The sequence below is a fragment of the Boleophthalmus pectinirostris genome, unplaced genomic scaffold (genome assembly GCF_026225935.1).
Source record: "Boleophthalmus pectinirostris isolate CB_2022bp ecotype Guang Dong unplaced genomic scaffold, ASM2622593v1 HiC_scaffold_19, whole genome shotgun sequence".
Lineage (NCBI taxonomy): Eukaryota > Metazoa > Chordata > Actinopteri > Gobiiformes > Gobiidae > Boleophthalmus > Boleophthalmus pectinirostris.
In genome coordinates this window covers 15,592,875-15,653,822 of record NW_026571140.1, presented here as the reverse complement: position 1 = coordinate 15,653,822, position 60,948 = coordinate 15,592,875, and the positions used below count along the sequence as shown (strand labels likewise).

Here is a 60,948-nt window from a genome sequence, read left to right as displayed (position 1 = left end):
CTGAGTGGCACTAAAGTGGTGGAGGCCCACACTTTTTAAATAATTAAAGAGTTTGAAAGCACGATGAAGGCTAGCCAATTATTTGTTACCTTTGTCCATAACGAGGTTGTTTTAAGTCCAAAAAGAATATATTTAAATCACAAGATTCGGCTAAATACTTAACAATAACTTTATATAGGATTTATATAGTTTCAGAAACAGATTTTATATAAAATGATAGGTCTAGAGGTCATTAGTTACCCCATTAGCCCTGAGCACGCTTTCGAACTTTTAATATTAATCTTTTCTTAATTCTATGGGGGAGATGAATGGGAAACTTCTGGAACCAGGGAATGGTCACTGTTGAGCTTCATAATGTGCATAATGACTGCTGCAGTGATGATGATAGTATTTATCAAAATCATCCAACAAAAAATTTATTTAAATTATTGGGCCATAGTAATTTTTAAAGATGTGTTACAGTCTCTTTTTTATTCATCCAGTCAAAATACTGCATGCTGAATGAAATGACAAGAAAACTTTGGCATCTTTTTAAATAATGAAACTTAGACAGACCTACTTTTTATGTTTCTATTTTTGCACAAGGAGGAGCCACCACCTTTTCCAGGAATGACCTTTCATTGTTTAGTAATTTTCCCTCTTAGGCTGTTAGAATATTGGAGTATACAAAAACAAATTGAGCTTATCTTACATATGTCTGAATAACTTTGGGAAATCCTCAAGATAATGTGAAAAGCTGATGTAAATTAAATAAACAATACACTTTGCACCTTTTGACCTAAAGCTGGAAATACAAGCAATAAATAGTTTAGACCACACAGTAGGTAATGATGCTGTTTTATCTTGAACAAAAACTACAGTGAAGCCGGGTAAATTGGACCCTCAGGTAAAACAAATTTATTCAGTCCTAGCATTACACGGTCTATTTCCTCTGGTTTCACTGTGCTTGTGATGATTGTATAGCAGGGCAATCAAATTTACTGAGCTTCACCCAAATGAAATTAAAAGTACAAAAAATTACAGCAATTTCAATTGTTACATTACATTTTTCACAATCTGATTATGGAACCAGTACTAAAGTAAAGCTAAAATGAACTGAAAAAGTTATCAGAGCAAGTCTATAATATTTATCATGATCACTGTTTAAAAATAAGAGCAGTGTCATGTAATGGTAATGTAAAATAAAGAAAATTGCCCCTGTGTGACATGAACAACTCTGAATGCTGTTTCACATGGTCTGTATGTAGGCTACATGGAATGCATTATTTTTATTCTTAATTTTTCCTATTTGTCTTTCAAAACTGTGTAAAACCTTTTCAGTTTATTGTCAGTGTCAAACTAGGAGCTTTAGTGCAAAAACAAATGATAACCCTTCAGTAAAAAACTTGACACAAAGTTCATGTAGGTAAAGAAATGACTGTCAAACGCTGAAGTCATTTTAAGTCACCAAAAGTCTATAAATGGTTTGTTAATTGTAGTAAAATAGTTAAATAGTCTGAACATCCCCAGAAACATCACAATTGATAATGTGTGTGAGTGTAAATGAGTGTAAATGTCCTCAGTTGCTTCAAGTGTTAGCAGCCTCCATCAGAGAAGAGAAGATGGAATCTGGCCTCTGCTGTAGCACGTCTGGTGTGTCCAGTTCTGCCACCTGCCCAACACAACAAAGAGTGTTGCTGATTGTAAAAGGCTGTGTGGCCATATATGTGCTATTCATATGGTGCTACCTGTCCATGGTCTATGACTAGAATACGGTCAGAGGTCAGAACGGTGTTGATGCGGTGTGCAATGGTCAACACAGTGCAGTCCTGGAAGGCTTCTTTGATTGTATTCTGGATGAGAGCGTCTGTCTCTGCGTCGATGGATGCTGTCGCCTCATCCAGCACAATAATCTACAATAGTTAAGATGTAATTATGTGTAAAACACTACATTTCATCATTTATTTACAAATAGGTCATGCTAGTCATACACAAATACATTTTGGGTCATCTTTAAGACAAACCTTTGAATTGCGCAATAGAGCTCGAGCCATACACAGCAGTTGTCTTTCTCCTACTGAGAAGTTCTCTCCATTTTCCAATACTGGAGCGAGTAACTTCTCCTCAAGCTGTGAGATCTGTGGAGAAACAAGGTCACTGTAGTGGCACAAATGTCATTTCAAACTAGTCAGACATCGACAGCAGCCATTTCCCTGCAGTGTGCAGAAATGAGCTAAGTCTTTCACTGGTGTTATATAAATGTGATACATTCACATACACAGTGTCTCCACACTAACACAAGCCCATGCACTCCTCCTCTAGACTTACAGCTGAGAAGACCCACCCTCTCTCAGCACTACAACCACCAAGGTGGGAACATTAATACTGAGTACATTGTGCCAAATGAGCTTTAGAAAGGAGTGTTTTTGAATAAAGAGTAATAAGCTCAACTAAACTAAGACCTCGATTGGGACAAATCTCTCTGTCAAAGCCTGATCTCAGCAAATTTCAGAAGCTAAGCAGGGCAGAGCCGCGTTAATACTATTGGGAATTCCAGGTGCCACATTGGGGTGCCATTGGCAAAAAGTGTCGTTGCGTCCTTTCGCAAGACACTTCACCCATATTCCCCAGTACAAAAGTGAATGTCTGCCCAAGGGCAGGTGTGGCTACAATAGTAGCTTACCACAAAGTGTAGATTGAATGCATAATGCATTGTAAAGTGCTCTAGGTTTCTTATAATGTGCTATATAAATCCAATGATTAATTCATAATTCATTAATTAACTAGAAAAGCACTCAGAGAGCGCAGACCTCCGCCAAGGACTACCCCCATTTTTTATATAAATTGCGATAGAATAAGTGTTCTGGATCAGATCCGGATCAGCCTTTGGAATATGAAAGAGGATCCCATTGTCCATCCCTGAGTCAAATTTCATGGGGTTTGGTCAATAATTAACCGAGATATTGAGAAACAAAATTTTTGGCCCCATTTACCACAATGTTAACTAAAATTTCAAAGTGATCCAGAATCCAGGATTTGTTCTGGATCACCCCCAAAATGAAATCAGTTCTTCCTTTTCACATTTCCAACAAATCCTAAAAATTTCATCAAAATCGGTCCATAACTTTTTGAGTTATGTTGCTAACAGACAAACAAACAAACAAACAAAGAGACAAACGCCGGCAAAAACATAACCTCCTTGGCGGAGGTAATAAAAAAGAAAAGATTCAAATGAGTCAACATACAGATTCTTTCATGCAGGTTTTCTCCAGTGCTGTCCAAATTTCATCATCACTGTAATTGTCAAAAGGGTCCACGTTATATCTGTGGGCAAATGCAGTTTTTAAATACAAATATTTCAGATTATTTTACATAATCTTTCATGGCTTTAGGTTAGATTAAATGAGACAGTTTTCTGTTGCCTAAAACAGACTTTGGTGTCTCAGCTCATAACCACTAGATGGCGCCTGAGTTATGAAGATGCACTTCAGAGTATTGTTTAAGGTGTGGCACTCAGGGTGGGCAGGGAGGAGGGTGAGGTGCCAATGATCAGGAAGCATCTTCTTTGCTGTGAGTGTGCTCCTCACAGGATGGGTACACTCCAGCACAGGCCTGATGAAGCTCAGATCTGTGTAAGGACTTCACATGGAAGAACAACTCCCACACAGAGAGCTTGTTATGTAGAGCATAGATTTTGCACATGCATCCCAGGTTAAATCAGAGGACATTTCTAGTTCAAGTTTGAACATTCATTCACACTCATTCAGTGTCCCCCATAGATCAGTGTGAGAAAATCATCAGGATATTCATGGGAAAAACTGAAAATGGAAGACATGTACAGTCATGAAAATTCATGCATGAGTAAAGGAGATAATATCTGCACTGGGGTACACCCACTGGAATAAGAAATAATGCTGAGGTCCTCGTGCCCCACACTAGGGTAACTCTTCAATCTGAGTCACAGAGGACCAGTGTTGGGGAGTAACGGATTACATGTACCGGCGTTACGTAATCAGAGTACAAATTATGAGTAACTGTATTCGGCTACAGTTACTGTTTCAATGAGTGGTAATTGGATTACAGTTACTTTGCTGAAATAAGTGGATTACAAGGCGGTATTTTCCTGTTTTCACATTCTGTGCTACCTCCCATTTATTTATTTTTTTATTTCGGTAATCCCACTCATTGCCGGAAACCCACACAGAACGCGAGCGATGTAAACGTCATGTTAACGTTGGCAGCGTCGGTCACACAATGGATGAGTTCGAAGAGCCAGTAGAACAGAGCCAGCAGTGCACAGGTAAAAACACATTTGTGTCTTGGAAATTCTCCCGTCGTGAGATACAAACACACACCTTCATCATCGTCATCAACCTGAGAACGCGCGGGTCATGTCTCCTTCCGTAGTTACTGCGCGGACACCAACGTCCTCACGTGCGCCGCGTGTGGACCGTGTTTTCTCGCGTACGCTGCGTACATCGCGCTCCCTCCTGTGACCCTCTAAAACCAGGACTAAACCAGTCCAGGACTAAACTAGGACTAAACCAGGACTGAACCAGATCTAAACTAGGACTAAACCAGAACTAACCAGGTTGAAAATCAGGACTAGACTAAACCAGGACTAAACCAGAACTAAACCAGGTCTAAAATCAGGACTAAACCAGGACTAAAATCAGGACTAAACCAGGACTAAAACCAGGACTAAACCAAGTCTAAACAATATGACACCTAACAGTAGGTTAGACTTGAATAATTTTAAGGTGATTTGATATAAACCTAATTTCTCTATCAATAATATTTTTTTAATATGGTTAAGGAAAGGGTTATCTTGTTATTGTCTTTTAACAGACAAAACATCTTATGTTAAAATATCCTTGTCTTTGATTCTCTACAGCAAACAGTTGCTTATTCATGGAGACTTGGGCTCAACAGACAATTTGAAGAGAACAAACAAGAATTTTCAGGATGTGGTTGCTACATTCACGTTTTAAAAAGCATGACAATATCAAGTAATCCAAAGTAATCAGATTACGTTACTAACTTTAAGTAATTTAATGGATTACGTTACAAACTACATTTTGGGGTCTGTAATCTGTAATCTGTAAGGGAATACATTTTAAAAGTAACCTTCCCAACACTGCAGAGGACACAGAATCTGCATCTCTGCCAGACCAGTGCCAAGATTGTCTCAAAAGTCAACAGACAGCATGTACATCCATCTTAAGATTGTTATATGTCTCTGCTGGTGGATATGTATCAATCTGCCACTCATTAAACCTGTCTTTGACTTGCCCAGCACATAATTACATTAAGACAGTCACTATTAGAGCTGTGTCTGAAGTGTAGAAGCTACAAGGATGAGTGGAAAAACATATTCAACCTAAAATCTGATCAATTAGTTATCATAATTAAACCTTACCTGGACGACTGAGGAATTACACTGAAATGTAATAAATGTGTGTCTGATACCTGACAGTGCCAATAAAGAGAACTGGGTCTTGAGGGATGACAGAGAGTTTGCTGCGCAGATCATGCAGACCAATGGTGGCTATGTCCACTCCATCTATCAGGATAGATCCTTCTGTGGGCTCCACCAGACGGAACAAAGCTACAACCAAAGATGACTTTCCTGTCCACATCAGGATTTAGTTTAAACACAGAAGCAACAGCACTGAACAAAGACTGTACATTTTGACCAACCTGACCCTGTTCTTCCGACAATGCCAAGCTTCTCTCCACCTTTGATGGACACGTCCAACCCATTTAAGACAATAGGCGTGTTTTCTCTGTATCTCATCTTATAGTTCTGGAAAGTGATTGCCCCATTCACTGGCCACTTTTGGGGAATTGGAGCATTTTGCACTTGTCTGGGAGACTCAGATGTACTATCCTGTTTAAGTGTGGACACTTATTAGGAGTTCATAAGATAATAATATTGTCCATATTAAAACAACAACAATCTTTTGAATACTTTAATGTATTCTTGAAGACGCTCCACTGAGGTGAACTTCGCCTCCACCTCCGTTGACATTCTCACAACAAACTGAATCATTACTGTCAGCTGGACAAATATAAAACATATTGGCAGCAGGAAGTATTTATATATATATATATATATATATATATATATATTACAGTTACATTGTGTACCTGTACTGTGTATGACATGGCCAGTCCTTTCAGAGATGGTGGTATAAGGTCGTTACTACTGAAAATAACAAACAATGATACTAATAAGCAAATGGTGGCGGACAAAGAATCCAGACAGAATGACAGCCATCTTGATGCAGAATTAAACAGATAAATGTGGTTTGAGTTCACATCTGTAAGCACCTTAAACCTATAACAGGAAAAACAAGTACAAAAATTAGTAACAAGAATAAGCCAGGACAATAAGCCTGTATTGTAATTAAGATTATTGTACATTGCTAACTGGCTGTCTTTAATGTTATAAGCATGGATTGTGCTCAGGCCTTGCAGTGCTGAAGTGGTCAGTGAAATACAGGGTGAGCGACTTATATTCTCGATTTCCTTCATCTGTCGAATACCTCCTCGGAATATACTGGAAAAGAAATAAACATTGGAAAATGTGTGATGTTTTGTCATGACATACGTTCCTTCTATCCTATATATTTAGGCCTGAGCACCAGAAGCTGGGGGCTATTAGGGGACTGCAAACCAATGCTACTAGTGGCCGGGAAGTGAACTGACACGACATGACATGTGCATAGTAGAAAATTTCGGAGGTGCACGTCGGTCGACGCAGAGGCCCTGCGTAGGGGGTACGCGTCGACGCAGATTTGACGCTGGACCGCAAATTGGCCTTAACCAGGTACCCTCGCCATGATGTAGGAATGCGCCGGAGCTTTCTGAAAATGTATACAATGCTAGCAAAAAAAAAAAGAAAAAAAAGAAAAGTGGAACATTGTTCTCGTATCAGAATATTATTTTTCTTTCTTATTATTGGGCCCGAGCACCAGAAACTGGCAAATGGCCTATTAGTATCACACAGAGATGCTACTAGTAGCTGTGAAGTGAACTGACGCAAAGTGACTTGCTCATGGTAACCAGGTACACTTAGCCTGGCGCCACCTAGTGCCTCCATCCGGTCAATTTAATTTCTCTCCAGTGACTAGGTCAGGAATCAAAATACATTAGACGGTTTGCAAAAAACCCGGAATTGCAAGTTCGGGCACCAGCCAATCAGCGAAGAGTCATATATTCAGTGTTGTCAACGATTCAATGATTTTATCAAGGGAAAGGCGTTATTTGCCCTTCTTCCAATGGGATTTGGGAAAAGCTTAATATACCAGTTAGCCCCGTTAGCGGCACATTACATATGTCACCCCGCCTACCGTCGAGCGAACGAAATCTAAGGCTGCGAGGTAAGTACAGTTTAAACGAAGTGAATCGAAGTAAAACTGGCTGATGAATAAGGCTAAGATACATTCGCCATGATGTAGGAATGCACCAGAGCTTTCTGGAAATGTATACAGTTGTTAGCTAAAAAAAAAAAAACATTGTTCTCTTATCGGAATATCACTCTATAGCTTGTAGGCATGAGCACTAGAAGCTGGTGAAGGCCCTACTAGTACTGCAAAAGTGATGCTACTAAGTGAACTGACAGGAAGTGATGTGCTCTTAGTGACCAGGGTCCCTCGCCATGACAGGAACACGCGAGACATTTCCGAAAATATATAGGTTGTTAGCTAAAAAAAAAAAAAGCAGAACATTGTTCTTCTATCAATATATTATTCTTTCTTTCTTTTATTTGTTTCTGTTTTGTAACCAACTCACCCACCTTTCACCCAATGAACAATGACAAAAACTCATGAGCATGCCAGCTCCCCCAAATGAGGCAAAAATGCATTAGAGTATAGGACCAAGGCCAAAAATAAAAAATAAAAATTGCACATAGTATCCTAAAATTTGACACAGAAGTGGATCCTGACAGGACAAGGAAAGATTCTATGCCAATGATGCCTGTTCCACCAGGGGTCAGCAATATTTGAAAACTAACTAAGGGGTTAGGGCTAGAGTTAGGGCTCTTATCATTGCATTATTGTCTCTTGTTGTCAGCTTTTGTTTTGTGATTTAAAATATAATTTATCCAACCAACAATGAATATAAAGGAGCAGCTCTGATGCCTCTGGTGTAAACTGAAGCTTTTAAAATTATGCGTATATGCAGCTCTGCCTATGTTACGTGTCACTGACCGTAAATTCCAGGTAAAGTAGTAGAATGCTGCCAGGACACCCCTGCAGAGAGTCTTCAATGTGTGATCAGGTGTGGTCACTTGGCATGTGAGGTGACGACACCTGTCAACTGAAGCTTGTTAGATGCAAGTATATTTGAGGCTAGTGTAAATGTATTTGACATTTCTGCATATTTGAACATGGATGATAAAGAATTGTTACTTTAAGTAATAATTAAAAAATATATATTTAGTTTAGTTGTTGCATGTTTTTACTTAGGGCCCTAACCCAGAGGTGGTAGTGCCACTACTCCTCCTCATCGAGAGTAGCAAGCTGTGGGAGGTGTTGAAAGCATGTCCCATCAGAAGGAGCACTCAGAAAAGAACTATGACTCACAATCTGGAACATACTTTCACTTCTGACAGGCCTGGAAATGTCTCTACTTAGACTGCTGCTCCCCTACAATCAACTAAACATGGGCAACCATTTCAAATATTATATATATAAAACAGTTCTCAAAGTCCTTCAAAATTAAAGACTTTACTTAATTGAATTCCTTCATAAAGCTTTAAATGGTCATACTGAACCTTGCCAGGTAAATAGGCAGGCAATTTTAAGTGAACAACATCATCGTGGTCTCTAGGGAGGAGACTGTCTGTAGACAGGTAGTGTAACAGGCTGGAGCAACTGTAATTCATCACATACTGGCGACTGGTCAATAGAGGGCGCAAGTGTGCCACACTCCCTAGCTTGACCTAGATAAGAAAACATTATAAAGTCATTATTTTGTATTAGGCTATATATTTAATATTTTCTTTAAAATTGTATGTGTATCTGCATAGACATATTTTTTATCATGTTAAATGTCCTCTCATCACTTGTTGGTTCATGCATTTGGCCTTTGAGTTCATTAAGTCAGAGCAGTTTAATGGAGTTCTATAGCTTCTAATTCTATAGTTCTATATAAGTTTTGAGAAAATTTGACATCATTACATTGCTTCTGCCCATTACTTTACATTAGAGCCTTGAAGCACGGGCCGCAGGGTCGGTGCGACCTAAAATCAAGTGATAGGTCTTCATAAATGTTATCACACACAACCTATTGTGATTTAGTGTGCTAGCTCTGTCCTGCCCAGCCCCAACTCTCCACTGGCGGCATCTTACTACTACTATAGGCTAATGAATGGATAACAACAGAGCTGCATGCTATTCAGTTATGACACGTTCAACTTCAAATCAAAGTGTGTCTGAGGAACAGTTTTTAGGGAGTAACATGTCTTCTCTTCAGGGGGATTCTTCTGCCAAGCAAGAAAGAAGCATTAGATAGAAATGAGTGCATCTGGCTGCGGTGATCCTACGACTCTTATTTTGATTCACACTGGCTAGTTACTTTTGCCTAAACCTTCACACAGGAGAGCGCAAGAAGAGACCCAAAGCAATGGACACACTGACACAGACCCACCCTCGGTACTTGGGAAACTCTCTCGCTGCTCTATCAGCCTCTGCCAGCTTGTTTTTGGGCGTAAACGTTTCACCTGGGCATAGTGTGCAGAGGGCTTAAGTCTACTTGGTGCCCTAGTGCTAATATGGACTGGCCGTAACTTTCAGATTTAAGTGGGATTAAGACTAGTTTTACCACCAGCTCATGCTTTCGGCTCCCACACCTTTTTCGCGGACCTCACTGGACTAGGACATGGATCAGTTTGAACTCATCATATTGGACAATAATACACTTTTGGAGACAGAACCAACAGGACAGTGGATAGAGGGTACACTCTGCTTAAGTCCTCTAGAGAAGTTAAGAGGCTTGTTTTCGTTAGTTTGGGGCAAATCTGAGGACGGAGCTTCACAGGTAAATTGTGTTGTAGTGTTAATAGTTAAATAGTGCGTAAATGAGCTCATGGGTGTGACAGAGCTGCTCTGGTGTTCTGCCGTGTGCTGTAGGAGTGGCGCTGATGCCATGCGTTTGTGTTGTGCCTCTTATAGCAGTTTTGCTGACGTTGTTGGGGCTGGTTGTAAGCAGTGGATCAGGCTGTGTTTTTGGGGCTGGTTGTGTGCGGTGTGTTACATAGTGTTGTTGGGGCTGGATGTGAGCACTGTATCAGGTTATGCTGCTGTGTAAACTTTGTGCTTGGCTGTGCGTTGTGCTCTGATAAATATAGTTCAGCCAGTAGTGACCAAAATGACTGTCTGTTTCTGGCATTCATTAAAATACAATACAGCCTATATATAATAAATCAATTTATAATTTTGGTCTTGGCGCCCCCCCCCCCCCAAAAAAAATTATACCACCAGTCGCCACTGTCATCACACCAAGTAATTTCCCATAGTGAAACAAGTAATTGTATTCATTTAAAAAACAAAACTTACAAGTGGATGACTGCAAACAAGACTCCAAAAACCAGCACACCCAAGAGCATCAATGGAAAGATGGAGGCAATAACAATGAAAGTAAAGGTGACTAAAAGACAATATTGAACCAAAAGGTCAATGTGCTGTGGAAGCATCGAGTCCACTTCTTCTTGGTCTTTGGTAAAGCGGTTCAGAATACGGCCAGTTGGTGTTGTGTCAAAGAAACTCATGGGACAAGACAGGACCTATGACAGGAAAATAAGATTACAACCAACCTACTTAAACTACTACTACTACAACTATAGTTGTAAAGTACTTACATTTCTGAACATTTTGTCATGATACTTGCAGGCAGCATTAATTGTTATGCCTGTGTAGACAAAGCACTTTAAAAGGACTAGTCCTAGTATGACAACAACAATTAAACCATAAATCATTTGATAAAAGTGAAGCTGAGGGTTTTCAGTGATGTTGCCAGAGTTTGAAGTGGTCTCACTGGACTGTCAAAAGAAGAGAAACAGGATTATGCTCAATATTTCTGCCCACATTGAGGTCTACACTGGTCCTGGAAGTTAAAATTCCCCTTTAATTTTTAAAAATAGACTTTCATTGTTAAGAGTTTTAATGGGGTACTCTGTGGTACAAAGAGTGTATTTCTCAAATATCCTAAAAAGAAAAGAATATGTTTTCTAAAATAAATAAACAGATTTAGATTTTATTTACATATATAGTAAAAATGACATTTTAAACAGATATAAACAAAATGACTGCAGGAGAGAACAAGTATGAGAATTTTTGGTCTTATAAGACCACCTTCCATATACACATGATTTTAGCACAGCAGTCATGAATAGGCAAGTCAACTTGCCTATTCATGACTGCTGAGGAAACAGAGAAATAAAGGGAAATGCATTAATTCTCCCTTAGTAAACAGACTCTCCACATGGTCTTGAATTAAGGTTTTCTTGATGAGTTAATTTAATGTAGACTATATTTTGGTGCACCACCTGCTCGTCTCCATGGAGACATGTATTGCCTGGTATGTTTTACAGCTTTCACCCCTGTGTCTCCAGCACTTATTCCCCAACACCAAGGCTGCCTCTTTCCTGAAAAGTGAGTAAGAATTTTGAAAAATGAAAAAACTCACCCCATTACCCTGTCCAAGCCAGTAACTGAGCCACCAGTTGCCAAAGGCTGTGGATCCGACTTGCAAGACAAAGATCACCAGCATCAGAAATACAACACATAATCCTGTGGAGATAAAGAAATAGAGGGAGGAAGAAGCATGTGAAGTATGTATTGAGACATTGCATTAGTGAATATGTGAAGTACAAGTGCTTTCTGCATCACCTCCTACTGCCTTAATGTAACCGTAGTAGATTCCCCATTTCATGGTGACCTCAGTTTCATGTTTAACAAGCTGGTCTTTGTCTACAGGAGCTTCAGGAAAATAAAGCATGTTTACAGTTACAGAAGAAATAATCATTCTCACATCTTCTATTGCTCACTATTCACATTAGAGGACAAAGGTTTGAAATCATAGCCAGCTAACCTTAAAATGATTATAGTTGTTGTTACAAAAGAAAAAAACACTTACATTTCAGGGAAACTGACCCAATGTTTTCATCTGACGTATCAAATGCTAGAAGAGAAGTATGATAATAAGTTATTTTACTTCAAAAAACATTTCTACAAAATGTCCGTAAAAAAATATTCTCTCAAAGAAAATTAAATCATGATAAATGAATACATCTTTTTATCAAAAACATCATTTTTTTGCAGACAGTGTTTATGTATTTTGAATAGTGTTGTAGTACTCGAGACTGGTCTTGGTCTCGAGACCAGCCTTGAGACCATTTTATTTTAGTCTTGGTCTTGTCTCAGACTTGACCATGTTTGGACATGGTCTTGACTCTGTCTTGTCTTGGTCTTGAAGACTCGAGGTCTAACCCCAGTTAAGAACTTGAAAAAACAGGTTTAAAAAGCCCACCCACTTCCTTCAGTTTTCTGTAAAATGCCAGTGGAAGTTATATTAATTAGTGAGGGTCCAAACAAGGAGAACAGAGTGTGTTTATTTATTATTTTATTTATTTATTGATTTTTTTCAATTCAAACAAAACATTATTGTTCTGTCCTTGTATTAGTGTATATTAGTGTATTATTATGTGTTGCCCTTGGTGATAATTTTGTGTAATTTTATAGAAGGTGCTGACCTCTAATGGTCAGGTTGATTAGTTCAAGCAGTCAGAAAAGCACATGGCAGCAACTGTGAGCAGTCTGTCACAATCCACTACTCCATCCGTAGTAATCCTATAAAATGTGACCTTGGCTTTTCACTAAAAATACAATAAACCAAAATGAAGACTGATCCTACATCTTCTGTGTGGTTGCTGAGATTCTGTTGACACTATCCAAAATTCTACTTTTCATACAAGAGGAAGGACAGCATAGTGAAAAGCCAGCTTTCATTTGATGAGGAACAACACCATGTTTATGTTGTGGAGGGTGAAAATCTGTCCCAATGTGAGACAAGATCACAAGAATCCGCTTCAAGTAGATCGTCACGCAAATCAACCAGTGCAGCAGCAGCATGTGCAAGAGCTCACGCAGAAGCAGCAAAAGCACGTTTCAAGTTTGCAAGTAAAGAAATGGAGCTTAAGATGCTGAAGGCACGCCTTGAAGCGTCAATGGAGATTTTGGCCACTGAAACGAATGCTGCTGCAGCTGTAGTGAAGGCCGAAGTTTTAGACGCAGTAACCGGATCCAATGAAGAGAAATAGGGCCATACACCTTTGTTGTCATTATCTGTTGATTCTGTGGAATGAACAAAGGAATACGTGAAAGAGCAAAACAGCATGTTACAGGACACACAGCCAGGACTACAAACGGGTTTAATCACTTCAGATCCTACAAGTGATTCATCTCCTGTGTGTAACCCGTGTCTGTGACATGTTGTGACGAGCTAGGATCAGCACACAGAAGTTCAATATGAGAGCGCCATTAGTCATAATCTGCCTCATTGCTGGGTTTAGGAATTTTCCCAGAAAATGTACGGAGTCGAAGTGGGAACAGAGATTGAACATTGATGTCATATGTTCTCACAGTGCGCTCCACAACCACTTCAGAGAGTGACATTCTTGGTCCCAGAGAGACAGAGGCATTGGAATGATATGGTGCACCTCTTGGTGAGTGTTAAATTCAGTCAATGTTGGGTGCAAATTAACTTTTGTCTCCTCTTGTTCATGCTCTCCATACTCTTCTCCTCTTCACCATCATCATAATTATCATCTTCATCTCCTCCTCCAGATGCTGCCAAATGTTCACTTATTTGGTTCATTGTTCCTTTCAAGATTTCTTCAAAAGGCTTTCCAGTTTGCTGGGCAATACGTTTTAGCCCTTAAATGTAGTCAGTGGGAGGAATACTCCCCACTCTGAATGTGGCATCAGACTCTTCTGTGAGACATTTTAACAAATAAACATTAAGAAACATTAAAAAATAAAACAAATCAGCAGTTACCATTCAGTATGGTGACAGCTTTGGGGAAGAAGCTGTCCCTTAGTCTATTGGTCCTAGCTGGTATTGACCTGAAGCACCCACCCAAAGGCAACAGTTTGAACAGGTGGAATCGAGGGTGTGTATTGTCTTTAATTATTTTCCTCGCTCTGCTGAGACAGTGAGAGTTGTATAACGTGGTTATGGAAGGCAGAGAGCAGCCAATAATGTCCTGTGCAGTGTTGGTGACACTCTGCAGATGCTTCCTGTCAGCTTTTGTGCAACTTGAGTGCCACACAGCAGTCTCCCAACGGTGGAATGATAAGAGGTCACCAGCAGGCTTGTGTTTAGTTGCTCCTTCCTGAGCATCCTCAGAAAGTGTAGTGACTGCTGGGCCTTTTTGACCAGTGCTGAGGTGTTGCCTGACCAGAAGAGATCCGCAGAGATGTGAACCCCAAGGAATTTGAAGGTCTCCACTCGCTCCACACTTTGGCCATTGATGTACATGGGGGCAAGGGTGGCTCTGTTCCTCCGAAAGTCCAGGATGAGTTCCTTAATCTTGATGATGTTCAGTGCCAAGTTGTTACTTGCACACTACTCGCTGAGTTTCAGGACCTCATCTCTGTAGGACGCTTCATTCCCCACTGTTAGTGCAGTTGTGCAGTTGTGAGTGTAGAACGAGTAGAGGAGTGGGCTCAGCACACAGCCCTGGGGGGCACCAGTGCTGAGAGTGTGGATGGATGATAGGTGGGCACCCAGGTTCACCTGCTGGGGTCGATTGCCCAGAAAGTCTTTAATCCAGGAGCAGGTGAATGGTGGGACCCCCAATGTTGGCCAACTTGGGGATCAGGATGTCTGGTATTACTGTGATAAAAGCTGAGCTGTAGTCAATGAAGAGCATCCTGTACATAGCTCTCCCATTTCTCCAGGTGGTTCAGCGCAGAGTGGAGGTTGATGGTTATTGGATCTTCCGTGGATCTGTTTGACCGGTATGCCAACAGATGCTGGTCTAGAGTGGGGAGAAGACAGGCTTTGATGTGCCTCAGAACCAGTTTCTCGAAGCACTTGGTGATGACTGGGGTAGTGGGGCAGAAGTCATTAAGGTTGGTTGTGGATGCCTTTTTTGGGACCGGGATGATAATAGCAGATTTTAAGCACACTGGAATGACTGCTTGTTTCAGTGACAGGTTAAAAATGTCAGTGAAGACCTGCGCTACCTGGTCAGCACATGCCTTGAGCACTTTCTCTGGTACTCTGTCCGGGTCTGTAGCCTTTCTGGGATTAACAGCTCAGAGCACCCGCCTCACATCCTAAACCTCAACAGTGAGTGTTTGTGTGTGTGTGTGTGTCTAAGTCCCCTGATGTTACGGGACAGCCTCTGTAGTTAGTGATGGACTGTATGCTCTGCCACACCTGCCTGGGGTTCTCTCCCTTCCTCTTTTGGTCTGCTTTTGTGGCCTTGATGCCTCTCCTCAGGTTGACACAAGCGGTGCTGTATAATTCTCTGTCACCCGATCTGAAGGGTGCATCCCGAGCCTGGAGAAGCGTGCGGACCTGGCTAGTCATCCATGGGTTTTGGTTAGGGAACACCCGAATGATCTTTACTGTAGTTACCATATCAATGCAGAACTTGATGTAAGACAGTACTGTATCTGTGAATGTAGCCAGGTCTTCTTGATGGAAGGCTACCCACTGTGTTTGTTCAAAGCATACCTGCAGTCGGGAGAGGGCATCGTCTGGCCAGATGATAACGGACAGTCTTTCTGGCTTTTTTTTGTCTGTATGCAGGGGTGAGGAACAGGGAGAAATGGTCTGACTGGCCCGGGTGGGGGAGGGGTATGGCTCTGTATGCACGCTTGATGTTAGAATATATATAGTCCAGAGTGTTCTCCCCGCTTCTTGGGCATTTCACATGTTGGTGGAATTTTGGCAAAACAGTTTTGAGATTTGCCTTATTAAAGTCCCCTGCAATGATGTGAACACCGTTTGGATAGGCATGCTGATTATTATTAATGGTGTTTAGTAGAACAGAGAGAGCTGTTTTAACATTACCGTCCGGTGGTATATAGACTGCAGTAATAACAACAGCCGCTTGTTCTCTAGGCAGAAAGAAGGGTCTGCATCTCACCGACATGAACTCTAGGTCAGGAGAACAGTGCCTGTCCAATACAGTGCTGTTGTTACACCAACCTTCATGCAAGTAGATGCAGAGCCCCCCTCCTCTGTTTTTCCTGGAGTCTCTGTTTCTGTCCCATCTGTATAGCATACGTCCAGTTAGCTGCACTACCGCATTGGGGATTTGTTTGTGTAACCACATCTCTTTGATGATAAGCACGCACCATTCTTTAACGTAGCGGTTACCAGCCAGCTGTAACTACAGATCATCCGTTTTGTGTACTATGGATCTGGTGTTTGAGAGGTAGAGGCTTGGCAGAGGAGGTTTTAAGGGTTGTTTCCTTAGCTTAGACAGACAACAAGCCAGCCCTGCAACCGCGTTTTAGCTTCCTCTCGCCTCGCTGTCTACGTCGCTTGCCAGACCAAATAACAATCCACTTAGAGCCCGCTGGTCTTGCTATCTTGTCCGGTATGTTGTGAAGGTGGTGAAAATCACTGCAGATGGTCATCTTCTGTTGTCAACCAATGTCCAGTAATTCCATATGGTTGTAGCGAATATTAAAGTCCATTTTATGTACAAAATGCAAAAAACAATGCAAAAAATAAAAAAATCACAAAAAAGGAGCACAGCTATAGAGAGCTGAAGCCGCTGCGTCTTTGCACACCGCCATTCAAACAATAATAAATGCCATTAAATTAAAGGCCTCTAAATGCCATTTTTATGTCACTATAAGAATGCAAATAATCAATGAGTTTGTCATCTGCCTGTGTATTAGTTACACCCACAATAAAAACAGAGTTGGCAACATTAGCCCCTGCTTTTGTAATGAAATCCATTTTCAACCCTTGTATCAATCAACAGTAAATCAAAAAACAACAACAAATAATTATTCACACAAGCAGGCTCCTGGCTAGCTCGCCACTTTTAACGCTAATTTTAAGGCTAGGCAATATGACTATGGCTTAGGATGTTAATGGGAACAGAAGAGCGGTTCTTTGAAGGAGCCTGGCGTCTGAATGTAAACCAGACAAGCAGTGATTATAATTATTGTAGTGATTGCAGTGATTGTAATTATTATACATGTATATTAAAAGTAAGGTGAAACGCAAAATAAATTATAAACAAACATAAAACAAGTTCAAGTTCCACTTTTTTGGGGGGAGGAAAAAAAAAAATTAGTCTGTCAAACAAAATTAGATAATATCTTTTCATAAGAGTTTGTCCTACTGCACAGGTGTCTAGCTCGCCATCTGGTGGTTTGTTGATTTGAGATTTGTCATAGTTCATTCAGTTGATTCCATCCACCACAAAATTATGACCTTCAATTCCACAGGCTAAAGCTACTCTACGTGCATGGCCCGACTGGTAAACATGTATGAAGGCACTTAAAATGCGGGGTGAAATGTGTAATTTTTGGTAGTCCAATTACTTTGTTTGAAAAGTTTGCCGACAGACCGTGCCACAGTCGCAGCGGAGAATGAGGGGAAGTAAACTGTGTGAACTTAAAGGTTGTATGGAGGATTTTTTTTGTTTCAAATTGTCAATGATAGCATTATAGAGGTGCAGTAGCCTTGTAATTATGATGACCAAAAAAAAGAGAATAAAAATTCCTCAACTCTGGACGTGGTGGGGCCAGCTAAACATTTGCCAATAGATAACGACACTGCCTCGTTATCTGTTAGCTGATAGGCTGTCAATCAAACTTCCTACATTTCTAGCATAACTGACTTGCCTGCGCGCCGCCATTACATGGTTTACGTACGCCTGTCAAGCAGTCCACAGACGCACAGACGCTGTTTACTCAGCAACAGTTCTTAGCGCCTTTTTTTACCTATATCTTCCTCGCAGTTAGCACAAAGTTTGTTGCAATGGCAGACAAGAATCTACGAGCAGTTAGCCGCAAAAGAAAGTCAATTTTTTAGATCACTGAAAGAAGAAGACAAGGGGAAAAGCAGCGAAGCCAAACTAAGGTGATTCTTGGAGATTCATTCCAGCGATGGCGCAACTGAAGCAGACGAAGGGTCTAAAGACTGACGCACTGGTTGCCAAATTACTTCTGGACAGGAAACTTCTGCTTATTATGAAAACGTACTTTATTTCCAAGAGCTAGACAAACGTTTTTCAGGACACGAATGCGATATCCTATGCCTGAAAACGTAATTTTCAATGCAAAGAAAGAGCCCGCTTGCTGCTGCGTGTTGTAGATAGTTCATTCGCACGGAATGCGCGCACCCTTCTCTGCACTGCTCCCCTCTCCTCTCTCCTCTCCTCGCTCCGCTCTTCCCCCTGCTCCTCACTTCTTCTCCGCGCACGAAATGTCCGCACACCCCCTCCCCCCGCTCCTCACTTCTCCGCCTTGCCTAACCAACACTGTAGTTAGTTGTTTACAAGTCATTTGCAGTGATGAGTACTTGTTTTCTAGAAACAAACCTGTTTCTGGCGTAAGGAGGAGGCGGGAGGAGGCGTTTCTACGTAGGGAGCTGTGGGGGAGGGGGGGTGGTTTCACGCATGCGCAACATCAGTCGCTGGATTTCTCATTCCTTGGAAAATCCTCTATACAACCTTTAAAGGAACTTTAAAGTGCGGGGCAGCAGAACAGGAAGTGGGCCCAGCAAAATAAAAGTTAATGTATTAGACCCAGGTTATATGTGTCTGAGGCTTACGTTTCAAACACTCAACTGCTTTCTCCAGTACCATGTACGCCTCTTAATCCATTCATGACCACAGATGGCAAATATTATCAACCTAAACTAGAAAGTCAATCATGGAGTATCACCTTCAATGTGCACGATGATCCACACCCCTCTCCATCATAACACCAAGGAACTAACAAGCCACAATACAGAGAAACCTCAACTAACAAGGATGCATACCTACTAAGCACGGCAGCCACTACGCAGTACTGACAATCACATGACAGGCTTTTGAGGTTTCTGGCAAGACGTGAGCTTGTTACTACTGGTTTGCTCCAGTTTAATGATCAGCCTGAAAGCTACAGAAAATGGTGCAAATCCTTCTGTAATGCAGTGAGAGATCTGGACGTGACATGTAATGAAGAAATGGATCTTCTTGTTAGATGGCTGAGAAAAGAGTCATCACAACATGCCGAGTGCATCAGGTTTAGGGGTGGCACGGTTCACAAAATTCACAGTTCGGTTGGTATTGCGGTTTAAGGTCCTGGTTTTCGGTTTGGTAAGGTTCTTGTTTTCATTTTTTTCTATGAAATTATAGTTAATAATGTATTCATGCACAAGCTGAATTTGACTTGACTTTAGGCACATTATTATAGGACATAAGCAGTTGTTGTACTTTGGTGAAAAAATGTTACCACCTTCCTAACCCTCCTCAGGAGTCGGGATACTTAGTTTAGTGAGATTGCGCTCGGGCCTGGCTCCACTGCACGCGTCAGTGTTTACACACGTAACTTCGCAAAACCACAGCCACGCGTCAATGCGAAGGCAGCTCCACTGGCAGCTGCAGCAGGATGCACATGCACAGCACTGGCTCTGTGTTTGTCAATGGGAAAGACGATCAAACTTGACTGGGTGTGTTTAGCCACTTGTATCAGGCCCACAGTGAAACTAACAGCTGAACAGACTTGTATTTACCTTCTGTACAGGCTTACCACGGCAAATGCCAGGATTTCAAAAGTAAATTTCAAAGCACATATTAACAGTCTTTCTGGACCTGGGCTCTTTCACATGACACAGAACTGCCCAGAGTGCACTTTGTGTGGTAAATGCACAAATACAACCAAAGATTCATACTCTCTGTGTATTTTGATGGGAATACGCGCCTACGTTCGTGTAGAGCGTCAAAAAATAGGATGGATCCTATTTTCTGAAATCTACGAGCGCAGGACACGCTGCTCCATACGCACATCTAGAGCGTGCAGTGGAGCCGCCCTCATTCACTTTTCATGCATTCTAAAAGTTACGTGTCCAAAAGTTGCTGTTTTTACACTCACATAGGGCGAAATACACAGGCCAGGTCATTACGTCCTGCTGCCTTTGCATTGACGCGCAGCTGTGGTTTCGTGAGGTTACTACACGGGCGCATCGTCCATCTCCTGGCGACTCTCTTCTCTTCCCAAAGATAAACAGCAAAGACTACTCCAAGTTAAGAGATTTTAGTGACTTGTTAATGGAAGTTAATGCTGCTAAAATGGATGGTGAGCTGGCTGGTCTTTCTTGTTTGGACACTCCTAGAGAGAGATTTAACACTATAGTCTAAAAGTTGCCCTATGGACTGCAAGAGAGGTGGTTAATTCATGGATACATTTACAAAGAACTATACCAAGTACCATTTCCTCTGTTTTCTGTCTCTGTGAACTTCATTCAGCACCAAGCACAAATAAGGAATGACCCAAGCTTCAATGTTGCACAGGCAGAAGCACAAAAGGTTGAAAAGCCCCCATGGAAATCCAACAAGTCAAAAATGGTTTCCAGTTACAAAACAGACATCTCCAATACACAAGGTTCTACAGACAAAGTTCAAAGAAACGTAGAGGATCCAGACAAGAGAAGCCCTATACACAAATAGTCACATACTTTGCAGAAGTGCCACGGGTTTTGGCTTAAATCTTAAGAAGAGGGATAAAGCTTTCTCAAAGAGAATGGGTTTTGCTTTAAATGCTGTAGTGTAACACAACAACAAACACAGCAAAAGACTGACAAACCAATGTCAAATGTACAGAGTGCAGTAGTTAGAACTATGCATCTGCATCTTCACCCAGGGCTACCACCTTAGGCTTCCAGGGAAAACCTTTCTCCAGAGCATGGCGGGGAGAAAGACACAACAACGTCCATAGAGGTAATTACAAGCTGCACTACTGTGTGTGGAAAAGGTCACTCTGCTCTATTGTGTTCAAAGATTTGCTTGGCAAGAATATACCTGAGTAGACAACAAGACAAGGCTGTCAAAGTGTATGTGATTCTAGATGAACAAAGTAACAAGAGGAAGGACAGCTTAAAAAAATGTGACAAGGACAAGTTTAATGTTGGTTATTAAGCCTCTCCTAAAGAAGGGCAGTATCGATGCCACAGTACTGAATCATTTCCAACCCATCTCAAATCTGCCGTTTTTTGGCAAAGCCCTTGAAAAAGCTGTTAACCAAAGGCTTATTTACTTTCTCCAAATGAACAACTCCTTTGATGTTTTCCAGTCAGGTTGTAGAGCCCACCCCAGCACTGAGACTGCTCTTATCAAGGTGACAAATGACATCTGCCTGAACACTGAAGCAGGCAGAGTTCCAGTCTTGATTCTGTTAGATCTGAGTGCTGCTTTTGACTGTCAGTCATGAGATCCTCTGACAGAGACAAGAGGACTGTGTGGACATCTCTGGTACTGCACTAAACTGGTTCAAGTCCTATCTAGAAGACAGCAAGCACTTTGTTGAAATTGGGATCTGGGATCACATGGCCCTGACCCATGAACCCTCAGCCCCAGATCCAGTGTGTGGATGCAAAACAACTTTCTCCAGCTAAATTCAAACAAGACTGAAGTCATAGTCTTTGACTCACAGAAACAAAGAGACAGTGTCAGCAGTCACCTCCAGTCTCTCTCTCTAAAACTTTCAAATCAGACTAGAAATCTAGGGGTAATAATGGGCTCAGACTTGAATTTTAACAGCCACATCAAATCAATAACATATGTAGCTAAAAACATAACAAAAATCAATAGTATACTGTCTAAATCAGACTTGGAGAGACTTATCCCTGCATCCAGTAGGTTAGACTACTGTAATGGTCTGCTCACTGACCTCTCCAAACAAGCTGTGAAACAGCTGCAGTACATCCAGAATGCTGCAGCTCAGGTCCTGACTCGAACTAGGAAGTACGAGCACATAAGTCCTGTGCTCAGGTCTCTGCACTGAGTCCTGTGGCTCAGAGAATAGACTTTAAAGCAGTTCTGCTACTAACTCACATCTAGTCTCTGCTGTGCACTGCACTCTGTATTTACTACATGCCTTTTGACAAATACATGATTCAAATTCAAACATTAACTAACCTGGGTTATCTATTCCACTTTCTGCTTGGGCCATTCGATTGGATTCTTCCTGGATTCTGTCTGGAATGGATATTTCATTTTCATCTTTCTGTGCCTAAAAGTGATAAAAAGATACATGTTTTATGACATACAATAACTCCACAATAATTAATCTTAATTAGTTTATGAAGAACAATTCAGGCTTAATTAATAGGCTATCTATGGCATTAATGAGGTAGTTACTAAGTCTATCTAATGAGCTAATAGTTACTAATGAGCATAAAATAGTGTTACAGATAATTTGTATGTTTCATTGAAAACTGTCTTACTTTGGACTGCTGTTTTTGGTAGTTGCTAATAAGCTGAGCGTAGCGCTTATTAAATTCCATCAGCTCCTGGTGATGCCCACTTTCAACAATCTCTCCATCTTCCAGCAACAAAATGCTATCACAAAACTCCATATACTGAATAATGGAGAGGACAACATCACACGGACAAGCCAAACATGTAGATGTCATACATATCAGTATTTCATTTCATGAGAAGCCTTGAAGTACCTGTAGTTGATGTGTAATCAGTATGACAGACTTTCCATGGAGTGCCTTCATGATGCATTCTTCAAAGATGTGTTTCCCCACATGGGCATCAACAGCTGACAGAGGATCATCCAGAAGAACAATGTCTCTGTTGGAGTAGACCGCTCTGGCCAAACTGATCCTCTGCTTCTGCCCTCCTGACAAGTTCAGACCTCTCTCTCCTATCTGTTAGCAGAAATGTGCATTTGATTTTGTAATAAACTATAGACTAAATATTGATAAATAATATTGACTATTTTATTCCTAATTATGTCAAGTTTTGAACAATATAATCACACGGAACAAAGAGAATGTTTGAATTTTATCAAGGGGAAAGACGATATTGCCCTTTTTCCTATGGGATTTGGGAAAAGCTTAATATACCAATTAGCCCCATTAGCGGCGAATTACATTTGTCACAACCAAATAGCAGCGACTGGTTTAATGAAAAAAAGTACCCACCTACCGTCGAGCGAACAAATTTCTAATGCTGACAGAAGAGTTTTACAAAGTGAAACCGGCTGATGAATCAGACTATGCCATTTAGGCTATGGGAGCGAAAGATAGCCATGGGGCCATAGGACACATACCTCAGTTTGATCTCCATATGGAAGAATGTCTAAGTCAGCACGGAGACTACAGATGTTCAGGACTTTTTCGTATCTGTAAAAAAAAAAATAATAATAATAATAACTTTAGTAGGAGCAGCACTGCCCTCTTGTGGCCATGTACATTAAGGGGGCACTATATAATATATTAGTGTAAATGTATTTTATTCAAATCATGGTGATGTCCACCTGACACCACACTGACACTCTGTATATTGAATATAGGCTATCAATATTTGCCTTGTACTTAAGTAATAATCTAAGCAGATCCAACCAACCATCTATAATTTTGGGGCAACTTTCTAATAGGACCTAAACTATCCAGTGCAACATTGCCTGACAAAGGTATAAAATATAAATATATAATTTGGTACTTGTTCTGATCAAAGGGTTCATCCATCAGAATATTTTCTTGGACAGTCCCATGGAATATCCAGGCTTGCTGAGCTACATAGGCAAAGGTGCCATTGACCACAACTGAGCCCTGCTGAAGGTACATCTAAAACAAAAACAGGCCAGATAAATTGTTTGGATTGTGAAGAGCTGCTGGTCATATTTTACATACATCATACCTGCTCTAAAATGGCTGCAATGAGGGATGTTTTCCCACTCCCAACGTTCCCACAAATTCCAAGCAGTTTACCCTAGAGAGAGAGAAAACGGTAATTAGCATAAATATTTAAAAAAATATTTCTAGGGTTGGGCGGTATCCAAATTTTGATACTGTTAAACCTTCTCAGGATTTTACCGGGGTATACGGTATTACTGTATTACCACAATGTTTTAGTACGACTTTGGTAAGCTACGAAGCCGCACCGCTGTACGGTCTATGCTATGACCAGCAGATTTATAATCTCTGAAAAGTTTCACATGAACCACCTCCAATGTGATAAACACACAGAACAGAGTCCCTGTCAGCCGCACATCCTCTGTCGCAGAAAGAACACATATAATACACTGAAGTGTGTCCTTTAGTCCGACAAAAGCTGAACTGCATCAGCACACAAGGAGCGAGCTGTTTTTATCAGCGCTTTATAGTTTATGCAATTAAGCCATGTGGTTTTAAGTTTCATTTCTGTAAAATGTATACAAATGTGCACCTGAAGCCAAAATGTTGCCAAATTGCAGAAGTACTAGTATTTTTTGTGGGGGACTAATTTGCTTGTGGGCGGACATGCCATCTTGTCTTGGTCTCCCTTATGAGCGTCACATGACAGTGGAACAAAACTAATCAAACGTCATCTCCCCACACAGTTAAAAGAAACATTATAGATACTATTAGTTTTAAATCGTGATAGCATTAAACTGAACATACAACCACACATTCATTTGTGCTGAGCAAACAAATTTAGGTATCAATAAATTATAATATTATATTAGGTCCTTATGTACTGTAGATTTTTTTAATGGCAGTAATGAAAGTAATACCGTTGCTACTTTTTGATACCGCGGAATACCGTAATATTATTACCGCCCAAACCTAAGTATGTACATGTATCCACGGCAGAACTGGAGACTTACGTAGAAAGGTATGTACTACACCGAGAATTTATGTAAAAAAATTTTAGCATTTTTAGTATGTATGTATGTAGCCACGTCGAGAGGAGCCAGCTGAGGTGGCTCGGGCATCTGTTCCGGATGCCTCCTGGGCGCCTCCCTCGGGAGGTGTTCTGGGCATGTCCCACCGGGAGGAGGCCCCGGGGAAGACCCAGGACACGCTGGAGGGACTATGTCTCTCGGCTGGCCTGGGAACGTCTCGGGATTCCCCCGGAGGAGCTGGAGGACGTGTCTGGGGTGAGGGAAGTCTGGGAGTCCCTGCTTAGGCTGCTGCCCCCGCAACCCGGCCCCGGATAAGTGGACGAAAATGTATGTATGTATGTATGTATGTATGTAAGACATGTTTTCTGAAGTGTAATGTATTGCTACAAAAAATATCATAATGAATCATATTCAAACAGCTATACCACTGACACAATTACCGTAAGGCATGATAGTACAATTAAGCAATTTTCTGCTTACAATGTCCAACTCAAAGCTCACTGAAACTTTCGGTTTCAAGAAAAAATATGATAAAGAAACACAAGAAAGACTTTATAAACAGCTGTGTACCTTTGGTAATGTGAAGGAGATGTTCTTCAAAGTGGGCTTGACCTCCAACTGGGGTTCTGAAGGTTGCTCCTTGTCTTCAGTCTGAGTCTTAGGTTCTGTCTCTTCATCTGGTCCGACCCAAGAGAGTGTAGCATTCTCCATGACTACAGCCAAGTCTGGGTCCTTTCCTCCAGTCAGGTATGGTTCTGGATTCTTGACACGCAGTACTTTCTGTAACAGAATAGTATCTGTTAGAACATAAACTAACAAACACTTAAAGAGGACAAGTAAAAATAAGAACACACTAGGGGGTGTAAATTAAATTACTCTATTGTACTTTGTGTTAGAAACAGGCCCATTAACTGCATATCTGTCTAAAAAAGTCTAAAAACACTGTAGTCCTACAAGACTACATTTTTTCAAAGAAGTGCATTTAATCTTCATGTGGGTTGATTCCATGATGGGAAACAACAGGCAGTTCATAGTACATATTTAACCCATCTAACTCCTTTTTTTTTTTTTCTTCTTTTTTTTTAGAGGGCATCACAATATAGAAACATAACATTCCAAGTAAATTAATTCTTAAAACAAGAAAATGAGGGTTTGTTCCCTCTCCATTTACTACAATGAATATGATATTTTGTCAAAAGCAAAATAATATTTACAACCATTTCTTTTGAAGTGTCCAAATTATCCATATAAAATAAAATATGACAAGTTTTGAATACAGGGATTTTCATTTTTTTAAAAAGATTACCTGGAGGCGTCCAACAGAAACATCAGCAATAGCAATAGCTCTGATAGCTATAGGTAATACAGTGAGACTGAACCTCATTGCATTAAATATGGAAATGGTGGAAAATGCCTGGGGAAGAGAAAACATTTTTGTTACAATGTAGTATGTGTTTCCTCTTGCCTAGGAAACATTTAAAATTTACATTAACAATGAGTACCTATTAATCTTGTGTACAGCATCTGCCATGTGCTTTTGTAAATTCTCTTTTAAGTTTTGTGTATCTCAGCCTAGTCAGATTGGTTTTATAGTGCTCCTTTATTATGTTGATAAGTCATTTGTTTGGTGTGTGATCCAAAAGAAATGACCGTGTGTGCTCAGATAGGACTGATCTTCATCAGTTTCATACTGTTTGAGACAATAGCACCTGAGATACAAATACAACCCACTGTAACATTAAGACAAATATAACACTATGTGGAACAAGTCTAACCCTTAAATGCCATATGTGTTAACTGGGATGTCTAAAACGTCTTCCTCATCAAACCTCATCACATCTGGCAATGAAACTAGAACTGTCTTGACTGTGACTATGAAAGCACAGATATGTTAGTACATCGGCATAATTTAAGGTTGTGATGTTTCTGTGCATCACTCATTCTAAAGAGAGGAAGGACAACGTTTCTATTCATTTTCATTCAAATTTTCCAACTTTGAAAATTCCTGAAATTTTGCAACCCTGAGCCTATAACCATAAAAATGAACATTCTAAAGCCATCATTATAGTTCTGCAGTGTAATGGATATGTGTTTGTAGTAGTGTTACTAAATATATTGTAGGTCTTGGAAAGACAGAGGGTCACTTACATTAGCAGGAGTCAGTGATAAGCCAAAGGCAGTGTGCACCAAAAAAGTGATCACTGTGGTAACGAGAGGAGAAAGAGTAGAGATGCTGATATTGGTATTCTCAAAATAACTGGCATTTCTAATATTTCTCCTTTCTTCCTTCCTGATACCTACAACACAAATATAAGATACAATATTAGACAAGGCTCACTCAATAACCATTTAAGTCATAGTTATGTGGAAAAAAAGTTAAAACAACACATTTGCTTTGTGTCTTGTATTCGGTAACTATCATATAATTCTTTCATATATCATATAATTGTTCTTTCGTGTTTATTGTAAACTTCAATTTGGATCTAAATTACTCTATTGTACTTTGTAATAGAAACAGGCCCATTGACTTAATGTCTGTCTAAAAAATTCCAAAAGTCCCAAAGTCTACATTTTTCAAAGAATTGCATTTAAGTACAGGGCTGAGACTTAGAACAATGATGAATGCAAATGGAAATAATCTGTGCCTGGGGGAGTAGTTCGACAGAGTTACTCTGTTTAGAAAATCACTTATGTAGTTTCTATTATCAATAAATTATATCATATATCAAGGATTACATTGAATATAATTTAAGTAATGATGATAAACATGTGTGAGAGCTTATCAGTGAATACAAGATATAAGAATAATACGACACATTAAAAAAATGAAATTATACCTGCAACTTCCTTCTCAAAGCTTTCTTCCCAGGCATACATCTTGATAAATTTGATGCCATTTAGAATCTCATTCATTTTGCGAATTCGTTTATCAGTTGACTTAATGGCAAGAAATTTGAATTTTTCAATCATTTTGCTGATATAGATCTGCCCAGAATAATTGTAAAAATAATAAAGTTGAAGTATAAGCTTGTAACATCTCTTATCCTGTAAAACATTTTGTATCCACCTGTAAAGGGATTAGAAGTATGTAGGTGATGACACCTGCCAGGGCGGTAGGACCCAACACGTAACAGGCATAGACAATACATGTAATTAAAAGCACTGGTGAGACCAGTAAAAAGTTCCCTAATGTGGCTGCTTCAAAGACACGGTGCCCATCACTGTTTAAGACATTAATCAACTGCAGAAAAAGGGACATGGAAGCAAAATTATTACACAGTAATATTACACAGTAATCCTGTTTTGATGCTTACCTCGCCCATAGGAAGGCCACTGTTGACTCGAAGGGAGAGGATCTTCTGGAAAGCTAGAGCTGAGAAGGCTCCTTTCAATCTGACAGCTGAGCGCAGGTTGATGGCCCAGAACAGAGAAATGAAGAAACCTTTGCTGAATTCAGATGTGAACAACCCCAAGGCCAGACCTACTCCTCTGGCTAATGTGTGAGTCTCTGGATGACTAATGTATTGAAGAATCTGATAAACCATTATAGCCTATGGAAAGATTTCAACAAAACTCAATGTTACATAACATCACATAATTGTAGTTTAACATTATAATTTTAAACTGGACTAGGAATTGCTTGTTTTAAATCCAATACTGTATGGTCTCCAAAACAAGTACTTCCTCAGCTTTATTATCTCTCATTTAAAGTACAGGCGTCATCTGAAACATGTTTAGTCAAAAAAACAACATTATGCATTGAATATTTTGACACATATTGTACCTATATGGTGCTGTGCATTCAGTGAGAGACAGAATGTTTGTTTTTTTAAAAAAACACCATCACAGACTGTTTGACTTTTAATTACTTGAATTTCAACCCACAAATAGCGTACCCTAAACCTAGTATAGATCTCATATTATATGTGGTGACTTACTGGCCCTAGAAATGCTGCCAGCATTGCAAAAGCTCCAACAATAAAGGACACAATGAGCCTGGTTCTCAGAAACCTCCTCAGCACTCGACTTAAAGATGCTTTGTCTTCTCCCACTCTGGCCATTTCCTCTTCCCATAATCTGTTAAGTCTGTAACAGAGACATGAAATAGTGCAAAATAGTACAATTACAACTACATAATTTCTTCTTGAGCATTAGTTTTTCCGGCACTTCATATAAATTATAATTTCTCATTCTGACCTGTCTGTGCTGAAATCAGATGCATCATATGGCGATATACAAAGTGAATTTAAGTCAAATTTTTTTCGGAAAACAGACCACAAAATAGTTGTCATCCAGGCAAATGTAGAAAAGGATAGAAAACCTGCATTGTCTTGTGGATTTGACCTGTGTGACACATAAAAAAATTATATGTTGAAGAAAAATGAATACATACAGCATGAAGGGATTTTTAGGGAATGTTGCTAAATGTTAAACTTCAATGTTAAACTAACATTGTTTGATAACTGGAAATATTTCTACATTTTCTTTGTCATGTAACATTACATATATTACTACAGTTTTTCATTTGTTTTAGCACAACAAAAAAATTTTTAATCATTTGATTCAAACATTTACCTGAACTGTGGCTTAGGTGGTCAAATGATATTGAGCATTTCTCAGTTCTCAGTCTCTTTCTCAGAACACTTGCCATAGCTCTCATTCAGAATCATACTTGAGCTGATCACTGAATTCACCTTCTTTTTTCAATACTGCAGGTCTGTTCTTGCGTAGTAAAGGACGTTAGTCCTAACAGTCACTTTCAATATTGAACACAAGGGCAAAAAACTACAATTTGTGATCACCCACAGTCTAAAAGGATTTCACACCCGAATCAAAAACCCTCTGAAAGTACAGACTCTATGAATACACAAACACTGTATATCCAGTTACAGGTTGGGCAAATGTCCATGTCCCATTACACATACTCATAGCAAAAGTAGTGCTGATGTATTTGCTCTTTTAACATCTCTCAATTTATGTCACCATAAATATGTTTCATAAAAAAGCATTTTTAATGTAGTAGGTACACCGACAGCACAGCTCTTATGATTCCTCTGTGTTAAGTGTGAACCCTGTGATTCTCTGTGGTCACAACTTGACTAGCCTGCAGTGTACCCTGACTGCAGGTGTGGTATGCTTTGGGTTCCGTGCAGTTTTACAGTGACTTGTAAGCCCCACTGACTGCAGTATCTGCTGCCGTGCGGTTGCAGTTGGCTGTGGGCAGAGTGTGGAAACAGCGCTCTCGAGACAACGTATTTGCAGGGATTCAGGTTCTGGTTGGGAATTTAGGTGATAGATTAGTAGTCCTAGTCCTCAGGTATCACACACACTTTTTGAAAGTAATTTTTTCAATAGTTTCTGAGGTAGGGCATCACAGATTTTTTTATGAAAAAAAAAAATCCTAAAATTCCCACAAAGGGAGCACAGCGGCTTGTGGTGGGGCGGCATGTATGTGTGCCAGCAAAAAAAACTCGGACCAAGAGCCCACAGGAACACACAATTCAGCTGATCAGACTGTCCCCCTGAACTGGGGATAACACACCATCAGGGGCGCAGGTAGGATTTTTGACTATATCTTGAAAATGTAATTGGAAGCACACTGCACTTTGCATCTTTAGCAATATGTATCAAAATAACTACATTAATAAATATTACTCATAATAAATTTAATCATTAATAAAAAGATGTAACAATTAAATGGCTGCACTTCTTGCAGGTTATGTGTAAAACAATTCCAGAAAAAATAACAGCAGAAACACTAGTAAAAAGTCAGGCTACAGGCTACATAGACTAAAAATGCCCATGGGAAAATGTTATGTTACGAGTTAATTTCACTGTTCAGTAATATAATTTAATAAAATAGGCTGCATCAATTGTGTGGGCCAAAAGTCTCAGAGGTAGACATATCAGTGAATCAAGAAATATAAAAGATTTGACTCAGACCCACCCTCCGTATTCCCAGAGCACTTTAAAACTGACCCAGGATCAGTAGTAAACAGTCCTGTGATTGGACACGTGAGGAGCTATACTTCTGCTGTAACATTTGATTGGCCAACATCAACACGTGCTCCATATTTTTCTCAAAGTAATTCAAAGTAATGGCAGTGCAGGGCATGTAATTAGTTACAGTTATCCATTACTATTCCCTCAGAGTAGCTGTGTTAGTAAATGCGTTACTGAGTGATTTAAGTTCAAATAAAATACACCATAGCTGAGTAAAGAACTCAAAATCACAACTGTACCATCACAACAGCACAGGGCAAACAGCTGTCCCCTTTATACAGTAGACTATGTCCAAACAGCATTACAGTATTACATGAGCTGCACTTACGATATGTAGTGTAAGCATTTTTATTATAGATCCATGAGCGTGAGCAGAGGGCTGTGTCCACTATTATTTTGCGTCGCTAATATTTTAGACATCTGTAAACTCCAAAGTCCCTCCCGCTATAGTTGTCTGTTTGTGGTCCCGTCATAAAGAGTCGCCAAACAATGATGTATATCCATAAAATTCACATGAAACGGCATGTATCTATATGATGAAAACTATTATTCACCCACTTGTCAACGCTACACCAGTGAAATGTCAGAATAATTTTTTGGGCCTCCTATCACTTCGTTTGATTGGTTTACTTTATTTCTAATCTCTTTTTTTCTAGCCAATTACTGTCTCTATAGACGGATTATATTGCTCCTACAGTTGTTCGAAGAAGACACATAAATGAAAACACAGGTGCACTGTTCATGGAAATGATAAATTTTGAAATTGCCTCATGTTCTAATGTTGGTGATGTGTTGAACTCTGTGACTTTGAGTGTTTTGAATGTTCTGGATGCCATTGCCCCGATAAAGGTTAAAATGGTTAAAGATAGGCAAAAAGCTCCGTGGAGGAATGATGACTCAGTCAGAGCACAGAAAATGGAGTGCCGGAAGGCTGAGCGGAAATGGCGCAAGTCAAACCTCCAGGTTCATTATGAGATTTACAGAGGAACAATGCATATGTACAACTACACTTTGAGTAAAACAAGAGAGAAGTATTTTTCATACATTATTGGTAATTGCAGTAACAACTCTCGTGTCCTGTTTGCAACAGTGAACAGATTAACAAACCCTCCAGCTCCACTGCCACTAGAACTGATTTCCACATCTAATTGTAATGAGTTTGCAGTTTTCTTTAATGACAAAGTTCAGGGCATCAAAAATGCCATCAATTCCACAACACAAATAACAAGCATGCAGCCACAGAGATACTTAGAGCTGTACTGTACCTGTAACTGACAAAACTGTTTTAGAGATTGTTACCAGTCTGAGTTCATCTACTTGCTGCCTGGACATGTTACCCACTAGATTTCTAAAGTCCATCCTCAACAGTTTACTTTCACCACTCACTCACATAGTTAACATGTCACTTCAATCTGGAACATTCCCAAATGCATTGAAAACTGCTTTCATTAAACCTCTCCTAAAGAAGAGCAGTCTTGATGCCACAGTACTGAACAATTTCCGACCCATCTCAAATCTGCCATTTTTTGGCAAAGTCCTTGAAAAAGCTGTTTACCAACAGCTTACGAACTTTCTCCAAATGAACAACTCCTTTGATGTTTTCCAGTCAGGTTTTAGAGCCCACCACAGCACTGAGACTGCTCTTATCAAGGTGACAAATGACATCCGCCTGAACACTGATGCAGGCAAAGTCTCAGTCTTGATCCTGTTAGATCTGAGTGCTGCTTTTGACACTGTCGATCATGGGATCCTCTTACAGAGACTGGAGGACTGGGTGGGCATCTCTGGTACTGTACTAAACTGGTTCAAGTCCTATCTAGAAGACAGGAAGTATTTTGTTGAAATTGGAAACTGTGTCTCAGATCACATGGCCCTGACCTGTGGGGTGCCTCAGGGGTCAATCCTGGGCCCCCTGTTGTTCAATCTCTACATGCTGCCATTAGGCCAGTTAATAAGCAGCAATAACGTGTCCTACCACAATTATGCAGCAGATGACACTCAGATCTACGTCTCTCTCTGGCAGCAGGAGACTATGGACCAGTGGACTCACTTGGTCACTGCATCCAACAGATCAGTCAGTGTGTGGATGCAAAACAACTTTCTCCAGCTAAACTCTGACAAGACTGAAGTCATAGTGTTTGGTCCACAAAAACAAAGGGACAGTGTCTGCAGTCACCTCCAGTCTCTCTCTCTAAAACCTTCAAATCAGGCAAGAAATCTAGGGGTAATAATGGACTCAGACTTGAACTTTAACAGCCACATCAAATCAATAACATCTGCAGCCTTTTACCATCTAAAAAACATAGCAAAAATCAAAGGTTTACTGTCTAAAGCAGCCTTGGAGAAACTTATCCATGTGTTTGTCTCCAGTAGATTAGACTACTGTAATGGTCTGCTCACTGGTCTCTCCAAACGAGCTGTGAAACAGCTGCAGAACATCCAGAACGCTGCAGCTCGGGTCCTGACTCGAACTAGGAAGTACGAGCACATAAGTCCTGTGCTCAGGTCTCTGCACTGGCTTCCTGTGCCTCAGAGAATAGACTTTAAAGCAGCTCTGCTTGTGTACAAGTCTCTCCATGGCCGAGCACCAAAGTACATCTGTGACATGTTAGTGTCGTATGAACCATCTCGCACTCTGAGGACCTCAGGGACCGGCCTCCTGCTGGTGCCCAGAGTCAGGACTAAACAAGGGGAGTCAGCGTTTCAGGTTCATGCAGCTAAAACCTGGAACAGTCTTCCTGAACATGTGAGACAGACTCTTCTGTGATGCTGTTTAAATCCAGGCTCAAAACATTTCTGTTTAACTGTGCATATAACTGAAAGGTTTTCATTCCGCACTCTTCTCTCCAATTTATGTCTCTCTTTTTTAATTTTAATCTTCATGATTATTTATGTTTTGATTTGTTTTTATTATGATTTTAATGTATTTCTTATTCTGTAAAGCACTTTGAATTACTTTGTGTACGAATTGTGCTATACAAATAAACTTGCCTTGCCATTATATTGTGGCCCCTCAGATTCAATCAAGACGCAGAGAGCTTTGACTGGTGCCAGTATTTTTACTGACTTAAATCATATCAGCTAGCAGTGTGAAGACTACATGGAAAAGAAAAACTGAAAAAACACAAATACTTTTAACAGTGAAATAACTAATAACTAGTAACTTAACTAAAATTGTCCACATTTATTTGGCCATCTACTGGAGTGGCTGACATTTACAGATTATTTGTTCATCAATACAGCGGATACATGTGCAACCTGCAATACGAGTGCAGTCTGTGCAGTTAACATGAATTTGCAACACTTAGTGCTGTTGTCAACGCACTAAAACAGTTTATCGCTGTGTGATAAAATAAGTTATGATGCTAAATTAACATCAGTGAGTGGGATACGTCTTAATGACCCATATGTGCATTTAGCCGGTGACTGCCTAAATGATGAAAATAACAAAATGGCTCTAACTTCAGTACCTGTACATACACTCATACCTGACCAATACAACTAGCCTAGCCCCTGGGAAAGCCTGAAATCTGCTGAAATTCTACAAAACAGACATGATCCCAGACAGGATAGCTGCACCTTCTGCAAGAGATGTGCAGTAGAGTGCAAAGTAACATAGTCTGATAATTCTTCTATTCCCTCGTCTCGCTTTGGTTTACTTCCCAAAACAAAGAAAAAATTTGGCTGTGGCTCCTGAAAGAGAGAGAGAGAGCACAGTCTGATCTGTCACCGCTCATGAGACTCAAGGTAAAATAAAGAGCCTTGTTACACTGACAGTAACAATAACGGTGTTACAGCAGAGGAACAAGTAATTAGTTACTCTTAAAACTAAAGAAGACCTGGCTAATAGACCAGAGTTAAAGAGTTGTATATGTTTTCTGTGGACTTCATTTGCGGATTTTATTTATTTATTTGAAGAAACATGTCTTAACAGGGAGATGATGAGACAAGGGGCAAGAAGACACAGTAACACAGTATGGTTTAATCTTAATCCAGTGCAGTTAAACTCTGGTCTAGTTTTGAGGTCTTTATGAGATGTTTTGTGCTCTTAGACCTGGATATGCAGACAGAGGAGCAAATAGCTTCTGGTGTGAGCCCAGTGCGGAGTGCTCCTGCTATGCCAGCTTGCACATCTTCTCGCCGTTTTCAGACATCGCATTTTGTACTTGGTTTTTGTTCTTAACATGGGTATGCACCAGAGTTCTGCACAGGTCAATTTTTGGAGAACTACCCCTGCCTACCCCCGCGCAGTACATCACCACACGCACCCGTTAACCCGTGATTATATCGAAGTTAAACCCGCACCCACCCAGACCCATTATTATTACACCCGTTATCTGCCCGTGTCCGTGATAAATTTCATACAGATTAAGAGCATTCTAGCTGAAGCAGCCATCAAAATATGAATTGAAAAGTTATGACTTCAAGAATTACAATCACAAAATGAAATAAAACGGTCACGCTTTCTTCATTACGAATACAAATTCACAGATTCGGCTCGACTGTCATCACTCCACAGGCATTAGCAGAAGAAACACACCATGGACTGAACTAGGACTAATCCAGAACTAACCCAGGACTAAACCAGGACTAACCTAGGACTGATTCCAGGACTGAACCAGGAGGACTAAAGCAGGACTAAACCAGGACTAAACCAGAACTGAACCAGGACTCACTGTCGGGATGGGCTCGGAGGTCCGCCCGTGTAGACTGTTGGGTGACCCGCGGGGACCTAATCAGGTGCAGGCCTTGGATGCAGTGCACGTTGTTTATGTCATTGTCTTGACTTTAGTTAACTTATTTGGCATTGAAAGTAAATTTTGACACTGCGTGTTTATTTCCCATCTTTCCCCTACCAAAAACCTTGGAGACACTCTGTTGACGCTGCAAAATTAGACCTCCAACCTATCTTGAGCAGTGCATCAGTGTCATGACGGACGTTGGACGTGCATATGACACTGACGGTGGGGATCGTCAGACCAGTTTTGCATCCTGTTCCAGCTCTTGCTCCATATTCATAACGGTAAGAAATATCAAGTAAAGCGTTCACATTACATGTGTTAAATGATCATTGTATTGGGCTATTTTTGTGGATTGTGCCTTTACACTGTGGACATGAAAGAGCGTTATGTGATGGACAAGGCAAGTACCAGAATACACGTCCACATTTAAATGGCCAACGTGAGGAATGTTTACAGAAATACCCAGGTCTCTTATTCATTTGCACTTAAAGTTGCATAATTTTCACTAATGGGCACAGCTCACACTGCCTTGGGGTGAACAGGCCCTTTGACCATGGGCTCTCCCTGTGTGTCTCTCCCTTCTGATGGTGTTTCGTCAAGCCCAAAAAGGTGCACGTTTTCTGTGTTTGTTTCGGATGGAGGCCATATGCATTTAGACCATAAGCGAACCACATCATTTGGAAGCAGACCAAGACCCACCTCTTCAGGTCGGTCTCAGTCCGCTTGCTTGGTCTGGATCAGAGTTTGGTTGTCTTTATTCATGAAATACATACTGAAATACATTCTGGGACAGTGTGACTACACCCTAAGTCTTCCTCAGAGTGATCACATGATGTTGCTGTGATGTGTCTGATCAGCTGATTTAAATAGGATGATGGCACCATCTACAGCACGACTTCTTCAGGACAGTATCCCAGTATCCCGTAGGCGCATTTCCCTAATTCAATTGCCTCCTTAATTCTCTGTCAATGTTTGTTTTCTTCTGTCTCAATGCTCTGTCCATTATGGGCTGGTTCTCTCTTTTACAATGGTAGAAAATGCCAATTTAAGCAGTTGGACTGCAAGTAACCCTGTCGCCCTGTCTTCACCAGTAGGAAGACAGCACTAAAACTTGTTTAAGATGACCAGATACGTCACAGCAACATCACGCGATCGCACTGGAAGACCACTTGTGAGCACTGAGCAGTTAAAACTATCAAGTTTGAAAACAAACTAAATCTTGGTATGAAAAAGTCTGTCAAAGCAACAAATCAAATGAAAAAAAAAAAGTAAAAATAAAAAGATACTAACTCAGGTGAAGAAAAGCGGATGGGTTTGAGGGTCTGGAAGCTCTGGTAGTATTTTCTAAATCCAGCTGGGCGTTGTACAGCCTCATTGTCCATCCTGGTGTCTCCTGTCAGATTTACAGTCCACAGGTCTCCATTGTGTGACTCAAGGAGAAAAACAAACAAGAATACAAATTAAGGAATTATAGCTTTTAAGGAAATGTATGATTCCTTTGTGAGTTTCTTGTAGCTCTGCACTGCCTTTCCTGTCTTTCTCTCTTTCAAATCAGGATAGAAATCTAGAGATAATAATGGAGTTGAACTTTCAGATCAATCAATAACATCAGCACATTTTTACTATTTAAAAACACTGCCTAAATCAAAGGCCTGTATATTACAAGCAGCGTTAGTTGAAATGCAGAGACGTTTGGTGCGTGCTGCGCTTTAGGTGTCAGTGTGTGCTTGACAAAATGCTTTAATAATCTGGCTGCAACAAATATATTGAAGCCATGTATTTTTAAGACGTCAAATCAAAGCTTGAAGCCTTGTTTAAGATGAGTAAGGCGGCAGCAGGTGAGCCACCCTGCAACACCGTTGCGTAGGCACCAGTAATATCGTGAGATCAAGGCTGCTGCAGGCACCTTGCAAGGCAGGCAAAGACAAAAAAGGCAATGATGGAAAATGCAGTGTTGTCACACGTGCCCACACAGTTGATTGGACATGATATGTTTAACTGAAACATGACATCCTGTTGCCCAGGGAGTCACTCACATCTATCTACTTAAAATCTAATCTAAAATGAGACAGAAAAGGATCCGGGTGTTGTACAACACAGACAAATGATTGATGTATGATCTTGATGAGCAAAAAGTCAATGTCACCACAGATCATGCCTAAGCATGTAAACTTTATTTTGAGCTCTGTGTTCTTTGCTCTGGTGATGTGGAGTCAGTCTGTGGTGTATGGGGGAAATAAGAGAATGCATTCACAAAGTTTGATGTAATTTTATTTAGTGCAACACTTCAAATGAATGCAAGATCTGTACTGACATTGGGACTCTGCTTCAGTTCAGATATGGGGCCTCATTTATAAAGAACTGCTTAGGAATTTTTCTAAGCATGAGCATACTCCTAGTGGCCACCAGAGGTGTGAGTCAAGCAAGCTCCAAATTTAGAAAACCCTCCGTGTGCACTCTACCACACATCTTGTACTTTATAGATCCCACCTGCAGCTGGAATCTGCACATGTGAAGCCCCGGCCTATGGACTAGTTTTTAGTCTTTGACAGTGTTGGTCAAATTACTTTGCAAAAGAATAATGACTACTGATTAGTCTTTCTAAAAGTCTAAAAGACTTTCTAATTACTACTCTGATTACTTTATTTCAAAAGTAATTTGATTACTGATAACTAAACTAATTACTAAATTTTTAGTGGTATAGTCCACATACTTGGCCATCAACAAAAACTATAACCACACTTCCTGAATATGCTTTTGTTTCAAAATGAAGAATGATGTCAGACATGTGTCATTTGCACTAATTTAAAAGAAATTAAAAAAAGTTGAGAGTGAAAAGAGTAAAATGGTGCCAGAAAAAATAGAAATCCTGTTCAATGTATGATATATATTTCCAATATAAGCCTCATATAGTCTGTGCATGATCTGAAAACACTGTGAAGCTAACATGTTCACTGAGAGAAATACTTATTTTGTGAGAGAAATTAAATATTTCAAGCAGGTCATTTGATTTTGCAATAGATTTTTGTTTGAGTTTTGATATATGCATGAATTGCTTTGCAGAATGCATTTAAAGCTTTGAAAAAACAGTTCTGATAATAAAATGGTACCAAAGCAAGCAAGAAAAAATGGAATTCTAAGCTTACCGGAAAAACTGCATTCACTCTACTCGTTTCTACTGAATCTGAATACTTTTTCTTCATTGTGTTGTTCTTTTAAGAACCCCACGTGAATACAACTGAATAAAAAAAAGTCATCAAGTATCATCATAATGTGTAACAATCATGTCAATAATTGTAAATAGAAGACTGAAAGCTTACAAGATAAAGAGAATAAACAATACTTACATTATTTACTTCTGAAAAGCACTATCTGATCATAGTCAGAGCCCTAAAACTGGGCTGTGATTACAGGCTGAATCTCCCTCTTGATCACATGTGTCAGGCTTCCTAACAGTTATGAGGCCAAAGGTTTGTGTGGACAGAGATGAACAAAACACACAACCACCACGTGACACTACGTCCTTTAAATTAACAATCATATCTTTATGTATTTACACATTTGTAAAGTTTACAGAGGATACATTTACTTCATTGCACAGCAAGCATTTTATTCAGTTGTTTCTTTTTTTTTGTTTGTTTTTTTGTTTTTTGTTCTTTTTTTTTTTTTTTTTTTTGAGTAATTACTTTAGACAGTATTAGTAAGAAAAACATGCTCTTAGTGTATTACCACATTGCTCTTAAGTCCTTCTAAAAATGTATTTAATAATTTCATTCATTTTTTAATTTATAATTATTTTAACATTTTGCTTTTTTTTTTAAGGGTGGTGTTTTGTTGCTGTGATGAAAGTCAAACTGATTTAAATCAGGTCATTTCTAACATTTTGTTGCACTAACTTTTGGCCTTATGAGGTTCTGAGTTATTTTTTAACTAGAAATAATCTAAGGTTCTGAGTTATTTTTTAACTAGAAATATTCTTAGTCATAGTTACATACTGTAAAAATATCAGGAGTCAATGAAAAGACAACAGACACACAAGGGGAGCAGAAAACAGCAGGAAATGTGAAATCAAATGTGCCACATACAGTAAGGTGAATTTGAATAATCTGGGACATTTTTTTTAAATTGTAGTTTGACACTATTTTATTAGAACTTTATAGTCACCTATATAAACCTATTATACCTCTCCAGAATCCTTACCATGTTTTCTAACTAGATCAAATCAATTTAGAGGATATCAAAAAAGTGAAATGGATGGCATAACACATTATTATTATTAATGTTGTTGTTGTTTTTACCTAAGCATAACTGAAAAATTAATTAAGTAATAGCAATCTCAACTGTCAAATAAATAAAATATACTTCGAAAACTTTTTTCTTCATTATCTTAAGTCTTTGAACATCTTCCTTTTTTGCAAAGTTTCTTGCATTTAAGCATTGTCAAACAAAAAATGACCAACTATGAAGAAAAACCATTTATTATCAGACAGACAACAAGTGTATCCAACTTTCTGATATAAAATTAAGAGGTTGAATTGATAAGAACACAAATTATTGGCATAAATGCTTAAGTGTTCCACATTACTCAATGCCCCAAATTACCCAAACTCACCCTATAGTCATTTTACATATTTAATATATAATATTTCATATTACACAAAGCTTACACTTGAGATCTTGAAGCCATGTTAAAATGTTGTTACGTCATCAAAAACATACCTGGAGCTTTAATAAAACCCAAACTTAATGACTTCCGCCCCATAGCACTTACCCCAGTCATCACCAAGTGCTTCGAGAAACTGGTTCTGAGGCAAATCAAAGCCTGCCCACCTATCATCCATCTGCACTCTCAGCACCGGCTTCGCCCAGGGCTGAGCCCACTTCTCTACTCGCTCTACACACGAGTGCAGTCTCGCCCACCCAAAGAACATGATTGTCAAATTTGTGGATGACACGACGGTGGTAACAGAGGGGAATGAGGCTGCCTACAGAGATGAGGTCCTGAAACTCAGTGAGTGGTGTACAGCTAACAACTTGGCACTGAACATCACCAAGACTAAGGAACTCATCCTGGACTATAGGTGGAACAGAGCTACCCCTGCCCCCCGTCAATGGTGAAAGTGTGGAGTGAGTGGAGTCCTTCAAATTCCTTGGGGTTCACATCTCTGCAGACCTCTCCTGGTAAGACAACACCTTCAGCAGTGGTCAAAAAGGTCCAGCAGCACCTACACTTCCTGAGGGTGCTCAGGAAGGAGAAACTAAACAAAAGTCTGCTGGTGACCTTCTATCGTTCCACCACTGAGAGCCTGCTGACCTTTGCTGTGTCAGTGTGGCACTCTAGCTCCACAGAGGCTGACAGGAAGCATCTGCAGAGGGTGACCAACACTGCACAGGAAATTATTGGCTGCCCTCTGCCTTCCATATCCACCATCTATGACTCCTGCTGTCTCAGCAGAGCTAGGAACATTATTAAGGACAATACATACCGCGGCTTCCACCTCTTCAACCTGTTGTCTTCTGGCAGGCACTTCAGGTCCATTCCAGCCAGAACAAATAGATTTAGGGACAGCTTTTTTCATCATACTGAACTCATCTTTACACTGAGAATGTGTTAATTTGTTTTATGTTTTTTTTTTTTGCACTTTGACAGAGCAGCTCTAAATCTCATTATACTGTATAATGACAATAAAAGCTTTCCATTCCATTCTATTCTATTCTAATAGCTCTAAAGTGGAGAGAGTGTAATTTAACAAACCGAAAGCAGTATATGCAATGGGGGCAGCACAAATCCACGTGTGATACCATTGTTTGTGGGGTCCCACAGGGATCCATGTTAGACCCCAAACTATTTATTTTTTTATGTAAATGAGTTGTATTTAGTTTCTGAAAAAAACTTAAATTTGTTCTCTTTGCGGATGATACAACAATTCTGTGTTCAGACGAGGACCTTCCAAGATTAGTGATCGAGACTACACATGAACTTACTAAGAACAAAAAATTGGACTGTTCATTGGACAACTAGAGTAGTTTGCTCACAAGAAATGGGTCAAAATACCAGCTGACCAGTGCAGAAGTCTCATTGACAGTTATAGAAATTGTCTGCTTGCAGAGTTTGCCTCAAAAGGCTGTGCAACAAAATATTAAGTTAAGGGTACCATCATTTTTGTCCAGGCCAGTTTCATTATTTAGTTTTTTCTAATAATTCTGTTGAACCACAGGTGAAAAACAATGTTTGTTTTTTGTTGGACAATTTTCAGTACATTTTTATTTATTATTGCTTTCCTCAGTTTCAAGTTATTTCAGTGATTACTGTTGATTTTTCTTTCATTGCCAGAGGGGTACCAACAATTTGTAAGTATATATGCACTCTTCATTACAACACTTTTTTGACATCATAACAATTACAGTTACATTATACAGCAATTATTCATTGAAGCCTTTTGGGTTAAGAAGGCCTTATTGTTTGTGTGAAGAATCCCTCAGTCATCCAGGTAGAATCCATGAGGAGAAAATTCTGTTTGTCGACTGGACAAAAGTTAGTTTGGTTGAAGACGTTTCACAGCTCATCCAACTGAAGAAGCAGTTCTTCAGTTCTGGTCAGAATGCTGGTGGACACTTCCTTATATCTGCAGGGAGGAGCTAACTAACTGAAACTAACACACCTACTTGTTTACAGTTTCTGTTAGTTAGTTTGGCCTGTTGACCTGTGCAGGGTGTGGGGTCTAATTAGCAAACAATTCATGGCCATAATGGAGCTTCCACACCTCTAGACCTGACCTGCTACACCTGTTGTTCTCTTGTTTGTTTTAATTTAGGTTTGAGGATGGAGTTGTAAATAGGAGATAGATGGTGTCTGAGGCCTCCATTTCTGTTTAGAGAAGGATTCTCTTTCTTAACAAAAATGACTTCTTTCAATCCCCTCTCAAACCAATGTTTTTCTCTGGCTAAAATCTGTACCTCGCTGTCCTCAAATGACTGGCCTGTGGCTTTTAAGTGGAGATGTACCGCAGACTGAGGTCCACTGCTGCTCTCTCGTCTGTGTTGGTACATCCTCTTGTGAAGTAGCTGTTTAGTTTCTCCAATGTAGCGTTCACTGCAGTCTTCACTGCACTGAATGGAGTAGACCACATTGCTTTGTTTGTGGCTCAGTGTTTTGTCCTTTGGGTGGACCAGTTTCTGTCTTAAAGTGTTTGTAGGTTTGAAATAGACCGGGATCTCATGTTGTCTGAAAATCCTCTGTAGTTTTTCAGAAACACCGGCCATGTAGGGAATAGTTACCCCCCATGGCCTACATGGTCTACCTAACTAACAGAAACTGTAAACATGTAGGTGTGTTAGTTTCAGTTAGTTAGCTCCTCCCTGCAGATATAAGGAAGTGTCCACCAGCGTCTGACCAGAACTGAAGAAGCAGCTTGGATGAGCTGCGAAACATCTTCAACCAAACTAACTTTTGTCTAGTTGACAAACAGAATTTTCTCCTCAAGGCCTTATTGTGCTTTTGTGCTCACTTATGCAGGTTTTTGTTATTGTGTCATCATTCCAACATACGCAAGACAGCACGGGTAGCGCAGCAGATAAACAACATGACTAGACGCGCATGTACTGATGATGAGAAGTCTTTGTGCACTGAGCGCAACTGCCGCAAGTTTGCTATTACGAATAGGGGCAAGGAATATAGGGCAAGAATTGTCTCAAAAAGATTTATACAAATAAAAAAAAATATATAGAGATATACATACATTTATAAATAACCAAATACAAATATAAATACATGACATACAAATAAATAAATTTGTATAAATAAAAAAATATGCTTGACTTTGTATGTGGAATCTGTGTTTTGCTTTTCTCTTCATTTATAATTTTTTATATGTATAAATCTTTTTCAGACAATTCCCACTCCATAAAGGAAAGTTTGCGCATTTGGTGTATTTCTGCTGTGGGAGAACTCTGAATGTTCCAAGGCGTCTCACAGGTTTCTGTCTTTTCAGTAGGTCAATACAGGTGAATCTTTGAATATTTGGGACAATTCTGGATCAATCTTTAATATGTGCCAGTTTTCTAAAAATGATTGATTTGATGTTGTGGCTCTGGGGTGAATACATTTTCTGTATAACATCACAAGGTGTGGAAGAGTGTTTTCTGGTTGAGAAGAGCACAGCCTAAATATGCAGGGTGTTTTAAACAAAACACAACTCCAGGTATGTCTTTCATGAGAAAAAATCATTATATTATAACATTATAACAAACTGTATATCTGAAAATAGTGTAATTTGGGCCCTTTAAGCTTGGTCAAAAGCATTAGTACATATAATATGTTTTGTTTGCTGTAAGATCACTTACCGCTCATTTTCCTCTTCCTTTGAAGCAAAAAGCTGAATGGTTCTCTGAGGCAGATTGTATGTACCACCACTTGGCAGTAATCTATTCATTAACTCTACAGGTTTGGCATAATGAACAATGTCTTAAGTACATCTTGAGACCTCTAACAGTGATATCCACAGGCAGAATATACCCCTAAATTGAAGAGATGGATCATACGAATGGTAACCAAAGAGCACAGAACAACCTCCAAACAAATTCAATGTGAACTTGAAGGGCAAGGTAGACCAGTGTCAGATCGCACCATCCGTCACTGTTTGAGCCAAAGTGGACTTCATGTGAGGACACCACTGCTGAGAGCAAGTCATAAAAAAGTGAGACTGGAATTTGTCACAATGCATATTAACAAGCTACAAAGCTTCTGGGAGAATGTCCTTTGGACAGATGAGGCAAAACTGGAGCTCTTTGTGAAGACACATCAGCTCTATGTTCACAGAAGCAAAAATAAAGCAGACCAAGAAAAGAACACTGTCCCTACTGTGAAGCATGGAGGAGGCTTGGTTTTGTTTTGGGGCTGTTTTGCTGCATCTGGCACAAGGTGTCTTGAATCTGTGCAAGGTACAACGAAATCTCAAAACTATCAGTGTATTTTGGAACGAAAGGTGTTGACTAGTGTCAGAAAGCTTGGTCTCAGTCATAGGTCTTCCAACAGACAACCCAAAGCACACAGTTACAGAGAGAGGGACAACAGTATTCTAATGTAAGTCAATGGAAGTCAGGATCTGTGGGAGTCAGAGCCCAGATGCGAATAGACTACATGGCACGTTAGGAAATGCTACTTCCGGTGTCAAAACTGCTCTTGGGTGACTTGTTTCAGGCGCAGCTTAAATGCGAGAGGTGGTTTCTCTCGCATTCTTTTTTTTAGCTTTGTCTGTGTAATTAGTCTTCGCAGAAGCAACAACAGCACCTTCCTCAAATACAAAAGTGTCATCTCAAAATATCAGCTAAATCACAAGGTAAGCCTGACATTCACAAACAGCACTTGTTCGTCAGTGGGGTGGGTTGATTCTCATTCTAAATGTAAACAATGTCTCAAAGTATTTTAATCTGTCTTTATGATTACATGAATAGTTTTTATGTATGAACTACATTTTAAGAGCACATATTTTTGTTTTAAGAGTTAATGACCCTCTGATTGCAATAAGTTAGTTCTAAGTGTTTTCTACTGACCTTCGGTTTATGCCGTTTGAATGTGTTTATAAAACTGCCTTTCCTGGTATATTACAATAATAATCCATTCTAGGTTCCACCTGTTACTCAAACGGACATTGGACACATACATGTCCTTGTCTTCATTACTACTAAAAAAAGACTCCAGGATAACAAGGGGAGTAAGATCATTGCTTATTACTGATAATATCAATGCTGTCTTGTTAAAAATTATGTGGTACCAACGCTTCCATGATTTTTTTGTTTGCTTTTGTTTAACATTATTACACATCATATCAGATCATTATAGATGATCTAACTGATCATCTGCAGTTTTGATCAGGCACATGAGACCCTCAAAAGGACACAGCACAACAAGCTCTCAATAACAGTGATAAATTGTCCAAAGTAGGTGTCACAAGATAACATACCTTGCCACGTGTCCCATCAAGACATGAAAGTGAAGTTTTTTGTTGTAGCCTTTTAACACAAAATCATGTAACATTCTGCCGACTTTATTGTTCAGCGCCGTAGTGCGCACATAAGCCACATGGTAAAGGATGGAATCGAGCTTTTAAAAATAGTGCTAACTTGTTCAGTGTTAAGACTGGCTTTCATGAGTTAATCTGCCTGCTAGAGCTGTGGTAAAATGTGATTGTAATGCACATATACTGTATTTTCCGGGCTATTAGGTGCTCTGGATTGTAAGGCGCACTGTCATTAAATGGTCTATTTACAAACTTTTTTCACAAATAAACCGCACCGGACTTTAAATGAAACACAACAGTTAGATGGCTCAGTCGGACTTTGTTTGGCGCGTTCATGGTTAATCTCGGCTTTGTTCAGTTGTGGCGTGTAGGGAGGGTGCTGTCTGGGACAGCTGGATTGTTGGCGTGTTCGCAGTGACTCATTTGTTCAGTTGTAGCTCAGAGTGGCACATTGCATCGCTTTTTCGGTTCGTTCCCCCGTTCCATTCCTTGTCTGCATGAAGTGAGGAGTGTGGCTGCGCGCAATTGTTTTTTGATGGGGTTGGAGGCTTAAGAGCGTGTCTAATAGCCCGGAAAATACGGTATATAGGTACAGGTGCTGAAAAAAATGATAGTTAAATTGATGTAGTGTAGTGGTTAAGGCTACAGACTAGTTATTTTCTTCACGGGTGACGTGCATTCAAGGCCCACGCACCTTCTTACTTGTACTTTTAGAACCTCTTTATCATAGTCAATAAAGGACACCAAACGACTTATGTGCAATTGTAAGCCTTCATTTACTTTATTCTGAAACCAGCGTATTTATCGCAGTCATGCCAGACAAAAGTTTGATTGGAGTCGGCATTGTTCTTGTTGAATCTGCAAATGAAACGGCATGTTAGACACAAATGATAAAACGTCTTGCTGTGCACATGCCTGATGCAGCCTGAGGGTGGCACAAAAGTGTAATCACCAATATACACTAGCGGCTCGTGGTGTAAGCCATTGTCATGCCATTGGGTGTGTCTTGCTAGACCTGTGTTATGCCCAAAGTGGTCTGGGCCCACTGTAATGGAAATGCTTCCCGAGTGCAGGTGGCCTCGCACCAAGGTGGCCCCAATTAAACCATGCCAGTGGAAATGACACTTAAAATACAAAATAACTAGTGCCAACATGGAAAGTGATAAACCTATATGAGCAATTCAGCATTTTATGCTTGGGTATCTAGCATAATGATTACAGATTACATAATACTAATAAATAATACTAAAAGTGAGAAGTAGAAACATAGATGTTTTAGCCACAGTGAAGTCTGAAGCCTTCTCTGTATGGAGATACAGAACTTGGTGAAGCTCATGTAAGTTGATGTTTACTGGATGTAATAGTTCCATCTGTTGCTACAGAAGTCCATTTATGTCCAAGGCTGAGCCTTGAGCTGGCAAGGAGTTCCTTTATTTGCTGGTTTTCTCTGGTGGCTGCCTGCCACACCACCTCCAGTTCCTCTTCAGTTTCCCTAAAGACAAAGCAGTGTATGGAATAAAGTCAATAATAGATAGAATATCTGTATAAACAACAAACAAATCATTATCCTTGTGTGATTATCACTGCATTTTATTTATGATGCCTGAAAGAGGCATTCTGAGAGGACAATTTTGGGAAAAAAAGTTACTCATGTAAATGTATTTGAGTAGACTACAACCAACCTGCTCACATCTACCCTAATCTATTCAATCCATTCTTTCAAGATGCAAAGTGAATTGCTCCAATTAGTTTCTTGTTCATCAATACATATACTTGCGGTCAGTGCATTCAATCACAACAGTCAACAAAGGCATAAAATGTTCTTGCCTGGTGGATATGCAACAATGTCCTGCACTCCTTTATCTGATCTCAGCATCACTCTTTATAATGAGCACTGTGTTTGGGGCAAAGTAAAGGACAAATAGGGACATCCAACAGGGTGACACGTAGCTTTCAGTAAAAAGCACATAATGGTGAGTGTAGCTGGCTGCTCTTAAAGCCACAGTATGTAAAAAAAAAAAAAAAGGAGACCAAAATAAAAATAAATGATTTTCCATCTGGCTGTGTTCATTGCTTTGAAAAACATAGAAAGACTTGCGTCCTTACTGTGAGTAGGATTGCATCTTCGCAAACCTGACTTTTATTTGGCCTGGAGAAGGGCCTCCACCTGCTTGTTTCCATGGAAATGTTCCTTTGGCTTCCACAATATGGTGTAAAACATATCTATCCCCACTGAGAATGTTCCAAAGTATGATTTTAACTTTCTCTTTGCATGGAAACTCATGCATTTGACATGTCACCTCCAGAAAGGCAAACTCTACCTCTAAAGATGCAATTTTTAACTTCCCTGGTGAAGTGTACATCACCATTTTGCTTTGTCTAATATTTATTTATTAGTTTATTTAACAGGACAAGGTATATTAATAAACATTTCTGTAAATTTACTACAATTAGCCTAAATTACTGTTTTTCATCCACTGTCCACAGTTGTTAAAAAGTCACCCTAAAACCAATAGCAAAAAACCAAGGCAATATTAAAATACATACAATACATACAGAAATACAAAGACACACTAAAAAGCATAACAGAGCAAACATGGCATCTCAAATACATTACTGAGAATGCCAAGTTTGGTTACTAAAAAGCCACTTCATCAGGTGTGGCACATATGGCCACCGCCCTGATGATTACAGGTACAGAGGTCCACTCCTGTGCCTCTTTCACTGAGAATGCACTTCTCCTCAGTGGGACAAAACTGTCTCCTGTGACTGTCCCTCAGGTGTTTCAGCAGCAGATGGTCAATATTTCATGTGACATGTGACATTCATGTGTCTATTGTTCTAAATAGTTTTAACAACGAGATAACTTGTGAAACCTGAGTTTCAGAGATGCTCTTTAAAGTAAAAAAGGGTCAACAGGAGAGTACTGTACAATGGTGGGCAAAAACCCCTGAGCTATAGATTTAACAGAATCTGTGAAAAGTTATTATGTTCTAATGCATACCTTGAAAACACACATTCTTACTGTGAATGGGCTCACCTTTCCACAGTTCTGACATGTGACTTCACCTAATGCCATCTCCATAGAGATAGATAAGTTTAATGCCACAATAAGGAATATGCAGGCAAGTGATGGCCCTTCCACCAGAAAAGTCACATGATGTACCTTTAATGGATCATGGCAGGAGATAGCAAATAGCAGTAGAATAGAAAGTGACATGATGTGATTTGTTTGACAATAAAAGAAAAATTCTTAGCAAGGACACACTATACTCACACTCACTAGTCTATGATGGTTCCAGCACACATAATATGCAATCTTCATAATTAAGTTATATATCTTACAAACACTGAAAACTCATGATGACAAAAATAAAATTTGAATTATGATATCAAATAAAACATTGGGAATATCCAGGTGAGGTAAGGTTTTATAGTAGTAGTAGTCTAAGAAAAAAAAATTCCAAAAGGCATATTGAAGGGAACAACCACACCTTGCCCAAAGTTAATGTGTACCAGTTGACCACTGATACACATTACACACACACACACACACACGCACACGCACACGCACACGCACACACACAAACAGGTTCAGTTTTGTGTTACAAGCTTCTCAGTAGCCTCAATGCCCTGCTTCATCTCCATTACAATTAAAGTGCAAGGATTGTCTCAGTCTGTCTGCAGCAGTGCAAGTCCCTCATCGCACTCTCCCATCAGAGAAGACACTATTATTCAGTGTTATTCTGAGCTGTGGGGCTTAACTGGTGGAGCTACTCTGGCTTAGGAACAACCACAAACCTAGCATTAGACAATCAGACAGTAATTACACCCTCAAGAAAGGCTTAGACCACACATGAACTGCACTCTATTGTCAGTCTATTCAATCACAGATGCTGCTACTAGCTTAAAGTGGGACTAAACACCTAAACTCCGCCCTCAGCCACATTCAAATAAAACTCCTAACTTGGGCAGTATACCTGTAAACTAAAGGGGACAGATAGGGAAAAGTACAGACGGAGACTGGGGTATAAAAACAGTGTGATTGGTCTAACAGATATCCTCACGTCTAACCTGAACCCTACAGCCAGAGCCAGAGTTTGTTTTCAGAGACAAGTGGCTGTAATCCGGGCAGTCATGTGTGGTGTCATGTAGTACTTGAAATTGCAGTTATTCGACCAGGAAGCTGCAAAAATATCTAGTTTGCTCTAAAATTGGCAAAAAAAAATAAAAAATAAATAAAAATAAATACTATTAAACATCATATAAACAGTTTAGTAGCAAAAAGGTTTATTTAGTGCTACAATTTTACCTTTTAAGTGCAATACAATGTTGGGTCATTTCTGGAGCCGCTCATTCTCTTTGCTTTCAGTTCAACTATACCGAAATCACATAAACATAAAAAAAACCCAAAACGCTGGATGCAGTTCTAACTGCAGAATAATAATGCATCTACTGATGACAAACAATAAAGCAATTTCCCTGAAAGTACAGAAAAGCACACATAGCCTAAAAAGCTGAAAAGACTAAGTGGACTGGGCTAAGACCCGACAAAGACCAGACATACACCCCACAAAAGCCCTCCCAAAAAGCCCCTGAGAAGATTCCAAAAAAAAGCTCAGGAAAAAGAAAAATCCCTGGTTTCTTGTCCTTTTCTTATAACACAAAGCATAGTCCCTCCCAGGCTACGCCCGTGTACTTATTTCCTTTTATCAGAGGTACACTTGGCTAGTCGTCTGACTGTATATTGGGTAGGTGCAGGGGTTTACTCTCTACTTAGAATTTTAAAGGGCTGTCATAGCCATCTGTAACTGGTTGGCAGATAGTCCAGTATATATGTAATGCCTGCGCCACCTGTGGGACAGTCTTTTACCATGGATCCTACCCGAATGACTGAGGGATTACGCAGATACGATCATATCTGCATGTTAGCAGTTGTGTTCAAGATGTAGCAAGTGGTTAAACTGACCAGCTGCATCCCTCTATCTCTTGCAGAAAGTTTAAGGTGTGCGATGTAGTCAAGCAGGTTCTGCCACCTGCTTGACTCTGTGGAGATGTTATTTCTTTTCCTATAAATTTCCACAGTATGACATTGTTGTTAGGCCTCCACAGAGAATAGCAGGTGAAGCCACCAGGCTAAGTTGCAGGCCAGATCTGTGGAGCAGCAAGTCCGCTCCCAGTTAGTACATGATCTTGAAGGTATATAAAACATGTATAATAGAATAAATGTTATATTTCAGTTTAATGCCATATTGTGGAAGTTTCCATGAAAAGCAATGCACATTTGCATGGAGACAAGCAAGGGGTGTGTACCAATCACCAAAGACATTTCATAGTGGACCTTTAACTACTGAATATAAAGTATGGATTTCAATGTAAAGTTTTCTGTTTATTAATACATTTGTATGAATAAGAAAAAGTATTGTTAGGATCAATTCTCCACAAGCTCCTGGAACTCTCAGGCAGTGTAACTTCCACGGAGGAATACATAGAACTCAGCAGGCAAGCGGTAATCACAACCTATCAACATCCATGCAGTGGCAGAGGCAGAATACAAAGCAGCACATCAGAAGACGCTGAGCCCATGCAGAGACAGACTTCTACCCAATGTTGGAATTAAAAGTTTAGTTGCAACCCACTGGAGTCAAGCACTTGGGTGAACTGCTAATGTCCCAGATGAAAGGATAAGAGTGGTGTTTCACACAGACAGGCAGGGTCGAAGAGGAAAACATTCCCTATGCTGACACAAACAGTTTTAGAGGACCAGAATAAAATGCACATAGCAAATAATATAAGGCATGCTGCCGTGTGCGCTGGGACAGGACATCTAAGTTTTTCCCCATTTTATTAGTAAATGTACAGAAATGTATTAGACAGTTATAACCACTGTCACATCCTCCACAAACACAAATTCTGAGTTGGGAAAGCCTACTGAAACAATACCATACTTGTTTTGTGTTTAAAATTCTGCATGGTTTGTTCTCATGGATGCCAAGGTACTTGTAGCAGTCCACTATTTCCTCCTCATGGCCCTGGATAGTGACAGGCTCCACTGGTGTCCTATTTCTCCTTAAGTCAATCACCGGTTCCTTGGTCTTGTCAATGTTCAAGAGCAGATGGTTTGCCTGGGACCACTCCACAAAACTTGCAATCAGTGTCCTATACTCCAGCTCCTGACCATCTCTGATACACCCAACCACTGCAGAGTCATCAGAGAACTTTTGCAGATGGCAGGACTTGGAGGTGTACTGGAAATCAGAGGCTTACAGAGTGAACAGAAATGGAGACAGGAGTGTACTCTGGGGGGGCTCCACCATTACTGACCACAGTATCATACAGGGTGGTTAGTAATCCAGGAAACAATGGAGGAGCTGACACCCATCCTGAGCAGCTTCTCACTCACCAGAAAGGGTTGGATTTTATTAAAGCAGGGGTCTCCAACCTGTAGCTCGGGAGCAACTGGTAGCTCTCCACAGCCTTCCAAGTAGCTCGCTAAGGGATTTCTGGATTACACGTACTGTGCTGAATAAGTACATTTTGATTAATTAAATCCCTTTTGTACATGTATCATTTTGATGCCTAACTTTCTACCCTAATAAATGGATAACGGTTTATGTTTTATAGGCATCTAACTGTATCTCATCTAGCGCTTACCGTGGCTATTTTATATGCTCAATTTCTTGTGACTGCTAAAACTAGTAGCTCTCTGGTATTTTCACTTTGTAAAAGTAGCTCACTGAAGGAAAAAGGTTGGAGACTCCTGTATTAAAGGCACTGGAGAAAAAAAAAACAAAAAAAAAAAACATCCTCACAGAGCCTTTAACACTATGCAGGTGCGAGTGACCCCGCTGCAGAAGATGGATTAAAGCATCATCCACGCTAATATGGGCCTGATAGGCAAATTGCAGAGGATCCAGGGATGGTGCCACCAGGGGTCTTGAGCTGAGCCAGAACAAGTCTCTCAAACACTTTCATGACATGGGACCTCAAAGCAACTGGTCTGAAGTCATTAAGTTAACCTTAACAGCCTTGTTTTGTTTTACTTTAACTGGCTCGTGTCTCCTCCCACCATTTTATGTAAACGATTTTGAATGTTATGACTCCAAAATAAAATAGCCAAACATCTGCTGACTCCCTGTTTTATTATGATTGTATTATTATTAGTTATTAGGACATAATACAAATGCAATTCCATAACTGTTACCTAGAAATTATAATGTTAACAAGGGCAAAGTAGACTTATAAAAATAAATAACAACACCTTTACTTTCTTAAATTAAGGTTTAAACTGAAAAAATAAAAAAATAAAAAATGCCCTCATTGCACATAAATTGTCCCTCTATTTTTTAATGGAATTTTTGGTGTTGATGTAGAGGTTTTTCCATTTTAAAATTCGCTGCTTCTTCCTGTATTTTTGTATTTTTCTACTCAACCTTTTTACCCAAAAACTGCCACTTTAAATTACTTTTGTTCTGGGTTTATAACCAAGTATTCATCTTGTGTAACTGCTCTTAGCAACTGCTAGCTTTGGATGCCCCCAGGTGTTACTTTGTGGCACTGAAGCATCCATTGAGTAAATTCAGGAAGTTGACTACTGGGTCAGATCAACAGTATTTGACTTTGCTGAACGAATAGCTGGCAGCCAAACTGTCCTCTCTCATAGATAAGGCTCAAAAGAAGTTCACTGATGTAAGAGTGCAAAGTAGGGCAGTTGGGGAATGAGATGTGAGTGTATGATGACATTAACCAGCGCTAATGAGGACAGGTGTCAGGGCGCTAATTACCCCGGAGGATTGGGAATCTGTAAAAGACTTGGATCTAAAGAGTCAGTGTGAAAATGGTGTCTTTTTAGGTGGGTACATTCTACTCACCATCTTTCAGTTAAATGAAGATACTTGACCATTGAGGGTAGTTTCCTATGACCCTTTATGTTCTGAAATGTTGCGCAAAAACAGTTCTCTGATGAAGAGACAAAGGTATATGGCCATGGGTCCAAGTTTTTGCACAGGGCACAGATAAAAAAAATATTTACCTACATAGAAAGAGAAGAGAAAAAACATGGCAAGAGGCCCGGTCTGTTTTGTTTACACTTCCCTCTGAGAATGCAAAGACATTTAGACGGCTCTAATATGCTGGTCCTCATTTAAACTGAGCATTACAGTTCACGATCACTAGAAAATAGGATTACTGTTTTACTTAATGAAGACAGTGAAGACACATATAAAATGTATTAAATTAATAAAATGGAACTTTTTTTTATTTAAGCATGCACTATAACTTTTCTGGTAGACATTCTGCCACCTGCTTGTCTCCATGGTGATGCTGCTTTGCCTAGAATGTTTGACAGTATCTATTTTCATAGAGGCAAGCAGGTGACACCATCAGGACAAGTTACAAGTCAGATCTATGGAGAGGCAATCCCGCTCAAAATAACATTGCATCTGTTTTGAAAGGTGTTTGCAGATATATAAAACAATTGCACCTGAAATGATGCAAGGCTGAAGTGTAGGTGTAATGTCATACTGTGGAACATTCCAGGTAAATCAATGACATTTCGATGCAAAGTTACATACTGCAACTTTAAGCTATAGCTGTACCTAATTTTAATCATTTTTGTTCAATGTTTCCTTGTTGCTGTAGAATAGTGAGTTTTTGGGTGAAATAAAAACAGCTATGAGAGCAGTGACAGAGCTGTTGTGGTAGACATCTCTATTTCTCCTCAGTAATTGTGTTGTGGGGTGTCTGTATTTCCCCCACCTCGCCTGAATTTGACAACCCACACAAAGCCGGTCTGTCTGCAGCACTCTCATTCACACTTCTCGTGTTCTCCTCTCTGGTCTTATGTCCGCCTCTTGCCTGCCTGCCACCCCCTCCCAGCTCTCTCCTCCTACCGCTTGGACTGCAGCAGCCTCTCCTCTGCCTCTTGTCTTTCTCCCAGCAGCCTCTGCAGGTGAAGGATCTCCCTCCGGTGAGAAGCCACGCTCCCCTCGGCAGCCCTCTCCAGCACGGCCAGCCTGCTCGACGCTTGCCTGCGGTACACCTGCGCACACACACACACGCACAGAGGGATGTCATGCCGAGTGCGGCTATGAGCGAGGTGGATTTACATGAAGGACAGCGCGGTGCACAGATCTGGAGAGAAGGAGGAGGAGGAGGGAGAGGGGGGCTCGCAGCTGCTGGGACAAGGTAAGCAATAGCGCAAAAAAGACAGGTTACAACGCAATCATGGAAACCACCAGTTACACCACCAGGGCACATTCAAGTACCTACTTAACTACTCATACAAGTGTGTTCATGCATGTGTATCAGTCGATAACAGGGGGTTGAGTGCTAAGGAGAGATATAATAATGGAAGGAGAAGACACTTGAAGCTATTGTGAAGCCAGATGTGGTGTCAGTGTGTGCAGTGGTTATTTGTTTGCTATAGAGCTAAAACCAGTGAGTGGAGAATTGGCAGTTTCAGTTGTTTTGACTCCTTTGCACTCCAAAAGTGGGTTGGACTGTACCCAAATTGATTTAGTCGTATTTTATTTCAGTAAGTGTACACACTTGTACAAGTGTAACATCAAAGTCGAAGAATAAATGTCAGAAAGAAATGGGAATCATGTCTAGCCAATGAGGGATGTTTATCCATTTATAAAAGTAAGTAGTGCTTCTTAAATAAGCAAATCTATGTTCAATTTGTGTTATGCTAAGTGGTGCCACTTTGACATGCATCACTGTGCACTATAACAAAATCAAACATCTGTCCCACTGTGATTTGGATTGTGTGGAACCATGGTGCAACACTCCAATAACAAATGGAATATAGAAGCCAATTTGTCCCCTGGAGTCTGAAGGGGTGTGCCGGCTGCTGCTTTATGACATTTCCAAGACACATGATTAGGTCTTGTTAAGCTGCACAGTGGCTAACAGATGTGGCTAGTTCTCTCACAGTCAGTCAAAGAGCTCAAAATAGCACAATTAAGTCAAGAAGGATACAAGGACACAGATGATAAAGAACTGTGTCAAGTTGTTAAAGCAAAAGCAATAGTAATGAAATCATAAAAAAATACATTTTGCTTTAATAATTTTTTGTAGTATATATAATATACTGACACCTACTCTTGCTATAAAAATGCAACACAGTAAAGGATACTTTAGCAAGGCATGCAATATGCAAAATAAGGCTAAAGAAATCAATGTTAAAACAAATGTGCTTGACTAAGTGAGCGATGGAGCTGCACACCCTTACATGTAAGCACTATGCTAGAGTGCAGCATAATTAGAATACAAAGACCACAGAAATGAGTAATGGTTTCTGAGTACACCTACTAAATTAATGTTCCACAACAATGCTATTGCACATTTACTATGACAAATGACAATGTATGTTTAATAGTAACAAAAGAATCAAAAGATTGTTTGTGTGATCGTTGCACCTGTGGCGGCTCTTGTGCACGCTTCCGTCTCAGTGCGTTTTATGTTGCTGCATAGGTCATTTTTAGCGGGCTGTTAGGGCTGATGCGAAACCACAAAGGTTGGCTATTTTCTATTGCTTTACAGTCTGCAAAATGGCTCTTTGAATCTCTATTATGGAACGATTATGGACCATTATCCCACTGAGGAAATGGCACAGATGACAACGCTCTGAAGAAGCCCCGACCACAGCAAGTTATCTGTGTGATTATTCTCATTAGCTAAAACCTGCGTCTGCACACCCCCAGCCCCAGTGGATACAGCTACCTCCTCAACCAATACTTTAATTAGTAGTTGTCCTGTTAATGAAAGAGCTAGTAGGGGCCTATCATAAGTCACAATCCATGCAGTAAAATGTCTTCAGAGCTTGGCCTGAATTTCCATCAACCCCCCAGGGAGGCAGCGGGACCCCAGAATCGGCCACCTGAAGCGCTGACACCCCCACCACCAGAGCTGAGAGAAGCTAAACCAATATGACCTGCAGCGGCCTGGAACTACATGTCACATGACCTTCTCCCCGAGCAAAACAATATACTATTCAGATGGAAACCTCAGAATAGCTTTTGTTGCAATTCCAGTCACCCATTTGATAAAAAAAAAAAAAAACAGAATTATGGGTAACACTTATAATAACTACACTTACTTTAACTAGACATTCCATAAAAATGAATAAATAGTTTATTAAGAACAGTCCATGCTTAGTAAAGACTTTAATTAATATCCTAACTTCTATCCCTAACCTCTCAATTAAGTCTACTTCAGCTGTAAATTTTCTACCAACTATTCATTTTTTAACTGGGTCACATTCTTGCCAAAAGAATGAATTTTCTTTCACCTTTACTGACCAAAAATGTAACCTTTCAACTCTAGCAAATCAACACTGACCTAACCGTAACCCTTCACATTTGAGCTAATTCTACGTATCATATGTATTACAATTCGCTAGAGTGATATTTTAGGTCAGTTTCCAGATAAGCTGGTACCATCACAGAGTCCAATCTACCATGCTCTCTCTGTAGTCTAAACCTGTCATTCACCGGGCTGTTATATTTTCTATACGTCAACCGTTGCCCCGTGATACACTGTACTGTAAGCTCCACATAACAGCTGCTGGCCACTCCTGCAATAGCAATGCTGTCTGCTGTTTCCAATACTGAAATCTCCTATGTCACACATTCATCTGCTGCTTAGTGGGAATACAAGTGTTGTTTGTAATACTATAATCAAAAGGAAAGCAAATGTGTACAAGCAAGAAGTCCCTGCTGAGTATGTGCAATATTTCATTTGCACTTCTCAATCATTTTGTCTTTATAAATTCTGTAGTTATTCTTCACAACCTCAATATAGACAAATTTGTTTTCAATGCGTTAATGCATACACAATAGAGTAAATTACCCCCAGCAATAACTCCATTCCAACGACTCTACTAAGTTTCTCTCTGTAAACAGATTAACCTTTTCAGCTGAAATTGGCTGTCTTGTGCCATTAGCAAAACAAAAGCCAGGCAAGGTAATGAGGCAGCGTCACAGGGCAGGCAGACTGTGACCTGGCTCTTTCCACCCAGCTAATATAATTCACCAGTGTCAGGGAATGTTTTCAGGAATTTGCTAATTAGATGCATGCTGTACTTTGCAGATTTTTCTGTATAGTTAGCCTGCATTGGAACACATTATAAGACCAGTATATATAGAAAATATCAAATTTTCGATAAAACAAAAAAAGAAAAAAATATTCATAATTTATAGCAAATATGAAGGTTCTCTCAAAATGCTCATAAAATAATCTTATAATTTTTCCCCAAACCTTTCGTTGTTTTACCTTCAACATTCTACTAAAGAAATCTATTATGCAAAATTTACGTTATACAGTTTTTAACCATGTCACAATTATTTCCACCTCCCATTTGCCCACTCAAAGTTGTATTTAGAGTGATTTGCAAGAGGCAGACAGCATGTGGCACTTTGTTGTGATGACGATTAACAGTGGCATTCCACAAAAAGGGCACGTCGGAATCATCTCCCAATGGGCTTTGTAATTTTCCAATCTGGAAGTCAGTGGACTCGCTGTCTTTATTAAGTTGTTTTAGATCAATATTGCAAATTAAAATGTCCAATATATAACATAATGCTCCATGGTATAGCCGACAAAAGCACAATATGTCTTCTTTAACAAATGGAAACATCTGCCTTGAATAGGCTTGAACTCAACTAGGAGAGCTAAATTCACACTTAGAACCACAAAGTCCCCATATCTTACATTAAGATAAACAATCAATTTGAAAGTAAAAAACACATTGTAAATCCTTCAGTTGCATTCAAATCCCCATGTATTTGAGGATGTTTTGCATGGCATCCAAGCATTCAAATGTCAAACACACCATTACTGTGTTATCTCTCTTTTAACTGTGCATGAGTGCCTAAGGTGGAATCAAATATGCATTTATTAGTGTCATAACTCAAAGTCTACATGCATATATTTCCATATCAATGTGTATTTATGCTGGGATTTATCACGTTTAATGTTGGTTCAAAGCAATTCCAGATAGAGGCAGTCACATATTAAAATGGATTTTCTATTTGGGAGCTTTCAGATGAGTGACACATTAAAGTAGGTCAGCATATCTTCCACAGTATAATTTATATGAACGTGAAAGTGACAGGTGAGCTTGACTGTTATAAACGGCTAATTACAGCATTGGTGAAAATAATAATAAGTCATCAGATATAACAATTAATAGAGTTTAGAAATGGCAACAACAGAAGCAATTCTTCCCTTCCTTTTTTAAAAAAAAATAATGTGTATTTATTCTACAAAACGTGGCTTTCAGCTTCCATTCAAAACATAGACATAAAATTTGACAAGCTGTTGGATGCTCATGCTATGGTCCATTTAGCATCTCAGATAATCTGTGTAGAGTTTGGAGCATGTACCCTGTATTTTTCCATACAGCGGTTACAATTAGCCTGCAAAAATTATGAATAACCCAGAAGGTCGGCTGACACCAACCCATCAACACAGAGCCCCGTTAAAAGGTTTAATTGTGTAAACTTTATGGTGTTTGTAGATGTTAATTAAAGGTGATGAGGCCAGATACATGACATAAATATCACAAAATAAAGGATTGGCTTCACCATTCATTTGTATGTGAACATTTGACTTGTAACTCCGGAGAGCATAGACTAGCCAAGTGAATGAATGTTATGTGATTCAAAGGTAATTTTTAATCACTCTGAAACCCATGGATAGCTACTTAGACTTCATATTGAGAGGAGATGATGGAGGATTTTGTCCTCTTATGAAAATCATACCTAGCTGCACTTTGCTTCAGTTCTAAATTCTGTACATCTGCAGTCATTATGTCAATTTGTCAACGGCTCAAAACGCTATGTTCCACCTTCTGATGTCATGGTAGTTCATTCATCTTCACCCAGTCATTTCTCTACAAAGCATGTCTATTGTATTTAGCATTGTTCCTTTTTAAAGTGAAGCTGTAACTGTCATGAGGTGGGTGGTAGTCCAAGCATGCCTATTGTATTTAGTATTCTTCCTTAAATTATGTTAATTACAATTTGCAACAGAAAATGTAGAGTAATTAGTTCAAATGAAAGAATGAAAGAAAAGAAAAACATACAAAAATATAAAGCTTTTGGCACAGTTGAAGTAATTGACTCCTTTTTATCTGAAGAGTAGCAATTACCCTAGGGTGAACTCTAAGAAAAGCAGTTTTTTCTCTTGTAGAAACGTTGTGCAAGGCTTCAACCCATCTGCCATATTTGTCTCAATAGAGATGGACTGTAGTGGGTTTGAAACTGACAATATGACATATGGCATATATTTAATTTCACAGTTTATTTGGTGTAATGTCCGTCGATAAATATTTAATTTGAGGCTATTTTGGGAGAGAAACACAAGGTCACCCCATGTTTACCACTTTGTAAAGCCTCATATTTAAAGTATAATAGCAACAATGACCTTGAATTTAGTGACATTATTTATTGGTTTTTGAAGAGAGTTCTTAAAAGCAATGATTAGAAAGTCTTTATATTAACTACACTTGCCGTAAACGTCACCACAACAAAAAGTCTGCAAGTTGATGGATTGTTGCAGATCACTCTAGCAAATAGCAGACTGGCAAAAATATGACTGGTCTCCATAGATACAAGCAGGTGACATTACCAGGCCAAATTACAGGTCATATCTGTGAAGCGCAGACACTGCTCACAATAAGAGGGGATGTTTGCTCATTAAAAAACCCTGAAACAGAATTGAACAGTACCCTATATTACAATATCCCCATTCAGTCCTGTTTTAGTTCAGTATTAGTCTAGGTCAATAAAAAATGTAGTCTAGATCTGACATTTACTCTACTGCTCTTTGTCTAGTCATATTTCAAGTTTCAGTTCAAAATTTCAGTTCAGTTGCACTGCTCAAGGCCATGTTTTGTTTTGAGTTAGTACTTCTTGAGAAATTTGTTGATAAGAGGGTGTCCATGTGTGGATGAGTTGTGCATTTAAAAATTCAACTCTTGTAGATCTGTCGACCCCAAATTTGACTCCTAGTGTCAGTGTGGAAAGTTTTCACTGACCTTAGTTTGTTACGACCCCTGCTATACTTTTCATACTTTTTCATTCTCACATGTTTATAGATATGTGCAGGCTAAAAATGCAGCATAACTCAAAACTCAAAATGCTCTGTTCAACCTTGTGATGTCATGAAGTAGTAGTTTTCAAGTTAACAGCTCCTTTTACCTTTAGTTGCATGGAGCTAGGCAGTTATCCAATGACTCTAGTAAAAGTGTATGAACTTTAAAAACATGGTGACATCAAAAAGTGGAACAAAAGGTGAAGTGTTTTTCTGAGAGAAGAACTAAATATGCAGGAT

General features: G+C 39.7%; 2 protein-coding genes across 3 annotated transcripts in view; both read right to left on the bottom strand.

Annotated features, from left to right (window-relative positions):
- Positions 1-899: 899 nt before the first annotated feature.
- Positions 900-39,607, bottom strand: abcc12 (ATP-binding cassette, sub-family C (CFTR/MRP), member 12). The gene is made up of 31 exons (XM_055154803.1): positions 38,938-39,607; positions 38,737-38,828; positions 36,881-37,020; positions 29,043-29,189; positions 28,784-28,931; positions 28,160-28,396; positions 27,913-28,086; positions 27,683-27,830; positions 26,994-27,142; positions 26,152-26,259; positions 25,416-25,625; positions 23,879-23,950; positions 23,681-23,805; positions 23,289-23,361; positions 22,681-22,884; positions 22,453-22,587; positions 22,145-22,238; positions 12,124-12,168; positions 11,877-11,966; positions 11,674-11,777; positions 10,847-11,026; positions 10,545-10,771; positions 6,404-6,541; positions 6,130-6,319; positions 5,951-6,040; positions 5,680-5,869; positions 5,449-5,608; positions 3,225-3,303; positions 2,004-2,117; positions 1,728-1,892; positions 900-1,651 (listed from the first exon to the last, which is right to left on the bottom strand). The coding sequence occupies exons 2-31, from the start codon at positions 38,791-38,793 to the stop codon at positions 1,568-1,570; spliced, it is 4,077 nt and encodes a 1,358-aa protein (XP_055010778.1). The 5' UTR covers positions 38,794-38,828; positions 38,938-39,607; the 3' UTR covers positions 900-1,567.
- Positions 39,608-46,451: 6,844 nt separating this feature from the next.
- The window catches only part of cep89 (centrosomal protein 89), a 43,851-nt gene continuing 29,354 nt past the window's right edge, over positions 46,452-60,948 (bottom strand). Inside the window, exons 17-18 of one of the 2 annotated variants that reach the window (XM_055155043.1) lie at positions 54,501-54,649; positions 46,452-47,101 (exon numbers count right to left, since the gene is read on the bottom strand). In XM_055155043.1, the coding sequence (XP_055011018.1) occupies positions 46,942-47,101; positions 54,501-54,649 (309 nt within the window). In that variant the 3' untranslated portion in view covers positions 46,452-46,941. The remainder of the gene's footprint in view (positions 47,102-54,500; positions 54,650-60,948) is intronic. The other variant, XM_055155044.1, reaches the window with a different exon arrangement.

Excerpts from the sequence above, each read along its gene's own strand:
- abcc12 (XM_055154803.1), bottom strand. The coding sequence starts at position 38,793 with ATGAAGAAAAAGTATTCAGATTCAGTAGAAACGAGTAGAGTGAATGCA. Across the intron at positions 28,397-28,783 it reads TGGCAGCATTTCTAGGGCCA|GCTATAATGGTTTATCAGAT; the intron begins GTAAGTCACCAC and ends ATCTTTCCATAG. Across the intron at positions 22,588-22,680 it reads TGATTACACATCAACTACAG|TATATGGAGTTTTGTGATAG; the intron begins GTACTTCAAGGC and ends TCCATTATTCAG.